The following is a 72,089-nucleotide window of genomic DNA, read 5'->3' as shown; positions in this document are numbered from 1 at the left end:
AGAAAATAATAGAAAAAAATTGGGTAATTCTCTTAGCTTTGCGTGAACTACATAATATAATAGATGCTAAACCACTTTTTCATATAAGAATCTAAAACGTTTGAAGAGAAAACTCTGTTATAAGGATTTTAAAAGTTTAGCTAAAAATAAAATAGGGCAGAAATATGGGACTTATACTTGTATGGCAAGTAGCTGTTGTGTAGACATAGAAAAACTGAATAGTGAAGAATTTATACATCCCACTTCTGGTCGGAAGTTTAATTTTTCCTGTGTAGCAACTTGCAATAGTGTTAATGTGGTCTATTTGGCCATCTGTAAAAAGTGCAGATCATTTTATGTAGGGAAAACAACAAGGAGGTTAAAAGACTACATAATAGAACACAAATCTGACATTAGAAAGAAAAATGACAAGAATGCATTGTGTAAGCATATTTTAGATAAAGGAATAGACCACACCTTTACCTTTAGAGTAATTAGAGAATGTATATAAAGATGTGAGGGGTGGGGACTTAAACATTTATCTAGAAAATAAAGAATATGAGTGGATACTTAGGCTCTGTGCAGACAGTGAACCAGGTATAAACAATAAAATTAGTATTAAGCCTGTCCTTGTTAGGATGCAACAGTATAATTTATAATATTTTATAAGATTTAGAAGTGTATTTATGTAATTTATGTGTTTATAAGTACTTAATTAATGGTACTTTGTGATTGGATGGCTGTGGTCACATTGTTTCTGCTTTGCTCCTTTTAAATGAATGAGAAAATGTAGTATGATGTCTAGCACTGATGAAGGTTGTTTGACCGAAAGCTCCGCTTGTTGTAATAAAAGCTACTTGTTTTTTCTGACGGTGATTTGTTTTACATGAAAATTGCTTTTTTTTCACTTTATCTTGCATCAGTTTCTAGTAAGTTTAGTAATTGGGGGTTATCAGCTTTAAGCTTAATTATATAGATGAGGCAGTGGTCACTTAGGTCATCGGGCAGAGTCCCAGACTTGTATATCTGGGGATGGTCATTGATAAGTATCCAATCTAGGGTACTTTCTTTGTTAATGGATTTATTGAGCTTGGTGGGTGTGGAAATGACCTGTGAAAACCCATATAGGTTAATGTGGTTAGTAGGAGATTCAGAAGAGTAGGAGCTCCAATCAGTGTTAAAATCTCCAAGAACAATGATTTCTTGGGGGTAGTTACTAGATAACCATTGCAGGATGTCATCTAGTATGCCAAAATTTTTAACTGGGGGAATGTAGACACAGACAATGTATCTACATTTGTTTTTGTTAATTTGAAGTTTAGTAATGAGAGTTTCAGCGTTATTAACTTGGGGTGGTTGTTGCATATCTGCAGTAACTGTTAGGTTAGATATGTAGAGTACAGCAACCCCACCACCTGTCCTATTGGCTCTGTCTAATCTAAGTATTTGATACCCTGGGGGTATTACCTCATTATCTTTAGTTGCAGGTTTTAGCCAGGTTTCAGTAAGACATAATATGTCTGGGGAATAAACTGCTAGGAGGGTTTGCAGGTTGTGAACTTTATTATTTAAGCATCTAATGTTTAGATGGCAGACTAGGAATGAGTTGGGGGGCCTATTTGACAAAGTAATATTGGTAGGCTTATTAGTGTGGTAGCTAACCGGGGCAGTTGAGGCTGGGCCAGGGTTTAGGTTAATGTCTCCATGCTTTGTGAGGTTGTAGTGTAAGTTAACTAAGAGTTTAAGTATTTTATATTAGAGTTTTTGGTAATGTTTGGTTTTTGGGGTGGCGCAATAGGATCTAATGAGTTGCTAGTATTTAGGGGCAGTGGTGCTGGGTGAAAGGGGTGTTGAGAAGTGATTATTTTTGTTTAATGCTGGTAAGGAGGAGGTATGGAATTTAGGGTGGTGGAATTTAGGGTGATGAAATCCTAGGTAGAACTGATACTCATAGATAGTGAGGATATATGGGAGGAGAAGCAGGGGTATTAAAGGAAGAATAAGGAGTATTTTGGGTGCTGGCACTGTGACTGGTTGTAGTATTATTTAGATGCTGTCTTTAGAGACAACTGTTGGAAAACTTGGTGATTGCCTGTATGTGGTAAGCAGAGCTGATAGAGAGCAGTTTTTGATGATTGGTTAATTAAGGAGGGTTCGTGCCCACTGAGTGGTACACAGCTACAGTTATCCCACTCCACAAGGGGGGGATCCACCTTGGATCCTGGGAACTACCGCCCCATCAGTCTGACGAGCCTGATCTGCAAGGCCATGGAATGTATTATCATGGAACTTATAAACAAAGACATTGACAACCTTAAAACACTGTACCTCACCCAGTTTGGGTTCGTGAAGGGCCAATCTTCTGTCCTGAACCTTATTGACTTCTTTGACTCAGTCTCCAGAGCCATGAACGAGGGTAAGGCAGTACACACAGCCTTCCTGGACCTCACCAATGCCTTTGACACCATCCCCCACTCTGGAATCATAGATAAACTTACAAAGCTGGGCATTAATCCCTGCATCACTCGATGGGTTGCCAACTGGCTTACTGACAGAACCCACACTGTAAAAGTAGCTGACTCCAAATCCAGCTCCAGACAAGTGACAAGTGGAGTACCTCAGGGTTCAGTCGTGGGACCTCTCTTGTTTGGCATCTACTTCTCTGAAGTACAGGCCAACACTAAGGGACTCTGGCTAACAAAGTTCACAGATGACTACAAACTGGGAGCCATTATTGAATCCCCAAATGATGTGGATACTCTACAAAAGGGCCTTACAGAAACAGATGCTTGGTGCCAGAGCCATGGGCTCAAGCTCAATGCCAAGAAATGTATAGTTATCCCCTTTGGGAAAAAACATGTACCTGTGAATTATCACATGGGTGGCAGTACACTAAATACCAAAAGTGTGATAAGAGACTTAGGGATACATGTGGACAGTGGTCTCACCTTCAATAATCACATCGCCACAACAGCCAGGAAATCCTTCTATGTGGCACACCTCATCACTAAGGGCTTTTCATACAGAAAAAAGGAGGTCATTGCACCACTGTACTCATCCCTCATTAGACCCATTATAGAATACAATGCCCCATTTGGTATGTACCTCTCAAGACATCTGCAACAACTGGAAAGGCCACAGAAATACCTCACTAAAAGAATCACAGGCCTAAAGCAGATGCTATATGCTGACCGCCTTAAAAACTCCAGCCATACTCTGTCGCATATTGTCTACTCCGAGACGATCTCTGTTTAACATACAAGGCCATGTGAAACCCAGAGCTGTTGGACATGCTCCACTTAAAGAAATCCCAATCCCTCAGAGCTACACACTCCCAGGATCTAAATCTTGTAATCACAATAAACAAAACATGCTGGAGGGATAGGTTCCTGACCTAGAGACTCCCTAGACTCTGGAATAGACTGCCCATACATGTCAAGCAGAGCCCCTCTTCAAAAGGAACTTTGATGATTGGATGGGAAAAAGGAAATTCACCCCAGGGATCACGTCAGTTGCCCTGCTAGACAGGGGTCCAGGGAAATAAATAGTGTGGGAAGAAATAGCCAGGGAATTGTTATGGCTAGGCTTGTATAGGCCCTAGGGCTGATAGACTAGTACCAACCTATGAACCTATGAACCTATGAACCTATGAGTGGTTTAATAGGTATAAATTTATGAACACCAGGGGTGGGTGTAATTTGGGGGCAGGGTGGGACATGGAGTGAGCCCAAGCGAAGGGGAGGGCGAGCAGAGCGGGGATGAACCAAATCTCAAGATATCTGTATTTAATGCTTGCCAGGTAGGTAAATCACTGAATGTAACTAGATTTATCTTAGAATTATATGGGCATTTTAAAATAAGCCTTTGGAGTAAGTACAAAACCTATATTTTACCCTTGAATTGCAATTTAGTTAGTGACTGTATGTTAATCTAGATTTTAGTGCAGTTGTAATAATTTATGTGAGTGCAAACGGTTATTGCCAGTGCAATGGACCCAGTTCAGCATTCAGTACAGAGAGAATATACTTAGGTTTGTATTTATTAACCTTGTACAGTCTCTTTTTTATTTTTTAAAAGAGGGTCAGTGTAGTACTGCCTTCCGTTGCTAGTCGCTAGCAGCTGGTAGTTCTTTTAGTCTTGTAAGCCTTTCAATGGGAGACATAGGGGGATAGAACCTGAAAGGCATAGAGAATTCACTTCTTAACTATAGTTTATGACTGTATCACAACCACTATATTCATTTAAAGTACCCAGTTAGGTAAATCTCTGATAAACATATGAACTTCACCATTTATCTTCAGTAAAAAAGTTCCTAATGCATATAAACTTAGCAGCATTCAGGTAACTTGTATGGCATAGCAGAGTTAACAAATAAATGCACAGACATGCTAGAAAGCTAAAAATATAATACTTAAATCAAGGCAATAATTAGTATATCACCTAGAGTAGTTGCATTTAGACCAACTTAAATTAGTAATAATGATTACACATGGAAGTCATATACAGTAATCATCAACTACTCTTAGCTTTATCAGAGCAACGAAGCAGCAAACTCTGTTCTCATTAACAAACAAAGCTAAAAACAGTAATTTTTTAGTAAAACTAAGTTACATATAATAGAAAATAGCTTTAACGCATTTGTTTTACATACCGCACTTGTAGAAAAGTCAACTGACTGGGTCTTGGAGCACTGGAAACTTAAAAATGGCACTTAGAGCAGAGGAATATGTAACCTCGGTTCTATGGCTGGTAGGGGGTAGAAATCAAGCAAGGTAGGGTGTACACTTTCAAGGGGATGAACCAAATCTGAAGATATCTGTATTTAGTGCTTGCAAGGTAGGTAAATCAGTGAATGTAGCTAGATTTAACTTAGAGTTATACAGGCATTTTAAAATAAGCTTTTGGAGTAAGTAAAAAAAACTGCATTTTACCCTTGAATAGCAATTTAGTTAGCAACTGTATGTTAAGCTAGATTTAGTGCAGTTGTAATAATTTATGTGAATGCAAGGGGTTATTGCCAGTGCAATGGACCCATTTCAGCATTTAGTAGAGAGAGAATATACTTAGGTTTGTAGATATTAACCATGTGCAGTCTCTTTTTTTATTTTTTAAAAGAGGATCAGTGGAGTACTGCCTTCCCTTGCTAGTCACGAGCAGCTGGTAGTTCTTTTAGTCTTGTAAGCCTTTCAATGGGATCCATAGGGGGAGAGAACCTTGTGCAGTCTCTTTTTTTAATTTTTAAAAGAGGGTCAGGGTAGTACTGCTATCCATTGCTAGTCGCTAGCAGCTGGTAGTTCTTTTAGTGTTGTAAGCCTTTCAATGGGAGCCATTGGGGGATAGAACTGCGCTCGTAGAAAAGTCAACCAACTGGGCCCTGGAGCACTGGAAATTTGCCAACGACTGCACAGTACTGTCCTTTGAAAAGTCTTCCACCCAAGGGAAACACAGTAGTGTTGGCACACCACACACAGTTGAGCTATTAATCATGAACGTATGGACACAGGGAGAAATGTAGCCTGTGACTTTCAATGGTCAGTGAGATGTGGGGATGCATTCAGTATTGTACATCCTAAACAGACAGGTCTGTGATGTAACTCCCAGACTGTCATTGCCATACTGAAGGTGGCACTCATCACACCTATCATTGTGTACAATGGCACCCTTGCTATGTCACTATACAGGCATATGTTACACCTGTAGCAGCCACACAGGTTCCATGGTACTGCAATACACATTGCAGATAATGTGTCCTATGGAGTTTGTGTCATGACTGTACATGTGTAGTCTGTCTCATAAATGCTTTGTAGGGGATGTGTATGGCTGCCATACAGGGAGGTGTCAGATCCCACTGTGTACCTCCTGTGCATCCATGACAGGACAAACACATGTCTTACTGACCTACACACCTACACTGTCACTGTTGTATAAGTACTACATGTTGGAGAGACAGGTACAGTATGTCACACAGACCGTACAACCTATATATAACAGACCCTCCATGCATGTGAAGCACACATCTGCTGTGACACACATCATGTTCAAGTCATACCATGGGATGCAGAACACGACAATCATAGCTGTTTTCAGACAAATGTCTGTACTGAGCATAGGAAATTTGAAAATAGGTCATCCCCAGCACTACAGCTTGTAGATGTGATAGCTCCCAACACCTTGGTGACACTTATCAAGGGTATCAGACATTTTTCATAGATTAGAAGTGCATGAGTACACTGCATAAGGCCATTGTCTTTGTTATCTTGTTGCACACATATGGACTTATGGAGCCATGAACCTATAGTGCTGTACCTTGCTGAGGACATGTTTCTTCTGTGCAGACAGTCTCTTCTGTGCTGTGTCGTCTATGGCTGTCTTACTTCTGTGGTTCCATAGGTGTGCCCAACAGAATCCTGAAACAGAAACATAAACAGCTCCATGACATACCTTTCATTATACAGCCATTATAACATCATACATCATAAGGCACACAAAATTATGTGGCTTACTCATTACAAATGTCAGCATATAGTATCTGTCAGTAACCACTACAAGTGGCATGGCTATACAATGCATTGCACAAGTACATGTTAATTTATATAGTCACCCTGTGCATCAGACACATAGCTTCATTTCACTAAATCTATGGTGAGGATGACAGGGATGTGGCAGAGGTATCATCACTTGCACAGGGTGTTGTGTAGGGATGCAGGAGGGCTGGGCTGACCCAAAAGGTTGACAGTATGTGTATGAGTCAGGAAGGGAAGCAGGCAAGTTGGACCATGGAATTGTGCAGTGTGTGTCTGTAGGTGAGCTGCATTTGACAGTGGTGTGTGAATATGTGAGTGCACACAGTCAAGCTCAGTGCTAGCCCTACATGTGTGTGTGTGTTGGACAGCTTTGAACTGTGCATGGTAGACCTGACAGTTCACCATCTCTGGGCCCAAATACGGGAACTGGCTCTGCCAGGAGTTGCACTGGCACCTCCATTTCCAGGTTCAGATGTGGTGCTAGTACCTGATGGTGACAACTGTGCGCTGGGACTGTGTCATCCATGGGAATGCCCAGGACCATGAGCTCATGGCCTGCCTGTGTGAAATGGACAGCTATGTATGGGACAAAAACTTTTTTGGGAGGACATGTGCCCGTTTTTTTTAAAGGTGAGAGTGTAATGTTGGGGGAGAGACATAGGCATGTGTGGGGGAGGTAATTTGGGTAGGTGAGGAAGCTTTAGCAGACAGACAAGACAAACAAGACAGCAGACAGGGGTGGTGTGTCACACAAAAAGGGGGTTAGCAACTTGGATGGGGAGGGTGTTGTGGAGTCTCAGTCCAATATGCCTTCATAACGTGTCAGCATGACTCAGACTCCACAACCTGAATGGGGAGGGTATTGTGGAGTCTCAGTCCAATATGCCTTCATAAGGTAGCAGCATGACCCAGACTCCACAACTTGAATGGGGAGGGTGTTGTGGAGTCTCAGTCCAATATGCCTACATAAGGTAGCAGCATGTCTCACAGCCCCATCCATGGGACTGTCAGCACTGCTCCATCACTGCCCCAGGGGTGGCAGTGGTGGAGGCTGGGCTCCGGGGCAAGCCTGCCCCACCAGGGTGGCCAGCATGCTGTCCATTCAGTGCAGGAGTTGTCCAAGCCCATGGAAGATGATCTTACAGACCAAACCCTGCAGTTTTTCACATTGCTCCCAGAGGGGGGCCTGTCCCCATCACATGGGGTGGTACTACCTGATGCCACAGGTAGTCCTGGGGCAACAGAGGGGGCACCACCAAGCTGGGTTCCAGATGTGCTGGAGCCCAATGCCATGGCCGGAGAAGGCAAAGTAAGTGGATCACGAGGAACCGGCCAACCTTGACGTGCTGTAGTAAAGTAGCTATAACAATAAGGTAAAGTTAGTATTAACCAAACCAATGTTAGTATTAACAGATTGGAACATAATAATATTGATTAATCCAAACACATATTAAGGTATATTTTGTGTAACATAACATTAAGTAACATAACAGTAAGTATGTTAACAGCAAACCAGTATGAATTAAATCATAAGACCAGTAAAACAGTTAGTGTAACAAAATATGTTAATATTAAATCATAATAATAATGAATAACAATAATAAATTAAAGAAAATAAGGGGTGGGAAGACAGAGAAAAACATACCATTTGTTACCTCGTAGGTAATATTACTACACAGAGTACAACTACAAACTTCTACAGGTGTGCAGTGCCAGGTGTGAGTGACTGCAGTAATAATAGAACCCCATACCTATCTAAGTACACAACCTACAACTGCCTCTCCATTTGACTGCAATGAGAATAGAACCCCTACCTAAGTACACAGACTACAGAACACAGGAACTAATGCAAGCACCACAACACATGTCAGATTTTTACAGGACTGCAGGTGAACTTATAGTGGATGACATCAGCAGGTCATGTGGGAGACAAGAGGTTGAGAGGCCTGCATGAAATAGATGTGTAGGCTTCTGTAACTCTCAGAAAACTGGCAAAACATGCCATTGGAGAAGTAAGTGTGAGAAATACACTTCTGCTTTTCTGTCTAGCTAAACATACACACACCTACCCAGTTGACTGCAGTGAGAACAGAGCCCCTACCTAAGTACACAGTCTACAGAAAACAACACTTAACTCATGCACCATGGCACAAGTCTGTTTTTGATAGAACTGCAGGTGAAGTTATAGTAGATGACCTTGGCAGGCCTTGTGGCAGATAAGAGGTTGTGAGGCCTGCATAGGCACATTGCTTCATAGTGTCGTCTGAGGCTAGTAGCCTAGCAGCAGTTGGCTGTTTCGAAGCCAAACTATGTAATAACACAAGTACCCTCACTGAGCATATTAGCTGCTTGAGTTTTGCAGAGCAAGGCTGTGAGCGCCACCAAGTGGCTCTGTCCATGAGTGAGCACACATCATTATATATATAATAGTTTCTATTGTGGTTGATATATGTGTGGAAAAAGTAATGAGACCCCAGGGTTGTAGTACTGGTTTAGGGTGGTTTTGGGGGGGGGGATGTATATATTCTAAATATATGACATATAGTTATATTGTGCTCTTAGTTTGCAATGTTTCCACATATAGTTTTATGTCATACAAAGGAAGTGGACAATAAACACCAGTAATAAAATATATATACAATTTCATAGAGCAACGAGCATTTGATTTGAACGATGGTTAACAATGTGTAAATGCATGCGAGATAGGCCTGTTTGCGCATAGGGAAGCAGTGTGCAAACACGAGCTGCATTGCTAATGTTTCACAGTTACTACTATTATGTGATATATAAGTGCTACTATATTACAGTCCGGCTTTTCCTGATGGTTAAGAGCATTAATTGAATGTATTTGTTTTCAATTTTCGGCTGTCTGTTTTCTAGGCAATCTGATTTTTCCCTGTTTCCACAATGTTGTGCTTCACACAAACAAGATAAGCTTAGCCAAACTGCTTTTTGGGATGCAGCACACTGGGCAAAAGTGGAATTAAAAGAAGACAAAGAGGAAAAGATAATAAAAGTAAGGGATACATATGCAAAATCTGTAAAAGCACAGTAAAATATTGATAGTACACATCACAAATTTCTACATATGTCAGGATTTGAACCCACACATAAATACAGTTTCAGAAAACAGGAGGGATGTGTTAGAAAAATATGTATTAACATATGTGTGCAATGCTTATTTTAAATAAGGGAAGATTAACACGTTTTATTCTATATGCAGCATTAGTTCTATTTGAAACTGAAAACATGCTTTTCTGAAATTATGCTTTCTGACACTGCAAGATGCACTCTGACCTAGTTTGCTAGCACAGCAAAATACATGTTTATGCTTTGGAAATGTACTGGAAAGCAGGTGATTTTCTGCTAGGTCAGGAAATTAAATAGAGAATAATAATAATTTCTGTAGATCCATTCATTATGAACAATAAGCTCTGTTTGTGCTAATGAAAAAGTGCACAAGCTGCAAGAAAGTTAGATACTATAAACAATGAACTGCTTCAGAAATCTGTACTTGCATTGTGCTTGAATTAGCCATAGTACCTAGACTTGTAACATCACATAGCAAGAAAGTTATAATTGACCAGTGGTCGTCAAGGCCATCCTGTTTGCTGAAAAATCTTTTTTAAAACTTTGAGGAGTCAGCTAGAAATGTGAGAAACATCTGTAAAGTAACAGAATTGTGAACTGGTGATCTACTACATCAGTCATAGTGGGAAATGTCTTGAAAGAAAGGTATAATAACTGTGACACTTTCTGATTTAGTCAGACAAACTCTGTAACTGCATTTTTTTATCTCCTTGTGCAAGAATAAAGATACCTGAAGTGGAGTTTATGCTTTTGGTGTTTTGAAGTATTTTTCTTTGACATTTTTTGGTCCTTTGGACCGGAAACCCTTGTATAGCCTGGGATCAGATGGGCCAGGTGGCATGAAACTGCGCAGGGAAGATACCACATCGGATCTTCTTCATTGAAAGACCTCCGACTGAATTGTCGCGCAAAAGAGGCCAGCCACTTTTCTGATCTATGACTGAAGGCGGGTTCCATTTGAACAGTAAGTGACCAATTGCTGAGGCTCAGGTAAGGTGAATCTACTTTTTCCTGTTTTAGATCAGGGACTTGATTGTATTTGTTCTGTGAGAATTTTTGTTAAAATTCAGGGACAGAAATATTGCTATCTTGTCATAGATCAGGAAAACATAATAAGTAGGCAGGTAGTCTGAAGAGACTGTAAACACTTGGTGGTACCACATTAAAAATAAAAGGGTTACGTAACATTTAAAAGGTTAGAACAAAATGGGTAATACTTGCACAAAAACGAAAAGACCCCAAAGCCCACCGTTAACCGAAGACGCAAAATATATGCAATCACAACGCGCCAACAACGTTAGATATTATACTAAATGGGTTAATAAATATGAATATGATGGGAAACTAGAAAGATCTTCGCTTATCAAACTTATTAGACAGCTAAAAAACGATTCTAAAGGTTGGGTTAAAAAACAGGGTGAATTAGGAGTTCCTCAGGCACACAGGTGGATTGAGGAAGCAAACCGAAGAGAACAAAAGAATAAAAATTCAAAAGCAATGTTTCTAGACAAAGAGGATAATAACTTAGTTATAGCATCGGCCCCTTCACCCCCTCCGGTTCCGGTTCCCTTACCAGCTCCCTTACCGGAATATGAAGCAAAAGAACAAACTGACCCACCTCCACGATATCCAGTTGTTCCTATAAAACCACAACTGTTTGTTAGAGATCCTATCGTTACTAGGTCTCGAACACGTAATTTAAAAGGGGATGTTGAATTATATCAAATAAATGGAAATTCACAAGCTATGAGTGAAGAAGAGATATGCCCACTCATAGAAGTACCAAATCCTCAGGCAGGACAAGAAGGGCAGGACCCAACTCTCTTAGTATACAGACCGTGGACACTGGAAAATATTCGGAAAGCCACAGAGAGAATTTCCCATTCAAAAGTTAATTTTAGAAAGTTCTTAGAAGACTTACAGGGCATGAGATTAAGTTATCACTTAAACGGAGAGGAAGTAGAAAAAGTAGTTAGACAAATAGTAGGTCCAGACTGGCACATGATCAGTGGCAACTGGAATCCCCGTGATGCTGCACTTAGGCCCCTCCCACATAGCAGCGCAGAACTAGATAACAGAGTGAAAGGTCTGACAGACCGAATTTCTGAGAAATTGAAGCCTAGGGCAGACTGGACTTTCATTAATCAATGCATCCAACAAGAAAGTGAAACTGTTGATAGATATTTGACCAGATTATTAGAATGTTTTAACAATCACTGTGGAATGCAGGTACCTGAAGACCAGACACAAGATTCCCCATATGAGCAGCAGTTAAAGAATGCATTTTTGAAAAGCAGTATTGCACCCATAAGTAGTCTCATTACTAAACATATGGTAGACCATCGTACAAGCAGATTACAATCACTGCTTGTATATGTTAGACATGCCGAAAGGCATTTTAATAACAAAAAGAAAAAGAAAGCCCAAGTATTTGCTGTGGAAGATGGAAAAGTTTATTTAGTACAGTCCGGACAAAAGGGCAAAAAGAATGCCCAGGGAAACAAACAATCTGATCAGCGATCAGAGGACTTTGAAGGGAGAAAGAAAACAGGTGAGTGCTTCAAATGTGGGAAAAAGGGACACTTGGCAAGTGATTGCAGGAAAAATAAGAAGGCAGCAGTGGAAGACAAAAACGATGAAGGTGAGGACTGACTATATGAAAGTCAGGAATCACTAGATAGGAATAATAGAGAAAGGACAAATGAGAATGTGATAGAAGGAGCAGAGAATGTGATAATAGAGGAAGTGCAGGAAGCTACCGATAGTGAAGAAAACAAAATATTAGACCTAGCCTTACTGAGCTTAGAGCTCTATCTAGCTGACACAAAACCAGAAGTGACACTCCTGGTAGAAGGGAGGGAAGTCAAATTTTTGTGCGATTCAGGGGCATCACAAACCCTGGTACACCCCTCCAAACTACCAGAAAATTCAGAATCACATGACTTTATACTAATAAAAGCAGCTAATGGACAGCTGTATCTGGAGCCTCTCTCCCATAACATTACAATAACAGATCCTGTTTCAGGATTAACCCAGAAAAGCAAAATTGTTGTTTCTGCAAAATGCCCAGTGAACCTTTTGAGCAGAGATCTTATGCAACTATTAGGCATAGCAGTAGTTCCAACCATGCAGGGTATGGAAGCACAACGACAAACTAATACTTTTGCAGTGCAAACGGAAGGTGAGACATTTTACTGGTACAGCCAGGACTTAGTTACGACTGGCCCTGGAGCAGTAACTGAAGAGTTAATGAATGTAGCTATCAGTAAGTTCCCCTCCCTTTGTATCGACATACAACACCTGTTGTACTGTACTCTGTATTATTGTAATACACCAGGACCTGACAAAGAATATGAACAAGAATTGTTTAGAAATCATGCAAACAGATTAGTACTGTGTAATTTGTACTGGGACATGAAAGGGAACAGTGTAGTTAACTATTCATTATCCCAGGAGTTCTTTTCACTTTACAAATCAAATCTATTACCGCATGTTAGTTTAACTAAAGAGAAAGATTTAAAATGGGTAGACCTAGGAGAAAAAAATCACAAAATGGGAAAAACATACAGAATCAGAACTGTCAGAACAGGGAATACAAAGACAGAAACTGAACTGGATAACACAAACACATCCAGCTGTACACTTGCAGTCCAGCAAAGACAGCGGAGAAGCCCTCTTGTTAGAAGAGGAAGAAAAAGCTTTGTTAGACATACCAGAAACTCTCTGGTCAACAGGAAAGTCAGACGTAGGACCTATTCGCACAGCAGGACCAGTTACTACCACGCCAAAGTCAGCATTTAGACCATAAAAGAGACAGTACCCCTTGAGGAAAGATGCAGAGGCAGGTATTAAACCAATCATAGCAGCTTTGCTTAAGAAGGGAATACTGGTGGAATCTCCTGATTCGCCATGTAACACACCCTTATTCCCAGTTAGAAAAGCAAATGGAGAATGGCATATGGTCCAAGATTTACAAGCTGTAAATGACGCAGTAATACCAAGAGCACCTACGGTGCCAGATCCACATACCTTGTTGAATGATTTAAAACCTCAACAGAAGTATTTTTCTGTAGTAGATATCAGCAATGCGTTCTTTTTGATACCAATACACCCTGACAGACGGTATTGGTTTGCATTTACATTTCAGGGGAAGCGGTATACATATACGCGACTACCACAGGGTTATAGTGAAAGCCCAATGATATTCTCACAAGAGATGGCAAGTAATTTAGCGGGATTTATCCCACCGAGAGGTAGTCAAATTTTACTTGATGTTGATGACATTCTGCTGGCTGCCCCTACCCAGCGAGATTGTAAGGAAGATACTATAGCATTATTAAAATTCCTAGCAGTTGAAGGACACAAAGTAAGCAAAAATAAATTGCAGCTTTGGAGAATACAAGTGAAATAACTTAGATATGTAATATCCAAAGATGGCAGAACATTAGATGAGGACAGAAATGTAGCGATCTTACAAGCACCAAAACCCACAACCTAGAAGGAAATGATGTCCTTCCTGGGTACGACTAATTTTTGTCGAAGCTGGATCCCAAACTATGCTTTGGAATCTGCACCTTTAACCGACCTGATTTTTAAGAAGCCTATGGCAGCACAAGATTTAATACAGTGGACACCAGAAGCAGAATTAACCTTCTGCAAACTGAAACAATTGATAGCATCATCATTAGTTTTAGGATTACCAAATTATCACAAACATTTTTTTCAAACTGTAGATTGCAAGCAAGGTTATATGACATCAGTATTGACTCAACAGCATGGGGACAAACAATGCCCCATTGCTTATTATTCATCACAACTGGACCCAGTGGCGTGGTCTCTACCCCACTGTGTACAAGCAGTAGTTGCAGCTGCAATGGCAGTGCAGGCTTCAGCCTCAGTAGTGTTATTCCACCCTCTCACATCGAGAGTGCCTCATGCAGTCACAATCATTTTACTGCAAGAAAAAGTAGCATATCTTTCCCCTGCTAGGCATCTTTCTTGTATGACTATATTGCTGAGCCAACCTCACATGTCAATTGAATGATGTACTACTTTGAATCCGTCTACCTTGCTCCCAACTCCTGTGGATGGCACACCCCACAACTGCCTGCAGGTAATTGAGCAAAAGACACTGCCTAGAAAAGACCTCACAGATGTTCCCTTGGATGATGCCGAGGTGACATATTACGTGGATGGCTCATGCAAAAGGAGTCCTACAGGACAGAACCTAACAGGTTATGCAGTAGTTTCTGATACTGAGATTGAAGAAGCGAAACCTCTACCACATAACTTATCTGCACAAGCAGCAGAGTTGATTGCCTTGACATGGGCATGTACCTTAGCAAAGGGTAAAAGCGTAAACATTTTTAGAGACAGCCAGTATGCTTTTTCTACTGTACATGTTTTTGCACAACAGTGGAAGAATCGAGGAATGGTGATATCTACTGGCAAACAGATTAACCATGCACAGTTTATTTTAGATTTGTTAGATTCTATTCAGTTGCCTCAGAAAGTAGCTATATGTAAATGCATATGCAGCTTTGTTGAGCCATGGGCAGAGCCATGTCTCAACAGGGGGGATGGTACAGTTAGTGAATCGGGTATTTGCTACGTACGGTTATAGGAACTACACTAAAAAAATTTGCCTATCATGTCACACTTGATATAAACATCATGCACAAGGGGCATTAAAGCCCAAGCAAGGGAGTTTCCCTACACCACCATATCTGTTTCATACTATCTGTATGGATTTCATAGAATTGAGCAAATGTGAAAATAAAAAGTACTGCCTTGTCATTGTGGATATGTTCTCCAAATGGGTGGATGCCTTTCTGACTAGCAAACCAGATGCAGCCACTGTTGCAAAGACCCTAGTTAAAGAAATTATTCCTAGATTTGGCATACCGGAAAGGATCTACAGTGACAATGGTACACATTTAGTTAACCAAACTATACAACAGCTGAGCCAGTATTTTGGGATTTCTTTAAAACATCACTGTGCATATCACCCTCAATCTGCAGGGTTAGTAGAGAGGCACAATGGAGTTTTAAAGAATAAGCTTAAGAAACTCATGGTAGACACACAGAAGAACTGTGTACTGTTTGCCCCTGGCACTGTTGAGCATGAGAACTGTTCTGAATGCAAAAGGATTGACACCTTTTGAAAAGATTTTTGGAAGAGCTTATTATATACCTCAGTGGAAACCTCTCATGCTTGCAGACCAGGAAGGAGATTGGACACTTGCAGAGTATATGAGGAGTATTCTGAATAACAAACATCTTTTACAGTTTAATTCTGTTTCAGATAAAGACCAAACCAAACCACCTGAAGTAGCAGTAGCCCCAGGCACTTGGGTCTGGGTGAAGACAATCAAAAAGAAAAATTGGACGACACCAAAGTGGGAAGGTCCGTATCAAGTACTGCTGAGCATGCCCACAGCAGTCAAGATTGCGGAACGTTCATCTTGGATTCATTTGACACACTGTAAACTAGTCAAAAACTTTGAACTTGATAAAACTCTTGCTAACACGCAGCAGCAGTAAAATGACAAGACCTAGAGACAATAGAAATACTGAACGACTTCAGCAGTGCTGCATAATCATCTCAATAACTGCATTAGTGACAATGTTCTTTTTGCTGTGGCTTTTGCTGTGGCCTTTCTTTTCTTCAGCCACACCAGCTAGACTGAACAAACATGATTCAACACTCATAGACTGGCATCCGAACTTTAACACTTACCAAGTAATCAAATATGTGTATGCTAAGACTTTTAATATTTCAAATTGTTGGATTTGCACAGCTATACCAACAGCATACGGGGGATTATTGATGGCTGCTGTCCCCCTAGGGGTCAATGAGACCTGGGAAAACTTGATTTTTGAGACTACATTTGTAAAATCTAGAGACAAAATTGCATTATTTCTGCCTGTTACACAAACGGGAATTGTATGCTTTTTTAAGAATGACACAATTCAAGTAGGTTGGAGTAAATGTAATGTGACTGTTTCTTATAAATGTTATATTAAACCTAAAAATGCTAAAAATACAGAAACAATTTGTGATGCAGATTATGACTCATACTTTGAGTCCTTGCATAAAACTGTCAGTGATATACAACACAATCCTGTTCTTTTAAAGCAACTGTCTATTATAGATAAGAAAATGTTTCATGCAGGGAAGGTGTATATCAATGCTAAGGTAGAAAACAGTTATTTCATATGTGGGAAAAAGGCATACAAATGGTTGCCTGAGAATTGGTCCGGCAGTTGTTTTTTGGGTTACCTGGTCCCGGCTATACGACACACTACAGCTTTGCCTCATGGGAAAATTCAAAACGTCAGAGATGTTGCAAAGAAACCTGAAAATCCAATCAAGAAACCTGAGAATCCAGTGGGACAGATAGTAGCAGGCTGGAGAAACCATAACTCCGTGAAAGACAAAAGTAAACTAGCACACATGGACTTGAGTGACACTATCATATCCTGGGCTGGCATAGCCCCTACATATGGTGCAGTTAAATCAGTTTGGGAACTGAGAAAACTATCCAAACTTCTCGAGGTCATGAGCAATGCAACTTTTTCTGCTCTTGAATTAATGACTGATGAACTGAATGCAATGAGAACTGTGGTGCTTCAAAACCGCATGGCTCTTGACTTCACCCTAGCGGCGAGAGGTGGTACGTGCGCTTTAATCAAAGACGAGTGTTGTTCATTTATTCCTGACAATAAACACGAGATCAACGATCATTTGGAAGTGATCCAGCAAGTGTCAGACATGACTAGGCCAGGCCCGAACCCACTGACAGACTTTTTCCAGAATTTGTTTGGGGGGTGGGGTTCCATCCTAATGAACATCCTGATTGCCATTTGTGTGGGATTACTTTTGTTAGGAGCATGTATTTGCTGTGGTATTCCATGCATGAAAAAAATTAATCAAAGATTTTATAGACATGTCAGTTTCTGAGACTTTGTATCAAAGTACTGAAATTGAAGAACTGTTGAAAAAGGAAACACTTTCATAAGTTTAAACTGAATGACTCTTTTAGCTGCAAATCCTCAAAGGAAGAGGTTAGGAGAAGAAACAAACTGTTTATGCTTTTGAAATAGAATAAAAAGTATTAACAGGGGGGAAATGTTAGAAAAATATGTATTAACATATGTGTGCAATGCTTATTTTAAATAAGGGAAGATTAACACGTTTTTCTTCTATATGCAGCATTAGTTCTATTTGAAACTGAAAACATGCTTTTCTGAAATTGTGCCTTCTGACACTACAAGATGCACTCTGACCTAGTTTGCTAGCACAGCAAAATACATGTTTATGCTTTGGAAATGTACTGGAAAGCAGGTGATTTTCTGCTAGGTCAGGAAATTAAATAGAGAATAATAATAATTTCTGTAGATCCATTCATTATGAGCAATAAGCTCTGTTCGTGCTAATGAAAAAGTGCACAAGCTGCAAGAAAGTTAGATACTAAAAACAATGAACTGCTTCAGAAATCTGTACTTGCATTGTGTTTGAATTAGCCATAGTACCTAGACTTGTAACATCACATAGCAAGAAAGTTATAATTGACCGGTGGACGTCAAGGCCATCCTGTTTGCTGAAAAATCTTTTTTAAAACTTTGAAGAGTCAGCTAGAAATGTGAGAAACATCTGTAAAGTAACAGAATTGTGAACTGGTGATCTACTACATCAGTCGTAGTGGGCAATGTCTTGAAAGAAAGGTATAATAACTGTGACACTTCCTGATTTAGTCAGATAAACTCTGTAACTGCATTTTTTGTCTCCTTGCACAAGAATAAAGATACCTGAACTGAACCTTATGCTTTTGGTCTTTTGAATTATTTTTCTTTGACAGATGCCTTAGCCCTCTTTGTAACATAAGCAGCTTTGCATGAATGACATGAAGTCATTCTTCACACAACAAACTGTATCAGAATGTACACTGCTATGAAACCATTAGCTGTGATTTGCACATTTACTTATCTTTACTATATCTGGACATAGAGCAATTAGTGATCACACAACCTGTCATAATTATGTTTAAAAATAAACAGCGCTGCCTTACCTTTCTGTGTTTCTTGGTCATTCATCAGTTATCTAACACATGCAGTGTGGAAGCCATTCTATATCATTGGCCTTAAGATGTGAGAGGATATTTACTGGGAATAATATGCAATTGCCAACAAATGAAGTCCAGGTTGGATGGCACAAACACACATATACTGTTCTTTGCGGGTAGCATAGCTGAGTTACTGTTATGGCAGAAGCAAGGGTATACTCCTCTTTTGGGGGTTGGGAACAAAGGTTCATTACTGTTATGACACAAACAGGTCTGAAGTCTGAAACTGCAATGTGTATCATTAATTTTTAACTTTTGTCTTTAATGATTTATCAGTACAAAGGTATGGTGCTAAACTGAGGCCATGCATGGAACATCAGTATTCTTTGGAGGTATGACTGTGCAAAACTTTCATGCCTGAGGCCTACTAATGGACACATATAAGTAAAATTAGTTTTATACCACAGCAGACAGAAGAAGATTGCAACCACAAAGCCAGTAAATCCAAACTTTATTAAAACAATAATACTCTCTAGCGCCTTGGCCCACTGGCCTTTAAAGAGTCATGAAACAACTCTAAAGCACATTCTTAAATACACACATCAATTAACACAATTAATAAAACAATTAGATACCATTCAATCCAACAATCCCTTCAATTATAAAAATTTCCACTTACAGTATACATTTAGAGCAGTGGGCGTCAGTGTTCCATACTTTAAAATAAACAGTTTCCTTATACAGCAATTTAGTTTTTAAATCAGAACCATCAAAGATTTTTACCTTCTCTAAAATAGACATCTTAAATCACTACAATCGTCTCCATGATGCAAATGAAAATCCACTGCTAAAGGGTTTTCCATTTTCTTTTTTGATATTCCACAGATTTTCTTGTATTCTTATTTTGAAAGCCCTTTTGCTCTCACCTATATAGAAGAGATTACAACCACATCTTAGGACATATTTTTGGTTGCCATAAGTAACATATGTGTCTGGTGACACATGTTAAGGTTCTTTCTGTAAAACTCCACCACTGTTTACTTGCGTACTGTACTAAGTTAGGAAATAAAAAGATATGCCATAATATTACTAAAGAATACACTCTAGGTTGAGGACTTACCTTGCAATTGCAGTAGTTGACACACCTTTAGTTCAGAGCTGACTCTGTCTGATGCAAGCAGTACACAGCCAATACATGGGGATGTAAAGGTTGCGTGAGTTGCCAGGCATAAATTTTACTATATGTATGTGAGTAGGAGAAAGGTATTAGGTTCCTAGGAGGTCAGTGAATGTGCTATGCATTGTCTCTTAGCCAAAGCAAGGGCATACTGAGCATGCCTACATCTGTCTACAGGGACAGCAGCTGGGGGTTCCTTCTCTGAGTCCTCCTCTGACTGTAGCTGTGATGACCCAGGCACTGGTGTGAGGATGTGTATCCCTTCCCTTTACTGATCCTGCTGCAGCTGTTTCCACAAGATCAGATTGTAGGGTATAGCACATACTTTGAATAATTGTGTACATGTGTATGAATTATACTGCAGGACTCCACTGGATATTTCTAGGCACTGGAACTGTGACTTCAGAAGCCCAAACACACACTCTATGATGTTTCTAGTTTGAGCGTGTGCCTCATTATGGCTTTCTTCCATGGGTGTGTGTGCACTTCTGATGGGTGTAATCAGCTACGGTTCCAGGGCATAGTCAGCATCTCCCATTAAAAGGCCCTGTGAGATGTCCCCCTAGCAAACATCTGTACAGCTGTGAAGTGTGCCAGATATGTGAGCCATGATAACTGCCAGGGTTGCCAGCACACACATTCAAGATAATTCTCTGGGCATTGCACACAACTTGGCAGTTGATGGAGTGGTATCCCTTGTAGTTAATGTAAATTTTACCCTGCTCACCAGGTGGTGCCTTAATGTGCACATGAGTGCAATCTATGGCAACCAGTACTTCAGGGTAGTGCGCTACATGGTAAAACAGTTCCATATTGCTGGACCTTTCTTCAGAACTACATGGAATAATATGTGTTCATTGGTATGCATGAGCATAGCATCCAGAAATTGGTGGAGGATCCTAAAGGCTGATGCCTATGGCATACCCATCATGTCCTCAGTTGGTCTTTGAAAAAGTACCAGTAGCTAATATTCTAAGGGCTGCACATACCTTAGTTTCCACTGGGAAGGGTTCCTCATGGTTGGCCCTTGCTCTGGGTTGAGGGTGGCAGAGCTCACAGAGTTCTTGTAATGTGTCCCTGTCCACCGTGTAGTGCTCTACAATCTCCAGCTCATGTAGTATCTTGAAGGTTACCCTGGGCCTGAACACTCTTCTCCTTCTCGGCCTAGGTCTATTTTTAGCAGCACCAGCAGCACTGGTTTCAGCCTCTAGCACATACAGATATAGCATAGCTGCAGCACCCCTAGCATTGTGTCAGTTAAATTTTTCTTGTTCATAGGTTCATAGGTGTTTACTAGGCTAACGACCACAAGGGCCTTTTTAAGTCTAGCCATGCATCCTAAATAAATCTCTGATGAGTTCTGATACCCTTGCTAAGTGTAAGCATGGGCCTGGGAGATGAACCATTTACAGGTTACCTGTTTGCATCAGAGACATAGGTGCTAAACCAGGGATGAATTTCAGGTTTCCCATCCAATTGTCCAAGTTGCACTTGAATTGGATTAGGGAGTAACTCTGCTTCACATGGACGGGGAGCCTGTTCCATAGATGGGATAGTCTCTGGGATACCTACCTATCACTCGAGCAGGTCCTATTTATATCACATGCAAGGTTTAAGTCTTTAGAATGGGTAATTCTTGTACTGTTTGTTATCTGGATATGCAGGAGATCCATCAGAGTGGGATCTGACAATGCCCTGTATGCCAGGCATAGATCTCCCCTCAAAAGCCTGCAGGAGACAGAATACAGGGATAGGGCCTTGAGGCGGTCTGCAAAGGACATATTACTTATGCCCTGTATTCTTTTAGTGAGGAACCCCTGTGGACATTCCCATTGTTGGATATGCCTGGTTAGGTACATACCAAAGGGGGCATTATACTCAATGATAGGTCTGATGAATGCCAAATACAGTGGAGAAATGACTTCCTTGGACTTAGATGCCATGCCTTTGTTTATAAGTTGCACAACATAGAATGATTTCCTCACCACTGTAGACACATGATGATCAAAGGCTAGCTTACTATCTATGTGTGTCCCTAAGTCCTTGACTACTGGGTCAACTCTAAGGGGTGTGTTGTCAATATGATAATTACCAGGGATGGATGACTTCTCAAAGGATGCTAGTATGCATTTCTTAGCATTTCATTTTAGTCCACGACTCTGACACCAGTTGTTTGTCTGTGTCAGCTCCTCCTGGAGAACATTTGTGTCAGTGTGAGATTCAATGACAGCTCCTAATTTACAATCATCTGCAAATTTAGTCAGCCAGAGACCACTGACATTGGCCTTGACTTCTGAGAAGTAAATGCCAAAAAGGAGCGGTCCAAGGACTGATCCCTGAGAGACTTCACTTGTGACTGGCCTCTTTGTAGAGGTGGACTCCCCAGTTCTAACTTCCTGGGTCCTGTCTGTGAGCCAGTTGGCTATCCACCGGGTGACATATGGGTGTGTACCTAACCTCCTGAGTTTATCAACAATGCTCGAGTGGGGTATTGTGTCAAATGCCTTGACCAGGTCAAGGTAGGCAGTGTGAATGATTTTGCCCTCATCCATTGCTTTGGTGACCTTCTCAAAGAAGTCCACCAGGTTGAGTAGGCACGATCTGCCCTTTACTAAACCAAACTGGGTTGGGTCCAGTGTCTGGAGGTTTACTATATCTCTGTTCACCATCTCCGTAATAATTTTTTCCATGGCTTTACATATAAGACTAGTGAGATTTATGGGTCTGTTGTTTACAGGGTCTGTAGATGGCCCACCTTTGTGCAGAAGGATGACTGCTGCCTTTCTCCATTCATGAGGTATGAAGCCTGTTTGGTGGCTACAGTTAAATAGTAATTCCAAAGGCGCTGATAGGTCATGTTTCATGCTATTTAGAAGGCATCCTGGGATACTGTCAATGCCCATTGATGCAGTGTTCTTGGTCTTAGAGAGAACATTAAGGACCTGTTCCCTAGTGACAGTAGGGGGAGTTATATTTGGTGATATTTCCCGAGGGAAGGTGGCGGCGGAGAGAGGAGTAAAATTGGAGCTGAATTTATCAGTCAGGAGGTTTGCCATACCTTCTGGCACAGTATAGGTGGCTCCATTTACAATTACCTCTGCACACAATTGTGTATTGCCTTTGAGGATGGTGACATAGCTAAATAATGCTTTGTGGCTGTCCTTGGCTTGGGAGGCAAAACTTACCTCAAATTTGGCTTTGGTAGACTTTATTTGTCCTCTAAGTTGCTTGTTTAGTTTAATGAGAGTGTTTTTATCCTGCTGGGTGCTGCACCTCCTAATTCTTGCCATGATTTTCTTCCTCCTGTTATACATCCAATTGATTTTGTAATTCCACCGTAGTAGCTTGTTATTTTGAGTTAGTTCTGTACTTCTTCCTGGTGGGTACAGCTGCCTCCATACAGCTATTAACATGCTTGTACAGGGTTTCTGTGAACAGTTCTGCATAGGCAGAAGTGTTCTCGGGGTTTATAGGAGGTTGAAAGTTTGCCAGGTTCTCACTTAATAGCAGGTGGTTAGCCTTAGAATAGTTCCTGAATATTCCTGGTTTAGCTGGGGGTTGAGGTTTTATTTTTACTTCAAATGAGACCATTTTGTGGTCTGATCTTAGCAGGGAAGGAATTACAGTAGGGGGTGTGCAGCACTCTCCCATATTAGTGAGGACTTGGTCCAGTATGGTTGCACCCCTAGTTGGTGCATTGACTATCTGGTCCATGGAGTTTGTGTTTACAATATCCAGGAATCTCTGTGCATGTATGTTTAGTGGGGTAATTAAAGTCACCCAGAAATATGGTATTGGGTTGGATGGCTAATGTTTATAATAAGTTTAAATACATGGTATGGGTTTTCTGGGTCATAGAGGAGGGCGTATAGCTTGCAAGGAAGTGGCATTGGATTTTACCTATGGTGATTTGAACATGGAGCAGCTCAAGTGCATTGTCCTGTATGACCAGCCTTGAAATATATTTTTTGATGTAAATAGAGACACATCTACCTTCAGTCCCTGGCTGTGAAGTAGCTGGTTTAAATGTGTTGAAGGCATTATGCCCTTGCACTGTTGGTGTGCTGTCAGTGGCTTTAAACCACATGTCTGAGACTGCACAGACATCCATTCTCTAGGGTAAAGAGAGCTTCCAGGGAGTAGAGCTTTTCATTTAGGCTTCTAGCATTGAGCAGTAATACCTTTAGATTTTCTTGGTTTTTATTTGGTATGTTGGAAGTACTTTCGGTTTGGCATTGCCTAAAAAAGGCACTATGAGGGAAGACAATGTTTTAGCTAATATTCAAAAGCCTAGAGGGGAGAGGTGCAGACCCACCCTGGCAAAGCAGCATGGTCTGTTGACCATCTCCTTCCATGCTGACAAATATTGCACCCCCTTAGAATGACACCAGAAACTAAGCCAATTATTAAAGTCAATCATTTTTGTTTGTATCATGGCATCATTCTTGGAGAAGGTAAAATGCTGCCCAATGCTAGACTCATACTAGCCTGAGACACATATTCTGACAGCTCTATGATGTCTCTCTTCATATAGTCTAGGGAAGTACATCTCAGGTAATTTACTCTCATATGGACTATGACTGAGTCATATTGGTAATTGTGATCCAATGACCTGAGTGCATGCGTAATGTGGTGGATCCGAGCCCCTGATAAGCAACTGACCATAACTTTCTCCTTGCTCAGCCTGGTGAGAGGGACATCAGTGTGTCTCACAATGGAGTCTCCAATGACTAGAATGTTGGATTGTGTGGTGACTTGCCTTATGGGCTTAGAGGTAGAGGTTCCATGAGATGTAGCTCTATGTGTTGATGTGGGTGTTGTTTTGAAAGAGTGTGTTTGGGGCTTCTGAGGGTATTTCTTATGTGTGCTTTGTCTAGGAAGTCTTTGTGGTTTAGGAAAGCTAAATGTAAGTGCTTCAGTATATGTGTGACTATATGTCTGCTTTGAATTGTGCGTGATGGGTGCAGCATGTGCAATACTGATGACAATGTTGACATTAGGAGTACTTTCATGTGAGAGCTTTGCTTCCAGTGATGTTGTGTAAATACATCTCTCGCATACTGTATCAGTTTGTTTGAGAATTCACTGGTTGTCAGTAAACATGAGGCAATTTTTACATTGCCTCAGGATGCCCATATTCACCAAGCTGGTAATGGAGACAGTAGGAAAGTTCATATCCATGGCAACAGACCCTTTTTTATTGATTAGACCATTGGAGTGTGAATATCAATCACTGTCAGGAGTATCCAGTTTGCAACTATGTGGACAGTGCTTGTCCCTGCAAACTAGTTGCCCTGTGTGCAACTAGATATCGCAGAAATTTCAATTGTGCTTTTACAGGAAAAATGCCACTCAAGATGTCTGAGTCTGTACAGAGTACTGCCAAACACTTGAGGGGAAACTAATACGTAGATCCTAAAAATTTAAGGATGAAGTATTTATATTTAGGCAGATATTCTGAAATTAGAAAGAAATCAAGCAGTACTTACTGAAAAATAAAGAATTAGCTTGTCAAGAATGATGAAAAGAGGTGAGTTGCATGAATGGCTACTGCCTGGCTACTACTAATGCTGGTCTAAACACAGGTTACCTTTGTTGGGATACAGTACTCCTTTGCTTCTTCTCGCACCAAAAGCAAAATGTTAGCACCAATCCCAAGAAGAGAAGCAGGCTACAGCCTGTTTGGTGATCCACAGTCTTGTCCCAGATGATGTAAGGGTCTGTAGGTTTGTAGCCTTTTTCTGGTAGATGCGTCGAATAGCAACCAGACCAAGCAGGTACGTTAAACACAGACACTCACTCTCCAACCAACTCTTTACTTTAATGGTATTGAAGTACTGAGGTAAAACCAGAATGGAGGCTACATGGGTGCTTTATACATTGTTGAATAGCACCTCCATGTTGGATTGGTTGACTAACATGCAAATCACCTGCTTATGCTATAATTAGCATATATTAAACACACCTGTTGCTTGCTCATTAGTGCGCTATGCGCACCTCCATACACCTCTGCACACCTCCACCTACCTTTGCATAAACAAGGTATGCATAGCCAAAATTTATATTTGTTTCCTCCATTCTTGTGATATGCAAACATGGACCATAAAAAGTGAAGGAAAGGTTTCACCCCCGTTAGTTGAACCCAGGACAGTCTATATTCCAGCCCTAGCACATACATGTACTGCTAAAGGAATAGTTACATAATAACCCAGAAAGACCTGCCATTCATTCCTCTGTTTCTCATGGTTGTGCTAAGTGCTGTATTGTGCAAACAATGGCAAAGAAAAAAGATAAACCAAACAGAGATCACACATTTTAACGACCAAATAATGAGGAGAGCAGAGAACTTGGGAAATGTGCACTGCTTACATGCACTTTCACCCTTCACAGCCCTACATGTTCAGCTCTGCAATTCATTCTTCTGTTTCTCATGGTTGTGCCAAGTGCTGTATTGTGCAAACAATGGCAAAGAAAAAAGATAAACCAAACAGAGATCACACATTTTAACAACCAAATAATGAGGACAGCAGAGAACTTGGGAATTGTGCACTGCTTACATGCACTTTCACCCTTCACAGCCCTACATGTTCAGCTCTGCAAGTGTAACCTGACACACACCCCTGATATCATCATTCACTGTTGCCATGCATTCTACACAAACACTGTGGAAGTGCCTACATGAAGTGAACATCCCTACATGGTTACTCTTTTTTGAGATTCAACAATTCTAATGAGTTTTGACCTCATTTCTATCTTCACTGTGCTGACAGCCCAGAATCGACAAGGTTAGTAACGGTGTAGGCAGGTAGCCCAAACACATGGGAGGGTACTACTTTGTCTATATATCTGCATAAAGGAATACATGTTTTAAGAAAACAGGACTGTAATCCATCAGTTACATAATGCATATGCTTACATTACAGTATAATAGTTTGTTTCAGGGCATTAAGCATTTTAGAAGCCTTTACATTACTTACAAGTATATTCTTCATTTTGGGGTGGGGGAGTGAAGCTGCATTTATATCATGGCACTTAAAAAAGTATTTTTTATATTTATTACTTTGATTTTCTAGCATCTACAGTTTGTAATTATATAACAATATGTGTGAGTTACATGTTAAGGTCAGTTCTGTACAAATGTAAGAGCTTTTACTTGCTCTTGTTTCTGTGCAAACTCCTTTCTGTGGCTGTATTCAGAAATGTTTGGAATACACGGCCAAAATGAACACAGAGTCTACACGGTTGCTTTAGCAGTTGTTGAATAGCTCTATCATGTTTGTTTGCTTCATGCATAAAATTCAGCTATTTATGCTGTAATTTGCATGCCACAAAAGTTTCCATGTCTGCGAGTGAGTGCTCGGTGCTACTTGGAGTTTACTGAATCTAAAACTTTTCGCGGCTATGCACCACGACTATAATATGTTTTTTTTTCTAGTTTTTTGGCTGAGATAGCCATGAGTTTATCATATTGCAGCAGATGGTACACAATTAGATGTTTCAACAGCCAGTGCTTCACAATGTAATCTTTTAGTAGGACAAAAATGTTCATTCCAGTCTCAATTATTTTCAGTAAATCCTTAGTAGTTGAGTTTCAGGTGTATTTTTCTTTATCTAAGAGGCTTTGGGCCTGAAAATCTGATTTGTAGAATGGTAAAGGTCTTCTCTGAGAAATTCCTTTGTTCTTTGTCTTGGAATTTACAATATCTGTCCAGTCTTTTTATACTGGCTTTTTAGCTTCTTAAATTAAAGTTTTTTTGTCTATTTCTACTTGTTTATCTGATTGGGCTTCTACAGTTTCTCACATTCTAGCTAATAATTTATTTGCAATCCAGGCCTCCAGTTGCCAAGAAGCTGACTTTACATCCATATGAACCTAAATCATCAGTGGATTTGTTCTTTTATAGAAATAAAAATTCTAATGGAAGCTATTTCATGTTTACCCACTCCCAAAAATGTTAACAATCAAGTGCTGCAATACTCTTTGATTTTGTTTCAGTAAGTTGGGAGTCAAAAAGTTACGTATTCATTGTTAGCTGCAGAAAAATTTTTTTTACAGGCATTGATCTTAAAGCTCTATCATTTTCCATAAGACTTGGGATTTTATAGAGAAAATCTTCTTTTTTGTTATATCACGTTAGTGAGATTTTAAACTTTCGCCATTGTTTTATTACAATAAATTGAAGGTAAAATTACTCCTCACAGTTTGGATATCCATGGACTTTTTCAGTATCACATATAAAAGACTAAACACATCAGCTTTTCTGAGCCTTCATTTGTTTCATTATGTATAAAAATCAAGGGAGGCCAGTAATTAAGAAAATGTTTTTTTTTTAATAGAAAACTACATTTATTTATTTATTTATTTATTTATTTATACATATGTTAACCTGTGAATGTGTTGGAAAACAGACCCTTTTCAGGCATGACCTGTGACAGCTGGCAAAGAAAATGACATTATTGTACAATCAAATAACAATAAAATAATAAAATAACAACAGAAATAAATTTACATTGACAATGAAAAATTATTTTGGCATAGGTCAGACTATACATTAGTTAGAGCAACATATAAATGAAGTTGTACAACATATCAACAAGATATTTATCAAAAAGAGATGAAAGCTTAAGCAGTAGAGTATATTATGTCAGATAAAGAGATCAGGTATAAGAGTTGGAGCAAGAATGTGTTATGTCAGGTAGAGAATAATAGCTTCAGAGGTACAGACACTGAGGTAAGGTAGGAACTGAGAGTGATGGAGGCACGTGCTGATAGTAAGGATGGAAGAAGTACAATAAAAGTTGAATAAGCTATGTGGTTTAGACATATAGAATGGATTGGATGTTTATAGCTGTAGGAATGCTAGGAACTTTTACAGGTTCATAGGTTCATAGGTAAATAAAAGGCTATCACTCTGCAGACTATTACAAACCTAGCTAATAAAAGGAAGTTAGAATCAAACATTGTACTTTGTATTGGCGAGGTAAAGACCTCAGCCATTACGCTAACCACACCCTCATGATTTATGGGCAATAGTGTGAGTGTGTTGAAGTAAAAGACTCTTACAGTAGAAGAATTACTCTATGGAAGATTATACACAAGCTCAAAACAATGATATTAGAAGGAATCTATAGTATGTGTTTCTAGTGAAGTCCCAATATCTACAAGGGGAGTAGTATCACAGATGTCCCATGGGATTTAGTTCTAGTATTCTGGGGGGCTTTTTGTGAATGCTGCTTCAATAACGGCTGGTGTGTATTGCAGCCTAATAAGGATGCTTATATCTGAGTGTCTGAAAGAGTAAAACTTAGTTCCTGTAAAGAAAAAGATTATTTTAAGAAGGGCATAGTAGCTATCATTTAACACCTTAAATGCCAATATCTTTAGAAAGAATGAAGCTCTCAGACTGACAGGGAGACTGTTTAATTTCTTTATGATTAAACAGTGATGTTCAGTGGATGGACTGGGGCATATGAGGTGCAATCTCTTATTATCTGTCCTCTGTAGGAGTGCAGTATTCTGTTGGGAATGCAATGAAATAAGTGGGAGTGAATGTACTATCTTGAGCAGTAGAGCATTGGAATGGGTTGCCTGTCTTCCTTTGTTAGGAGGTTAGAGGATTTTGTATGCTAAACTGAGATGAGTCACTGCTTATTGTGCTCGGGTTTGAATGTATGGAGTAAGTGAAAGAGAAGGATTCATTATAAAGCCTAGATATTTCAACTGGTGACAAAGGGCAATGGTTGGTTGTAGAGTTCCAGGATGCTGAGCTGTTGAGTTTTAGATAGCCACAAACTATTAAAAAATCATGACTAAGGTATTATTTGTATTTAGTTTGTTAATATGCACCCAGTTCTGGAGGATCATGAAATAATTATGTAAAAAATGGATGATTTGTTTGTGGATGCTTTAATGATGACAATGATATCTGCATACTAAGTGATGTTAAGGTTGTGTAGCTCCCATGGAAGGTGAATAATACAAGAAAAGTCCTGTAATGAGTAATTAGTCCTGTTCATTTCTACTGGTGTGGTAAACAGTACACCTGTATCTGTTCAGGAATGTTTGATAATAAAATACATGTGAGGGTATGGCCTGGGATTGTACTCACTCATTTACAAGCATTAAATATTGGATTATCAGTCCAGACCTACATTGATTTGTCAAGTTTTGCTTCATCTGCACTCTAGGTTTTGTTGTGTTACTGTTATCTTGCCAACCTTGGCTCAGTTTAATAAACTTGATGACATCCTACCTAGAAACAAAAAATACAAGGGCTATCCACTGTGATGTAGATTGTAGTACAGTTTGTATGGTGCACTTACTACATCAGTACAACAAATCCATGTTACTGTATGGTCACCCTCATACTTTTACTTTCCCCTTACATTACTGCTATACACTTTTCTGTGTATGTATATATATATATATATATATATATATATATATATATATATATATATATATAGACATACTTATGATGTTTTCGTTTCCATTTTTTTATGATTATTTTTTATTATATATGCAAACATCTGTATTTTCCTTTTCTGATCTCATAGTTAAGTATTGAGCAGCCTTTGCTATGGTTTGTAGTACTTATTCTTGCAATTAGTAGAACCATGGAAGGCTTGTTATCTCTGTAGCAAAGCAGAACTGAAACACCACCTATCAGTTCAAGCAAAAGCATTCAGTATCAAAATGAAGAGGTCTTTGACACATTTGGTTGCAGGAATGGACTGTTTATTCTTCCTACTGAATGGGGAATGACTGTCAAGGCAGTGCTCATAAGTAAGGAATACAGCACAACCATTTATATACTTTAGATGTCTAATATTGTCCTGGTCCTGACCCCATCATGCAGTTGTATTTTCCATTTGGCAAAGCAGATGGAATGAATGATTGACTAATCATTGTGACATTACTTCCCTCCTCCTTCTCATCATTTGAAAGTCAGTCCTAACAGCAAAAACAATAACAGAAATGTCAAACAAGCTGTTGTTCTTTTCCTAGAAGTGAATCAGTACTTATTTTTGAATTCTGAGAAAGACAAAACAAAATGCATTCTGAGGCTACTGAAGATCTGTTTACTCAGTAATGACCCTATAATGTCTTAGCATTATACACATACTCACGCAAATATATGTTATGGTCAAAGGGATTCACTTCATAATTTCGAAATGCTGAAATCCTGAATTTTAGTATCTTGAGACCATGAAGCCAAAAATCCATAAACCCGAAATCCCAGAAGCGAAATTTAGAATCCCAACTTCTACACTAAACATACTGCAAACACAAACACAAACATACACCTCCCTGCACATACACAAACACCTACCCTACATACAAGAAGGGAGGGCAATCCCCCTGCACCCCCTCATGTGGGGGGGCTGCACCCCCCCACAACCCCGCTACTTAAATATACTAACTCCAAGGTCGCACTACACAGACAAACATACAAAATCACCACCACACAAGCTACGTTCCCTTCGCACACACACATCACACTAACAAAACACACAGACACACACTAAAACCCTACCCAAAACCCGTAAAGCACAAACACTTACCTACATCTCCAACCACCCACTCACACACCGCAACACTAGAACCGCTAATTCAAAATCTCTGAACTTCGGGATTTTGAATTACGTGCTTCTGGGGTTTTGGTATTCTGCACTTTCACCCTTCTAGTCTCGGGCTACTGAAATTCAGAATTTCAGTAGTTTGAGATTCTGAAGGGAACCCGGTCAAAGACATGAGTTCTAATTGGATAAAAATGCTTTGTCTCTCATTATGTTATCCAGCAACACCTCTAGCCTTTCATCATAAGGCTTGTGCTGCATTCATCTTATCTACTATGTCTTCTCTTCAACTGCTCTGTTCTATTTATATATCTTATTCTTAAAAGAATACACAACTTAAAAGGAATTGAACTATTCTTCTGACTGATTTTTAAAAAGTTATCTATGAGAGTATTAAACATCAGTCTATTGCTCACTACTCTGCTTAAAGTTATTATAGCTCTTGTAGAAGATGTGTTCCAGGTAGTCTGCAGTCTTTCAGAAGTTTTACCTTTGCAAACTGAACTATTTGTATTTTTCCTGTATACATTGTAATCACTTTTTCTCTTAACCAGTACCAGTACCATAAGCTATTTAATTTCACTTTTCTAGATTTTGGACTCTTGATTGTATTTAATTTATTTAGCTATATTAATATTGTGTTGACCTCTCTATCACTGGTGGAGTTTGCATCCCACCACTGTCATCAAATGTCATGTTTAGAGAGTTAACCAAGAAATGGGGTTTGAATCCAACCACTGTCAACTAATGTACCACTGGATACGTTAGGGACAAGGGCTTCAGTCCTTGGATTTGTACCACTGCCCACATATAGGTCTGATGGCAACCAGATGGATGGTCTCTTGAATCATACCACTGGCACATAACAGGATAAAGCAAAGAACAGATGTACACAAATTTGATTGACTAAAAAATTCACAACTATGATCAAGCCTCAAATGCACACAAAGAATATGCATTGATGCTTTGGTTATGGGCTTTCAAAATCCTTATCCATTTTATAACTTCACACTGACCACTTAGCAAACACACACACACACACACACACACACACACACACACACACACACACACACACACACACACACACACACACACACACACACACACACACACACACACACACACTCACACTTCTCAGATAAAACTAACAGAATTCCCCAATTTCTTACAGTTTTCATCCTGGCAAGGTAGTACTGCCAGCACTCTATATTGGGCTAATGGCACTCTAACTTCATTATCACTCTTGATCAATAGCCAAATGATAATAATAAACAAAAATGGTAATGTGCAGAGCAGTTTGGTCAGTAAGAGGCTGATACCAGCAGCTTGGCATATAGTGCTAAGTAAAACTTTCTTTCCCCGATAATAAATAATACAGAAACAAATACCAGCTGCAAGTAATTTGAATAAAACAGTTCACAGAGAAAATAAATAAGTTAGATGATCTTGACAGACATTTAATACTCAGAGGTAAATCCATTTGCACAAAGAACAAAATAATAATTAATTGTGCATATAGAATACTTAAATATGATAACTAATAACAGGTAAGAAAAATGGTTGGCATCTGAAACTTAGCTGCTAAGTTACTAGAATATTATGCATGCAAATTACAAAACAACAGCTAACTTACTTAGATGTTTACACACAAAGGTCTTCCAACAAGATGGACTTTATTCTTCTTTAACCTTAGCAAGTATTTTTCAGCTTATTTCCCCCCAGGAACCAGAGGTGATTAAATCAAATTTTCTTCTCATACTTCATAAACAACAGTAAGGCTTTTGAGATTTCACACATTGCTGTTACTACATTCCAAATGGTTATTTTGTAGCCATATCTCAGAGTTCCTTGAATGCATCTCTTTTGTGACTTTCCCTGCAGTTACAGACAAACAGTTCTTTCCTTAGTCAGTAACATTTCTTTGCAATTAAAACTCTAACTTCTCTATCCTCTGTCTGCCCCATTTTGTGGCATGCTTCATTCTGTTTGTTCATGAGGAAGTAAGTGTGCAGAGGTACTGAGAAAGTATCTTTTCCACACAGACATGTATTCCCAGAATACAGACCTTATACATTATGCAACAGTACCATATATCTGCTGACATGACATAGGAAAGCCCCCCCCAAACAGCATATTAAGTGTTGCCTTAACTACTAAAGCATATAGAGCATAAGCAAGCACACTAAAACATTATGCTAACATGTATACATACTCATAGCAAACCTGCCTAGTGTTCCATCTTGGCCTTGATGTATGGGCACTTGTTTGAATGGAAAATATACATCTTACAAATTAAACACATACATCTACTGCTGTAAAATGTTTCACAACAATAATTCACAGTATTGTGTGATTCACTGAGTACGAGGGACCACAATGTTGACTCAAAGTTGAACTCTGTATATTCAAACCGTTTCTGAACATATATGCAGATAATGCCTCATAAATGACTGTGAATCACTTAATTCTGCTTTTTGCAGAATGGAATTATAATGTACAATACATTCATGACACCCTTATAATGTTCTTGACTTCCAAGAGGTTTAAGACCTCCAACCAGTTAATCTAGTCCTTACAGGTTCATAGGTGTGTATTAGGCTAATGGCCCTGAAGCCTTTACAAGCCTAGCCCATAGAAGTGCCCTGGCATCATGCCACCCAACATTAGTTCCCAGTGCCTCTATCAAGTAGAACCACAGGAGTGATCCCTGAGGTGAACTTTCTATAACTCATCCACTCATTTTGAAAGAGGGACAGTGCGGTGCTCTGCTTGACATGTATGGGAAGTCTATTCCAGAGCATGGGCAGTCTCTGGGTGAGGAACTTGTCCCTCCAGCATGTTCTATTGATTTTGGTAATGAGGTTGGGGTTTCTAGAGCGTGTGGTGCAGAGGGACTGAGATTTCTTTAGATGTAGCATTCCTAACAGAGCTGGGTCAGACATGGTGTTGTAAGTCAAGCAAAGATCACCTCTAAGTAGGCGATATGAGACAGACAATAGCTGGAGTCTTTTGAGTCTGTCCATGTAGGACATGTGTTTAGTGCCTAGGATCCTCTTCGTGAGGTACTTCTGTGGCCTCTTCAGCTATTGCAGGTGTCTAGTGAGGTACATGCCAAATGGGGCATTATACTCGATGATTGGTCTAATGCGGGAAGAGTAGAGAGAGAGAGAGAAAGAGATGATGACCTCTTTCTTCCTGGATGCAAAACCCTTGGTAATGAGATGTGTCACATAGAAGGACTTTCTGACTACAGTGGCAATGTGGTGGTCGAAGGAGAGGTTGCTGTCAACCTATGTCCCCAGATGTCTTATAACACCTTAACTGTTCAGTGGGCTCCCATCAATGTGGTAATTAGTGGGAACTAAGTTTTTTACCAAAGGGGATGACAATGCATTTTTTGGGGCTAAGCTTAAGGCCATGATTTTGACATCAGTCATTGGTCTCAATGAGACCTTTCTGTAAGATGTCTGCATCACTTGGGGAGTTAATGATGGCTGCTAGCTTTCAGTTGACTGCAAACTTGGTCAGCCAGAGTCCCTTTGTGTTGTCTGGACTTCTGAGAAGTAGATGCCGAGCAGGAGTGGACCCAGGACTGACCCCTGTGGGAATCCACTCGTGACTGGTTGGCAGTGTGACTTGAAGTCCACTACTTTCACACTGTGTGTTCTATCTGTGAGCAACCAGTTGCAACCCACCTAGTGATATAGAGGTTGATGCCCAGTTTGGTGAGTTTATCAATAATTCCTGAGTGAAGAATGGTATCAAAGGCCTTGGCCAGATTGAGGCAGGCTGTATGCACTGCCTTACCTTCAGCCATAGCCCTGGTGACTGACTCAAAGAAGCAGTGGCAGCTGGTGACTTCAAATTAAGGGGGGCTGCAGGAGACAACTGAAAGGGTGGGGCCAATGGGAAGGGGTGTGGCCAACTTGAAAGGGGTGGGGCTATGTTCAAAACCACAACAACTGGAACTTTAATTAAATACGCTGTCCTGGGTGCCAAACCATCATTACGAAAGTCCAATCAAGACAAAATTAAGTGTAGAAGAAAACATATTTCAATGCATTGGCTACATGACAACTTACTTAATATCTAGATGGAAACACAAAGATTATGATGCATGAAAAAATAAATTACTTTTTAAATACATTACTGGAATGCCAGTCAGAATCAAGTATAAAAAAAACAAGCAGCACTCAACTCAAACCACTTCTCCTTGTACTGCAGTTCTAATTATAATTTATATTCAGCTTTATAAAATTACCAAGTAACATGCTGAAAGTAGCAATCTCTGTGTGATACCCCCACTTGTAAAAATGTTTCTTATCCAAAAAAGACCTGCTGCCTGACAACAACTATCTACTTGTTTCATGGGGAAGACATGATCAAAGTAAAAAATGAACAGCAAACAAGAAACAAGCTCAAGATAAATTGCTTAAAGGATTACTGCACAAGTTATGGACCACACATGATAAATTGAAATTCTGTTTAGTTTATTGGTAAAGCTTGCAAAGATGACTGCAAGTCTCTAACAAATGTAATGAGCTTCTGAAAATACTGTAATCCTGTCCTTTATTACAAATACTGTCATATGCATTTCAATAGCTAAGGCTTATACGTTATCTAGTTATGTAAATATTCTCTGCATGGCAACAACGAAAAGGCTTTCAATGTTGGTAATTATTTAACAGTATGCTTATTAAAGCTTACTTGCATCTTACAATCTCTGACAAGCTTACCTGATGGTCATTAAAGCATTGTTAGTTAAACATAGAGCAACAGGGCATTGCGACAACATGTATTTTCTGAATAATAAGAAGCATAAATCAACAGTATAAAAATATGACAGAAAACCAGAACATTCTGCAAAATCAAGGACAGATGAAAAGCCATGGTAGTACTTGTGGTCTACCTTGGATTGGGGAATACTCTGCACACTTACACTGCATAACTGTTCCTTGACTTGCTAGGACACATCCAGAGCCACTACAATGGGGAGTGGGGTGCAACAGGTATGTCACAATTTGAAATGTTTCTGGCTGACAGTGATGGCTCTGACACTCATACCTCACAGCAAGAAATCTGGACAAAGCCATACATAGAAGTGGGACACAGGCTCAAAAATAAGGACAATTTTTAAATATTGGTCTTATAAACTTAGAAAGTAGTAAGTCTTGCATTAGTATGAATTTTCTGAAGGGTATGCAATTTGAAACTCAAATGTCTGCCATTATTTTCTAACTTCAATCTTTAATGATTTGCCATTAATGTGCCAGAAAACCACAATTTTATGAAAAACAGACCAAAAATGTGATGCAAAAATATAAAATTGCCACACAATACAGCTGGGAACCTGTCAAAGAGGGGACACCTTTTTAATATTAGTACTGTTAACTTGAGCAGCTGACAAAATAAGAGCATCTACATGCATTTCTGAAATAAAAGTAATCTATAACTCTGATCATTACAGCTATTTATAATTGTAAACCCTCCACATTTTCTTCCCAAATTGCCATTTTGCAGAGGGATTATTAGGGGGGAGAGCAACATTTTGAGCCAAAATTGGGGACATTTGAGAGGTTTGGATATTCCTAATTCTATAAAGCGATTTATTTGCATGTACCTCTCAACCTCTTAATGCAAGAAATCTGGACAAGGCCAAATATATTGGGGGAACATACAAACAGTACTAAAAATTGCCCTTGTATAAACTTAAGACAATTAATAGAATAACAGGTCTTGCTTTAGCATGCATTTTTCTGAAGGTTATGATGTCTGAAACTCAATGTCTGTCATTTAGTGACTTCACTCTTAAATGATTTGCCAGAAAACCACAAATTTTATGAGGAACAAACCAAAAATAAGAAACAAAAATCTATTAATTCTGCAAAAATCAGGACAGTTGAGAGGTATAGTTTAGCTAGGGCCGTCTTTGAGTTTGCTGCCCTTCCCCCCTCACAAAATCATGGTCGAATGGAGCCTCCCCCCCTGCAGCCATTCCAATGTCCCATTCCTTTGTTATTTCGCCCCATAACAGGGGAATACAGTCTGAAAAATAGGGACAAATTTCAAATATCCATGTTATAAACTTAGAAAATTGCTAGAATAAAAGGTTTTGTGTTACCATGTACTTTCTGAAGAATATGAAGTCTGAAATTCAAATGTCTGTTATTTTTATTTAACATTTGTTAAGCAGGAAAGTCTGACTTGGAACAAAAGCTGATTTTCAGCAGAGCAGGGAGAAACACTCCAGACACATGTTCTTTATAAGATGGGAGGACACGCAGACTCCACACCAAAGGCACCCCAGCCAAGAATCAAACCCGAGAACCTGTAGCTGTCAGGCAGCAATGCTACCAATGCACCACAGCACTACTGACTTAGTAAGGAAAAACAAACACACAGAAACCACAGATTTTGGAACAGAACAAATATGAGGCAAACATCTGCAATTTTTTTACAAATGGTGGGTAGGGAATTCAGGTCCTTGCCACATGCACCCAAGGTACAGGGTTCAAGCCTGACCACCATGTGTTCTCTCTAGCCACCAGTATATAGCAACTGGGGCATTACACACACACACACACACACACACACACACACACACACACACACACACACACACACCTGAAACACCCTGGTAGGTGATCTAGTCTTCTGTTCCACACTGTAGTGAATCCAGTTGTTCCCCCTGAAAACAAGCTCCTCTGTAGCCCTCTTCTGTTCCACACACTGCTGTAATAATCCCCCTGAAAGCTCCTTTGTAGTCCTGCCTGCGCAAGCTAACAGCTGATTTCCAAAGCGCTCCCCTGTAGTCTTCTCCTCCTCAGCCCTCACACGCTAATGGCTGATTTCTGGTTTGGCTCTGCGAGAATAGGCTGGAGGCTCCAGCCTGCCGATGATGCAGTCTGGTTTCCTTCTCATCTGTGTGGTCATCGCTGTACAGACTTCTGGGCTGGCAGGGTGGAGATGCCTTTCTCTTCTATCTGGACTGCCTAATACAGCAGTCTACTCTTCTGTGAGTACCCAGGAACTCCAAGCACGCATGTATGGAGTTCTGTGACTCACAATTTTTTTTTTTAAATTTTCTTGTACAGGTGGGGGGGATATTTCTTCTTTCTTTTGTACAGGTGGGCAGGCTGCAGTCCTGCAATAGTCCTATAGCACGAGCTGCCCCTGCAAAGAAATCAACCAGGTTGAGCAGGCATGATCTCCCTTTCACAAAGACAGATTGTGTGGGGTCTAGAGTTTGGAGACTTACTATCCCTTTGTTAATCAGGTCCATGATGATACGCTCCATAGCATTACTTATCAGACTCATCAGGCTAATGGGGCGATAATTCCCAGGGTCTGTAGTCACTTCCCCTTTATGGAGAGGGATGACTGAAGCAGTGGACTATACGGTAGGGACAAAGCCTGAGGTGAGGCTGTGACTGAACACGGCACAAAGATGTGGTGCCAATTCACTTTGTAGTTCATGTAGAACACAGCCAGGCATATTATCGGGTCCCATGGAAGTTGTATTCTTGGCCTTGGACAATGCAGCTTTAACCTTTGCTGCAGTAATGCTGGGTGCCTGGCATTATTACAGTATTGTTATTGGTCCTGATTATGCCATACTATCATTGCTTCATCATTTGCACATAGCTGTAGAAATTACATTTTTTGTCAAAATATGTTCTTTCTAATCTTTCCATGTGACCCTTCTGGTTTATATCTTTGACCATCTTTCCAGCATCATGGACTGAAAGCACCATTTTTTTTGCTGCAGCATTACACATTTGCAAATTAATCATTAACAAAATTATAATCAGTTCTGGTGTTTTATTTTCCCCTACAAAATGTTTTCTCTTCTGTTATGACTATTTTAGTCGTTCATCTACTTATTTTCTCTCTCTAATTTTCTGTAAGTGCAGTTAATGCTCCCACCCCCATGTTCTACTTCTGTCTTTTAAAGCAGTTTTTTCTGTTGTTTCTGTTTTGTTTTTGTAGATGTATTTACAACTTAATCACATTTCCTTTAGGCCTAAAAGTTATATCTTAATAATCTTCCTATACTAATAGCTACCTTTTGTAATATGACACAGTCATATCCATTCCTACTCCCTATCATTAGCCCCTTTACTATTATCTTCTTTAACTGATCATATAAATTCGTTATCAAGTATGCTACCATTTTTCTCTGTCTTTTTTCTCTTTATTTGGACATCTTGCAGACAAATTAGATTAGAATATTCAGATGTAATCATCTGATAGACAATCCTTATGATTCATTAACACCTACACTAAGTGTACACTGTTCTGAGTGAACAGACAACACAAGCATAACTCACATCTTTTTCCTCCTAATTTTAGTTTTCCTGCTGATTTTCTTACAGCCTTAAATATCAAGGGGGAGTCATAAAGGTTACCACAAATTATAGACTACACGTACAATTAATGTAATCTTGCTGAGTGATTCGAAAGCACAAACATGTGATAGGGATGTACTTGAATACAGAATGTGTATACTTAGTGTACACTTAGCTTAGGTGTTAATGAATCTCAACCGCTGTTTTGATTTTTATTAATTTCATACAACTAACAGCTGTCTAGGGTGTTACAGCAGAGCACAGGTTATCACTGTTGCCTTACAATGCATGATTCTTCAGTTTGGTTCTCAGCTGGGGTGCTTTCTGTATGTTTGCATGGGTTTTCTCTGGGTACACCGGTTTCCTATTACATCAGAAGGTCTGCTGTAGAAGAATAAATGGTCCACTGTGAAATAAGCATGAGTTTTTATGTGCTTCTTGTGGTGGGGTTGTGCCCCATTCAGGATAAGTATCTCTGTGTTGTGCTCCTTGAATGCTGGGATAGGCTTTGCTCTTTCTCTCCTTCTCTCCCTCTATACTCTCTGGAGAACTGCTACATTGGACCAAGTATGTAATTAAAAAATTAATTAACTAATGAACATTTACCTATAATATTGTTCACTTGTCTTACTTTAGTAATACCTGCTTTTTCTCACTTTTTCCTAATAACACATTCTCCCCTATTATTGCATCACTTTCTTCCAGTCCTTTGCCTTCTACAACACCTTGATACACTTTATTCCTGTAACACACCACATATATATTTAGCATATCTTTTAGTGCAATATAACATTCTTTCCTTATATTGAGTTCTTACTTTTTCAAATGTTTTGCAGCTACTTGCTTGTCCATTACATCCTGAGACACAATGTATATTATATATTATAGATTAACAGCACCCTGCTTATTTATTGTCTTTTAACATTGATCAGTTTAGCCAGTAGTATGGGTTTTTCTCCAAACTGTCTTCATTGCATCATACAATCGTCAGTTCTACACCTCATACTTGTCTGTATAAAATACATTTTCTTGTTGAACCTATAATAGACGTTTCCTTCAGGCAACGTTAGCTTTTCATTATCTGAGCAATCTGTGAAAATATTCCTGTCTTTGTCACCATCCAAATAACACACGGCAAGTTTTGAAATATGCTAATTCTTTATTTGTAACTTTAAATTGTTTTTTGATACCCACAGTCCAATTTCGTCCTTCATTTTATATGTATTGCTTATAATGTCCCGACTTCACCTTAATTCTTGCATGGCTGATTGTGGTTCTACTACTTTACTTCTAAAAACATATTTTTTTCTTTTTGATATATATAACCTCATGTTGTAAAATGTAAACTATTCCAGGGGGACATCATTTTACTTGGTTTATATCTACCTCATAATTCCTTCTTGTTTATCATTTGAAATGTCATATATGGCCTTCATTTTGACAGCATTCAGTGACTGCACCTCCTCACTGCAGCTTCCTAAAGGACGCTTTTCTGGATATGGTTTCCTTTCCACAAAATATCTAATTCACAGTCCGGTCTTACTTTGCACTTATTTGCCAGTCATACACTTAATAGATCCTGCATTTCTCTAAACTGAGGATTTATTTATAGCAAAGCTGCAATGTGTGCTATGGAATGAGACAAAATTCTTGTCACATTCTAAAAAAACATTTATTACATGACTTGTGAAAATAGGATAAAGGCCAAATGGTCCCTAGCTCTGATAAGAATTCATAAAACAATATAGAATGTTCTTATTAATTATTGCAAAATCAGCCTCTGTGATTGATTTACTGCTCTTATGTCCACAAATGAAGCCATCATTGATGAACATCTTTAGACATTACTCAGATATTTTTCTCCTTTGAAAAGAAGACCCTAACTGCATTTGCTACATTTTAACACTTTTCATGTAATGGATCACTTTTTTCATCTTACAGAGCAGTTCTACACCATTCAGAAGCATAGCAGTTAGAAATAAAACAAAGCTTTTCTGAGCCCATTTTCGTATTTATTCAGTCAAGTCCTGATCATTGATTCCATGAAGAAAATGGACACTTAAAAAACATAATATGGACCAAGTAGATGTATATAAAAACTTGGAAGTCTGATGTAAGTTGCAGAGTGAACTTTTTCCATATCCTTTTGACTCACTTAAAGGGTGTGCTCCAAGTAAAACAAATAATTTTCAATAACTGCACTTTCACCTTCTAAATCTATGTAGGGTTTGTCAATCTGCTTGATTGGTTTACACATTCATTAAGTAGAATATGCATTGTTATTTCAATTGTTTAAAGAGTAAGTATTGCTTTCTACAGTACCAACAGCATGTGCATGAAGAGATAAGAAGTTTAAGTGAAATTCACATATGTATGGAGCTTGCCAAATTATCATCCCTGTCAGTATTTCTTTATCTTTTTACAGTAAGGATTATATTGCATAAACTATCATATTACAGTTTCTTCATACCTCCAACCATACTGGTGCTCCACACCAGCAGGGAAAATCAGCATTCTGAATTATAATTTTATTTGGAGAGAGAAGGGAAAGGATCCTGTGCACAGTTTGCTATCCTGGTGGAACTCCACAAAAATTGGAAGACTAAACTCTTAATTACTCTGTGTACAGATGGCTAAATAGCTTTCCCTATAGTCTTAGAAGCAAATGTATCTGGATGAAGAAGTAAAGAAAAAGTATTTTCTGCTGCAGTGGTGCAGCGGTAGCATTGTTACCTCACAGCAAGAGGTTCTCCCGTTCGATTCTCGGCTTGGCTTGGGAGTGCCTTCTGTGCAGAGTCTGCATGTGCTCCCCGCGGTTGGGTAGCGTTCGAAAGACATGCGTGCGTAAATAGGCGTGCCTTCGTTGAAGATTGGGCGTCGAGCTGGCACCTCGGCATTTTGTAAAAAATCTATTGCCAATCATTAGTGGACCAGAGTTCCGCTGTGGAGACCCCTTACCGGGAAAAAGCCGAAAGACAAACAACAACAAACAACATCTAGTAGAAATTTTTGCTCTTCTTTTGTAATTGCTTGTTTCTCTGCAGGCTGCTGGAGACAGTTTGTCTACTAATGTTTTATCTCTGCATTTAAGTGAAGAACAGAAATGTTGGTGTGACCCATTATTTCCAAGAGCTTTACTATGAAAGCTAAATTATCAGTCCACCTAATTTATTTATATGCAACTAGAGAAATATTGGAAAATAGAAAGACTTGTGAAAAGGTTACTTGCCTCTATTATATGGGAACATTCTAAAACCACATAGAAGGCTTTATAATAGAAAGAAAATCACAGTAAAACTTGCACAGGGAAAGTGGGGGATGAGATTCTTATAAATAAAATGGTGAACAGCATTATTTCTTAATGAGAAAGATAAAGACATTCTACCAAACAGTTTATCCTTATAATGAATATTGCTTGCTTTAGACCATGCATATATTCTGTGCATCCATACAGTGTTTTGCCTGTGATTTTGTTACTGCTAGCATGAAAAACAATCTTGAATTTTTAAGATTCCTCCTCCAGAATAAGTTTGACAAATGTGTTCAAGAACTGTTTGACTAAAACACACACACACACACACACACACACACACACACACACACACACACACACACACACACACACACACACACACACACACACACACACACACACACACACACACACACACACACACACACACACACACACATGCACACAGAGATGCACAGACATTACACATATTAACACAGATTGCACATGAAAATATTTATGTGTAGGCACATATGCAGGTAGGCACACAGACATATAAAACAGACTCTTGCAGCCAAAACTGTTGGTCAGTAAAACATTTAAAAACTGTCATCACAACAACAGCTGCAAAAAGCACCTCAGCTCCCTTATCTGGTTACTGTATTGTCCCCCCCAGTGCTAATTAGAAAAGTAATATTAATATGTCCCTAAGGTATTTGTAACTTATTCGCTGATAGCAAATCCTTCCAGTTATATTATGGACATATGTACTAAATGATTATTAACATTTTCAGAACTTAATCCCCAGCCATAAGAAATACCTGGGACTCTTATACATAGAAATAACCACTGAATATAATGGATTTTACCTCTGTTGTGTTCACGACAGGCAAACTGTGACCCTCATTAAACTGGATGACTTTTATTCCTTTCTAGCCTATGACAGTTTAAAAACTTGATACATAAAGGCCAAGGTGAGGTTAATTACATAGCATTTGCACATGTAACTCCTGGCATGTCTAAACAAATGGAATGCCAGGATTGCCCAGTTCCTGTGCTCACATCTGCATTTGTATCAGTGGTGATACAGGATTCTCTTCTGTTCTTCAGACACTAGCTGGGACCACTAGCAACATGCTTGCTGGAGAGAAAAAAATCGACAATACTATACCCTTCAAATAGGAAAAATCAGTACTTCAAAGTGTGAAGCATCATGTTAAACCCTTGTCATGTATATTTATGAAACTGATCATGATAAGATAGGGATTTTGGGAAGTTACTCTCTTCATATATGGTATTCCCATATGGTGTGCGTGAGTATCTTAAGACAAGTTCTGGGCAAATTCCTTATTTTTGCTGTGCAACAGAATTATACCAAAAATATGTTATGAAACTAATTTATATATTAGATTTCTATAAAATGGAACTGGTGGTAAAATTTATCATTACTGTGGTTAAAAAAATCACTACTGAGTATTCAGAAGCAATACTCATTTGCATGAGATAAGCAGCTAGCATTGCCACCTATCTAGTATTTTTCCAGGATACCCGGATAGTCTGGAAAGCACTACATACTCTGATATTCTGTTTATATGCACAAACAGAATGCCAGAGTTTGTAAAAAAGCAGTCATGGAATACATTTTTAATTGAAATGTATTGCTAACTTGATGCATTGAAAACTGGGACTTGGTTAAGAAGGGGAAGAAAAAGTAAAAAAAAGATGTTCAACCTTGCTATGATGTATGCATTGACATCATAAAATGGGGGAGAGACTGGGTGAGGTGGGGAGGGAAATAGGCAGAGAGAGGCGGGGTTGTGGGAAGTGCAAGGGGGTGTGGCTTTGGTCCAGTTTTTGCCACATAAAAAGGTGGTAACACTGTAAGCAGCCACGTGCTGGGTATGTGCAATATAAAGACAAAATGAGCATAAGCTGGGGATGCCAATAATCAGGGCTGCTCTTAGTATTTGTTAATGATGGTATAATGGCATGGTAATGAGCAGCATTATTAAAATGAGGGGCTTTGTGTATGCAAACAAGGGAAAACAATAAAGCAAAGTATTTTTTATTTATTTATTTATTTTACATTTGTTTACCAGGAGAGGGCATAAAACACTTTTTCAGCGGAGGCCTGGGGAGAAAAGCTCCATTGTTTGTTAACTATTTTGTTAGTAGAAAGAAAATTGTATAATACAATAAAGAAAAAAATAGTAACAGACATTCATAATGGTGAAAACTAGAACAGAATAAATTGGTCAAGTGGGAGACAAGACCAATAATCTTGTATAACAATGCTTCTAGAAGACAATTCTTACAGTAGTAGCAGGTTGTGACATTGTATACAATAAGAGTGCAATTACGATACTTAGTCTTATATACAGGTAGCATAGCAAACTGAAGACTTAAAATCTGATAGATATTAACAGTGAAAAAGAGAAAAAACCCAACATAAGGTAGTCATATGGCTTAAATTCAATGCTCATCACATATGCAATTAAAATTTTAAAATCAGCTAGTTGCATGGTTTGGGCTACCCATGCCCAGTACATGTACAAGTCCAGGAATTGGTGAGGTGGGCTTTAATGCGATGCTTGAAGTTTTTAAGCTAGTTATAGTTCTAATTTCAAGTGGTAATGCATTCCACAGTTTAGCAATGCAGTAGGAGTATAGAGAGTCACCTGAGCTAATTTTACTCCTGATTACTTCAATTAGAGCTTTATTAGTAGATCTTAGTGGACGGCACTTATATGGGGATTGAGGAGGCCTTGTAGAGCTGGTGTTTTATCGGGTTTATAGTACATTTGATGGGTGGTAGAGAGTTGCATGAGAATGAGTTGGTGGGGTAGTTCTAAGCAAGATAGTTGTCTTAGGGCCTTACAATGATGGGTTCTAGGAGGACAGCTAGTGGCAAATTTATCTATCTTATTATAACAGGCATCTAGCTTGCTTAGGTCTGATTTGGAGAAGTTCGTAAGGATGGGTGAGGCGTATAGTAGAGTTGACAGAAGATGAATTCTGGCTGTGGTTATTCTGGAGTTTGTGGTTAGGTAGTGCTTCCATCTGTATAATGTACATGTTTTATTGTGTACTTTTTTTACAGTCTGGGCAATGTGTAAGTCAAACTTCAGATTTTGATCAATAACAACACCGAGAAGTTGGGTGGATGGTACTGGTTCAATCAAAGTCTTATTACTGGATGTGATGTTGAAGTAAGTTGATTGGGTTTTGAATTTAGTGGAGTGGAACAACATGAGTTTAGCTTTATTTGGGTTCAAAATTAATTGGGCATTTGCCAACCATGATTCAATAGCATTGAAGGATGTTTGGGTTACATTCTGTAGTTCAGGTAGAGTTGGGGCAGAACATATGAGAGTGGAGTCATCTGCATACTGTATAAGGGTGGCTAGAGTTGTAGCATTATGAAGATTATTTGTAAACAGGTTAAAAAAGAGGTGGCTGAGAATAGACCCTTGAGGCACCCCCATAGTCACTGGTAGTAAGGGAGAAAGAGCTTTGTTCCACCGTACCGCTTGTTGCCGATCTATGAGGTAGTTCTGAAACCAGGCTAGAGTGGAGTAGCTTAGGTTCAGTTTGGACAAGGCAGTCAGCAGTTTGTTATGAGACACTGTATCAAAGGCTTTTGATAAGTCTAAAAAGATTGCTGATACTAGCTCATCTTTATTTCTAATTTGACTGATGGTGTTAGTGAAGCTAATAAGGGCTGTGGTAGTACTATGGTAGGGGTGAAAGCCATGCTGAGTATTTGCAAGCAATTTGTCTAGAAGATGGTTAAGTATTTAGGTGTGAACACACCTTTCAAGGATTTTTGATAGAGGGGACAGGATTGCTATGGGCTGATAGTTAAAGAAGTCGGTGGAGGGACCTCCTTTGTGTAGGAGTATGATGTGAACAATTTTCTAGAGAGTGGGGATGCATTGTTCAGATATGGAATGGTTAATTAGTAGGGAAACTGGATAGGGGATGGCTTCAGCTGCTATTTCTAAGTATGTTGAGGGTAGGTTGTCAGCTGCCAGGGTTGTGGGTTTTAGCCCATGCAAGTATTTGTGTATGTTGTGGGTTGGGACTGGTTTTAAGGCGAATGTGCTGTTATTATCTAGTAGAGAGGTTAGGTTGATGGGCAGTGATGGGAAGTTTTGGTTAGTAAGGATTTTGATGGAGTCAATGAAGTATTTATTAAACTGGGTAGCAATACATTCTAGGGATTACTTGCTGTTGGTTGAGGAGTCTTAGTTTGATCTGGTCGTACTATTTTATTTAAAGTGGTCCAGAATTTTTGAGGAGTATTTTGGTATTTAGCTTGTAAGCTAGTATAGTAATTTTTCTTATCAAATCTTATTTGGGTTTTGGCTTTGTTTCTTAGCTGGCGATATCTCTGGTGAGTGACTATTGATGTTTTTGTGGATCCATTTGTGCCACACTTTATCCCTTTCTTTTAGGAGTGATTTTGTCTGTTTAGTGAGCCAAGGAGAGTAATTAGAGTTTGCTCATATTGTCCTGATAGGGGACATGTTTTTTAAGATATTTAAAAATGTGGTGTTAAAGTAGTTGACTGCACTGTCCAGGTATAAAGTTTTGAGGGGTTTCCAGTTGCAGAGTTTAAGGGATGTTATGAAATCTTGAGGGCTGAAATTTTTGGTGTTGCAAATTTGGTAAGTAGATTATTTTTTGTAGGATTTGCTTTATGATGTATAATGCATGTTGGGAGGTGGTCACTGAGTGAATCTGGGAGGGTACCAGAACTATAGGAAAGTGTGGAGTAGTTGGTGAGAATTCAGTCAAGGATAGTTTCCTTTTTAGTAGTTTTATCAAACCTTGTTGTGGTTTGAATTAATTGGGTAAAGCCGTGGAGGTTGATATGGGTGGTAGGGTGGTCAGAGTTGCAGGGGTACCAGTTAATATTAAAGTCCCCTAGTATAATGGTCTCTTGTGGGAGGTTATTGAAGGACCATTGTAGGATGGTTTCAAGTTTGTCTATGTTGTTCCCAGGAGGAATATAGGTACCTATGATGTTGACATTTTTATTTTGGTTGAGTTTTATTTAAGCCAAGAGTATGTTTTCTGAAATGTATAAAGTTTGCAACATGAGGTGTCACATCTAGTGAGCTTGACTGCTGTGAAATCCTGTTGTTAATGCAGGGAACAGCAGAACTATGTTGGAGTACCAACAGCCTTACTAAATATGCATAAGAAAAACTCTGTTATCACCTCTAGTAGCCATGGTTTTGCAAGTAGATGCCCTTGGAGACACCATGACATCTGAGCATGCTTAACATTTCTAAAGCTTTCATGGCACCAGTGCTACAGACCAGTATCATGTGGATAGAAACAGCATACAGGAACTGGTAGACATGTGTCACCCTGATCTGCAGGATTGGTTGACTTGTGTTCTACTTATACCAGTAGATACTAAGATATGTATGCCTTTAAGCATAGTAGTAATAGGGACCTTTCAGTCATCAACGAGGACTCAGTGGAGGTATCCCAGACATCTGCCTCAAGAATATTCCACTAGTTCCTTGCTGCCATGCTACAGCATGTAGAGTAGCACATGTGACAGAGCCAACACCATGCAGGATTTCTGTGATACAGCCCAATTCCCTGAGGTATTGGGTGCCAGAGACTGCACCCACATTGAAATAAAGTCCTTAGTGGGTGAGCTGGAAAGAAGGTATGTAAATCATAAATGTTATCACTCTATCAGCTGTTAGGTGGTCTGTAATGCATAGGATATTATGTACAATGTGTCTGCAGGCCACTTAATCAGACATCATGACTCACATGTATGTATCTTATATCAATAATTTCTAAGAGGTGACTTTGCTCAGGAGCATCATATTGGTGATGATGGATATACTTTGGATTCCTGGTTAATCACATCTATCAGAAATCCATATAACTTGACATATAATGGATACAACTATGCCCTGGCACAAGCCCAGGACATTGAGGAGCATGTGCTTTGGCTACTATAGGCATACTCTCCCTGCTGGGATGCATCTGGTGGTGCCCTGCAATATGACCCTGGCACAAGTGCTAAGATATTCTCAGTGTGCGCAAGGTAATACTGAGGAAGCCGTTGCATATACAAGAGGAATGTCCACCACCACACCAGCTTATAGAGGATGAGCAAGATGAGTAATTAGTGAACAATCAAGAAGCAGAGGGTGACCCTGTAGATGGAGGTGAGTCCAGCGCACCATGGCACTGGCCAGGATGCAGTGACAGGCACATAGCTTTGGTCCATAGTAAAGCTTATATACTATGGTAAATATGCTGGATATTTATGCATACATAGGCTGGCCAAAGTGTGCATCAGAAATAGGCAACCCAAGTAAGAAAGTAGAAAGGGCAGGAGACCCTTATCATCATTTGCACAGGTGGGAATGATAACATGTGTATAGTGTCTTCTACTGAGAAATGTGTAATTGTTGTTGTAATTGAAAACAGCATTCTACAGTGTGGGTCTAAAGTGGGAGTGGCGAAAAAGACAAGTGTCGGTGTTTGTGTGTGTGTGTGTGTGTGTGTGTGTGTGTGTGTGTGTGTGTGTGTGTGTGTGTGTGTGTGCTCGCACGAGCATATATGTGTGTGTGTTTCTATGAGTGTGTGTCGTCAATCACCTCTATGTCATCTCCATTGCAGAAATAACAGGCATGTTGAATAGTGTCATTAATGGAAATGATTACCTTACTTTGTACAGGCAATTGTAAGCCTTGCAGCCCTGATTTAGCTACATAACAGAAAAAAGAACATAAATTCACTGCTGTACACATCACTTTACAGATCAGAAAATGTTTCGTAGCAATACAGCACCAAAACATACCTGGTGCATCCCCAATGGACAGTCGAGGCTTGTTACATCTCAGCAACAAGGTCCCACATCCCACTGTGGGAAAGAGGTGAGTCTAATCACCCATATAGTGTAGCAAGCAACCCCTCCATCTCTGTCAAAGGTGGTTCAACTGGCAGTCTTCCTTCTGCTGCTCTACTCTCCCATATAAGGCAGGCAATGCTTTTGTGCATCTCATGTCATGCTGGTGGCCTTGCAGCTAATCTGCTCTTAGTTTTGAACTATGAAATGGTGTGACCATGAGATGACAGTCAGTACTCTGGTATGAGAGCTGAGATATGGAACTGGTTTCTGAAGGCACTGTTGTTAGTAGGGTGTCCTGGCAGTACTCTAAGGAACCCAAAATCTTCCTATGTTTGTTACACATGGACCACTGGGAATGCCTGCATGCAGACTGATATGAGGGTCCCCAGTATAAGCTGGATGCTAAGCTGTGTTTTGCCAGAGCTATTACTGATGCCACAGGCATGCCTCCTTCAAGGAGGCAGTACAGGCACTTTTATAGTGAGCTACAGAGGTGCAGGCACTTTTATAGTGAGCTACAGAGGTGCAGGCACTTTTATAGTGAGCTACAGAGGTGCAGGCACTTTTATAGTGAGCTACAGAGGTGCAGGCACTTTTATAGTGAGTTACAGAGGTGCCAACCAGACCTATTTAGCTGATGGTAAGAAGATGTCACGATAGGAATACCTGAGATATAGTGTAAGTATGACTTTTAGTTGTATAAGATTTTTTTTGCCATCCTGCGATTAAGGAATGTATATTAATTACTTGTCACTTTTAACCTCAGTGCAGGAGGCTATTACAGGCAATAATCTCCTGTACTGGGGGGGAATACAGTGCCTTTCAAGGCACAGGGATAAGTACACCATTCACTTGACTTATACTGAACTAATAATTCTTTCCTTCATAATTTTAAAGAATGTAAACTTCTAATAATAGTACCTACATATCAGAAAAGTTTAATATAAGAAATATTTCATGTTGCATTGTCAATGGTCTATAGTGGTTTAGGCAGTATATGACCCTTTATATCATATGGTAATATGTGATGTTACCAGATCAGATTTTGCTTTGCATTATATTAGATGACACACATTAAAACACAGGAGGACATAGACCAACTTAATTATATGATTATAAAACTTCATAGATATACTAAATGAAATACACCAGACAGTCAGAGCCTGTTGTTTTGGTTCATCCTCCAGTATTTCATATGTTCCGTGCACATATCAGCATACCCTGGACTTGCATTACCCACCTGTAATTCTCACCATGGTTTTACAGTTATTAAAGGTGTGGCTGTTGCATAATTATATTTGTATTTTCAATTCATACTATGTTTCATACAATGTCTCTCTGTTTCCCTCTCCCCTTTTTGTCAGAATCCTTTTTTTCATTTATTTTGCTCTGCTTGCTATGTTTTTTCACTCCTTAGAGTCTGTTTGGCCAACTTGAAAGACTTCTCTTGCAGCTTGCAGGGTCATGTCCCTGCCCACCACTGGCAGCTCTTGTTGAGCAGTGACCCAGTGGTGAGGGGAATGAGATAGTGACTAACCTCCCATGGGGGGTGACAAGGACATGGCAGTATAGGGGGCCATACCCACCCTATTCACATCCTGATGTTCCCCTCACTTTTACACCTTTGCCACTGTTTATTGTCTTATCCTCCCCATCACCATTGTCTTCCCTTTGTCTGTTGTACATAACTCCATTGTCATACTCCCAAATTGTGTGTCAGCACCTCCCCTCTTAGTCTTGTCTCTGTTATACGTTTGAAAGTTTGCCTCTGCTACCTACCTTCATCCTTTTACTACACTTTCACCGTCACTTACATCCTTCCCTACCTTTCCTTTTTTGAAAAGAGAAAATGTGCATCTGTCCTGTAAAAAACACATTACCCTACCCCATCATATTCATCTCCTCCTTCCTTCCTTCCTTCCCTGTTTTCCTTATGTCCTTTCCTCTGTTTGCTTTCTCCTTTTTTCTACTATCCTGTGCTTCAGTTTCCACTCCTATATCTGACTAAAATTGATTTAAAGTATGCAGTGAGCCATTTCAGTCTAACAGCTGCTTTCTTTTGTTGCCACTTCTGTGCATGTCTGAAGGTGCTGAGGTGCATTTATGCTCTATATTTAACTTTTGTGCTCATCACGTTACTCAGCTGCAACTGTGGCCATGCCTCCTTCTCTACAGGTCTTGCTCTAGTCATGGGCAGGATTACTAATTACTTCCTCTTTGAGCTCTGAGTTTTCACACTCAATCAATAATGAGCTCTGAGCTGCATTGTACCTAGAAAGTAAACAGCAGGTGGCTCATGAACATTGAAATTAGCATGTTTCTGAATCTCACCAACTATCAGCCTAGTACTTCAGTATTATTTATTTTTCTTTGATTACTGGTTGTGTCTGGATCCAGATGAACAAGTTACAACTGGAGCATGTAAATTAATACGCAGTTTAAAGTAAATGCATAGACAGATTTCAGCATCAATAGTAAATTGCAGGGATTGTATCTGGTAGTGTTTAGCTTCATTATTTAGGATCAAGTCACTTGCCTGCAGTCAGTGCACTTAGCATGTTTGGTGTTTATAGAAGTTTACTGCATCATTATAGACCTTCACAGAACTAGTTACAGAGTCTAAGATGAAGGATAGAAAAAATCTTGTTCCCAAAGCAGCATTTATTCTTTGGAATTAAAAAGAAGTTAGATGATGAGATGAAGTGTTCTGTGTCCTATACGGCTGGTTATTCTGAAAAGAATTCCAGGACTGAGACACTACATTAGGTAGACATATTTGAGAAGAATGCTGCAGATTACATAACTGCATTTCAGCTGTATACACCAGGGATATGTTCTTACTAGGATGCTACAATGGTGTTAGCCACTTTGTAAGAGAATAAGGAACCTGCAGTTTTAGCTAAAACGTGATTGTAATAAAGCTTTAATTTTAACCACATCATATTCAGTCTAAGGCACGTAAACACATTCAAACAGTGACTATCTGGCTTTGGGTATAAAGGTTGTAGTATACTGCCTCCTTTCAACTACTGTATACTGTATTGTGGTGCTGTGGCATTGGATCATTCTGGGAGGAGGATCCCCAAATGAAGGTAGCTATGTCCCCCTTTTTATAAAAAAGGATAGCCAGAAACAGAGATATGAAGACATTGGTCTTGATAGGAGAAAGGTTTGCAAACCATGAGTGGATAAAGCCATAACCAGAAGAAGAAAAAGTTGTGGCGTATTAGAAGCTGTGAATTTACATGTGGAGTATCAGAAGCTGTGGATTTATTTGTGGAGTATCAGAAGCTCTAGATTTACATGTGGAGTATTAGAAGCTGTGGATTTATGTGTGGAGTATTAGAAACTGTGGGTTTACTTATGGAGTATCAGAAGCTGTAGATTTACATGTGGAGTATTAGATGCTGGATTTATTTGTGGAGTATCAGAAGCTTTGGAACTACATGTGCAGTATTAGAAGATGTGGATTTATGTGTGGAGTATAGGGTCTATATTATGTTGTCGAAAGAGCTATTCATCGAATGACCTTTCATCAACACATAAACACTGAGCTACCAAAACTTCAAACAGCCACATAAGCGCATTTATTCCCAGGGGAAAAATTGCTTGGCCAAAAACAAAGAAAACAAACTGTCACACCCTATGAAGTGGAGGGCTTTGCCCCCACACCCCCTGATGTGGGGGGCTATACCTCCCACACCCCCCTAACTAAATATACCAACTCCAAAATTGCACTACAGTGGAGGAATGGGCAAATTCCCGATGACGGACAGGTGATTTTTCCCCTGGGAAAAAAATCGCTTATCTGGCCATTCAAAGTTTTGGTAGTTTGGCATTTACATGTCAGTGAAAGGGAGTTTGGTGAACAGCCCTTTCAACAACATAAATGGAACCCAGAGTATCCACTTACATGAGGATTACTAGGAGCTGTGGATTTATTTGTGGAGTACCATTTTGCCTGTGAATTTACTAAGAATCTAAACTGTGGATATACTTGAAGGTTATAGATAGCTTTTTCATCACCACAGTAATAAGGAAAGGATCTAAATGAATTGTTGAGTTTCTGAGATATTTTAAAAACTGAAATAAACTTGACCTGAATAGTGGACTGCTGTTTTTTTTTCTTTTGAAATAACAAACTGCACTTCATGTATTCATTCCACTCTAAATAAATGGCATTTAAGTCATCAAGTAAGTCTCCAGTAGGTATAAGGATGTAAGAAAACTGGAAATAGTGAAAGTGCCTTTAATGGGAATAGGATCTTCGTGATTAGGAAGTCACAACCCTAGGAAAAAGATAGCTTTGATCCAGTCAAACACACTCTGCTCTGCTTTCCTGTTACACTTGAAGCTTGCTTATAGCATGAGGGATTCAACAGGTATAAGGGGTTCTGACTCACTGTAACTGCAGCATGCAATGAAAAAATAACAAAGATGTTTATAAGTTTGTTTACTCAGAGATATATCCTGTTGGAAATATTGTTTTTTTCTTAGTCATACCACATCATCAGGACAACCTTAAGTAAATTGTGGTTCACTTCGAGAGAGTAAAGGTAACTGGGGTGTGAAAACATCCCTAGGATAGATCTCTGGTAATAACCACTTTAAAGGGCTGATTTCTAGTATTAGAAGGTGGTCTGAAATTTATACAGACTACTAGAGGTAAGATGCTTAAAAAGCAGTCAGTGGTTTGTTGTTTGCGATTTAGTAAATTCCAGAAGGAAAAGGGAAAAGATAATGAACTGAATTATTTCTTGAGGTAAGCAGGGATTGCGCATTTAGCAAAGTATCATCTAAACTCTGCCTTCTGGTATTTATAAAGGTTAAGAAAGCAGCAAGGGTCAAGCCTTGGCAGCAAGGGTCAAGCCTTGGTATTCATAGAGTTTAGCAACTGAAGACATTTTAAAGAATTTTAGAGATGTGGCAGAGCTTATATTAGTCAGTAGTTTTGGCTGTTGGTGGCTGACCACATTTAGGGAACAGAATAATGACGCCTGCCTTCTAGATGTCCGAAATGTGGCTAGACTTGATGAAAATATTGATAATATATTTTAGAGGGATCACAGCATATGAAATGTGATCCTTAAGAAAAAGGAATAATGCAAGTATTCCATAGGAAATAAAACGGTACAAGCATGGGTCTTTTCTCTTTGTCATGAGGAAAAGAAAAACATGTATACACTGTTGAGATGAGTTGTTTCAGAAAGCACATGACTACTAAATATTAAGCTTTAACCTAAAATAAATAAAATGACAGAACAAATTAATATGCTATCCATTCTTATCAATACTGACTTTTTAGTTCTCTTTTAAAATATTGTTTAAAGTAACACTTGTAAAATATACTTTTACATTTTTTCACAAAACTGAAACTATTACAGTTAATGGATTAGATTAACTCCGGGATTCGATAAACTTTGTGTAGGCCTTGTGTAGCGTCTACATGGAGTGTATCTGTGTACACAGCCAAGAAGTGTTTTCAACAGCACCCAGTGCATATTTATGATGTGCATCACATGTAAGTGAGGTTTTACCATGCGTACCAGTTGTGTTGGCTGCAAAACCCCATAGAACAACATGGAATAATGAATCCGTGTACAGATGGGATTCAGAAAGTAGTGTGAAAGAGTAAATCAAGCATGAAAATACAGATGTATATCCAGATATAGTTACTTCAAGTGCAGGGGAAGTCATGTTTGAAAATAACAATGTTTTTCCAAAATAGGGACAGTTGAGAGGTCTGACACTCACCCAGCTGGTAAGTGTGACAATAAAATGAATATAAGTCAGAAACAAAGACTTCTCTTATATTTATTTACACCTATCCCAAATAGTTATCTTAAAACCACAAATTTTATGAGAAACACAGCAAAAATATAACCCAAAATCCTGTTAAACATGTCAGAAGTAGTTATATCTGTATATTTTGGCTTTTCTCCTTTTTTTCTTTTTTTTTTGTTTTTCACCATATTTGCAGCATGCACTGTGGTGCTTGGTGATGCTTACAGTGTTTGAGCAGTGGGATCACCCATGTATCAGACATGACCCAGACATCCAAAAATAGAAACTGGATGCTTTCAATTAATATTACTGGACAATGCTGTGCATCGCACAGACTCGGTAAGCAGCACAGCTCTAAGTTCATGCCATGAAGGCAACAATGGATACTCAAATACACTGATCATATAACCACTCCTGTGGCAACATTTGTTAAGCGTTAGAGAAGAGTGAAGATGGTCCTGGGTTCTACTTCAGGATATGCAAACCTTTCTTATCATGGTGTGAAATTGCAGCTTACCCGAATAAAGTGGTACTGTAAGGAAATAACTGTGGAATTGCATTGGTTGATTGTTTTTGCTGATATATTTGAAAAAGATGTGTGCTGTTTAGCATTGCACAAACATAGGTTTGCGCAATGATAAGCGCCGTGCACCATTTTAAATGTATCAAAATCTAGACAGTGCACACTCTCAGTAAGTGCAATTGGCAGGAAAACATGGTATTTAAAGTGGAATTACCTGGAATTGAATTTATACCCTGAGCTATAACTTGTGCAGCAATATCTGGCATTGGTGAGGGTGTGTGATTTAGAGCACAATGCTGGGGTGTCTAGGAGTCCAAGGTTTTTATTGGGCTCCTGGTTAGGGATCATGGCTCATGCCTGTTACAGGATGATTATACTAGCTCCCAGTACAAATCAGAAGCCTGGGATAGTTTGGCAAGGGCTCTGACCAGGGCGACTGATATCTTCCACATCAGTGAACAATGTCATCACCACTATGAGGACCTCTGTAGGAGAAAGAGGGACACCCTTGATCTGTGGATCAGGGATTGCCAGGCACAGAACACCCCGGTGATGTGTAAGTGCGATTTACATGCATTACCTGTAAGTACTCAAGATGACTATGATAAACACTGGTATTCATAATGCTTTTTCTTTTCCCCTTTTCCACAGCTGCAGAAGAGAGGGCCTTGAATGAGTCCCATGGCAGGCGATTGGTGAGGATGAGAGAAGCATGTGGTAAGTAAGAATAATTACATAAAGCACTGTGATTGCAGCCTAAACAGTTATAGATTGATTAGTGCCTATATCATACATTTTTAGGAATTTGGAAATGCATATTGGAACAGTATGCATGTATTACTCTGTGGCATAGCTTTCAATACTACTTCTTTCTGCTGAAAACCCAGATTTAAGAATTGCTGCTTTGCTTTGGTCATTGTGGGATTCATGGTTGTCTGACAAGTAATTTATATTGAAGTCAATAAATAATGAGTGTCAAAATGTTATGTTAACACAAATCCTATGCAACTATCCATGTGTGTAATAGCAATATTTGAAATTTGTTCCTAATTACGAGTCCTTGTACATCCAATATTTTATGATATGTCAAGATATCCTGCTCTAAAAGGTGGACAGGTATGCTTTGCAACACAAGAGTTGCACATTCTCAGATAACAGTGATCATGAGTCAATAAAGTGTAAAACAAAAGAGTGTTTACATTATGTTGTATTCCAATGGAAAAGCACAGTATTACAGTATACATTGATTGTGGGTTCTAATACCACACTCCCCAAATATAAAAGTCATCTGATTACAATACTGTGTTAGCTTTTCATCAATAAAAAATACAGTACTGTTATATGATCATCATTACAGCATTTGAAGTGCAGACCTCCAGACCCATGGCTTCAATGGCCTGCTATCAAGTTTAATCACTTTACATGTAGTTCAAGAAATAAAGAAAATTCTTAGCAGTTGTTATTATTTAAAGTAGACAGCAACATAATACAATAAAGTCATTTTTGAAAACTTGCTGTATAATGTGTGAAGTTACTAATGTTCTCCATTTTTTCTCTCATCCTACCCCATATCTTCTTTTTGTTATTTCTGGATTACTCATTTTTATTATTATTTCTTTGTTATTATTATTATTATTATTATTATTATTATATTTATTTAATCATATTTCTCCTCATAATATCATTTTTTATTATTTCTTAAGTTTTGCTTATTATGTGTAATTTTTATCTTGTGTTGTTAAATACTTTCCCATTTTTATTATTTAGCATTTTGTTTGTATTAATATAATTTAACATTTTTTATAATGTTTGATTTTTTTTTTATTTCTTTTTTAAATCTTTGATTAATTTTGTTTCATGTTTTATTTCATGCTTTTGTTTTATCTTTATGTTAGTACTGCAGCACAGCAGGGTAGCCTGGTTCCTGGTTATCTGCCTACACTCACTCCACCAGCTGCAGCACCAAGGCTCATTACTTCTTAGTTGCCATGGGATTTCACCTCCCTCACTGCCCCTGCCCTATCTGGACCCTCAGGTAGATCTGCCCAGGGGACAGGCTTGTGGTCCCATCTGAGAACGGAGGCAGTGGGGTTGCATACATCACCCGTTCGGAGTTGTCAGATGTGGTGCATAGGATTGTGCACCAGACCATGAGCACACACACCTACGCTGAATGGAGAACATGTTTTCCATCCTTCTACAGCAGACTGGCAGTAGGCTGAGATGTTGGCCACTGCAGCCAATGGTGCAGTGATGGGACAGTGCTGACAGTCTAGTGGGTGAGGACTTGAGTCACAGTGTTACCATGCTGACATTCATGTCTTCCTGATTCCCACACTTCCCTCCCCAACCAAGGTGTTCACCCCTCTCTTGTGTCCTTCACTGACCCTGTTCTTGTCTTGTACATCTTGTCTGTCTGCAAATGCTTCCTCACCTTCCCATCTTGCCTGCCCCAGACTTGCCTATGTCACTTTCCCAACATTCAACTCCCTCCTATAAAAATAAAAGGGCACCTTTGCCTAAAACAAAATATCATCCTATACATAGTGCTACATTTAGCAGATGTGTCTACTTGACACACCTTATTTGGTCCAATTGGCTTCCCAACACAATTATGTTGTTGTCACCCCTCTCTCTGGAGGTGACGGTCCAAATACAGCTAAAAATGTGTACATGTGCCCAGTTATTACTGTTGAAGAAATGGATAGCTGTGGTTCTTACTTACACTCTTCCTGCAATTCCTACCTTTGTTTCACTTTGTTTTTTCCCATGCCTGCTCCACATTTCTCCACTTTTCTATCTTGCCCATTTCTTTTCTTTAAAGAATTATTGTGTGATGGTGCATGATGCACAGTATCTTGCTGCAATGGTAAACAGAAACATGTAGCACCACACATTCCATTGTTATTGCATTGAGTGCATACACAGATGATGATCTTGTAACTTCTCCTGTGGGTGCGGATGTACCATCAACCTCCAACAACAACACCTTAACACCTTCTGTCACAGATTCAGTTATCTAGTATGTGTGTTTCATACAATCTATAGGCAATGTTACATATTTTCTACAATACTTCATTATGTTTTCTACCCTACTCACTTCCCATTTCATTACATTCCTATCTCTTGATTTTTTCTGTAAAAAAATTCTACTCTGTGTTGTGCATTGCGCATCCAATTGGACCAAATTTGGTGTGTCAAGTAGACACATCTGTGAAATGGAGATCTATGAATGGGACAATGTTTATTTAGGGACAAGTGGCCATTTTTTTAAGGAGAGAGAGTGAAATGCTAGGGAAGGGACATAGGAAAGTCTGGGGCAGGCAAGTTGGGAAGGTGAGGAAGCATTTGCAGACAGACAAGACATGCAACACAAGGACAGGGTCAGTGAAGGACACAAGATGGGGGTGAACACCTTTGCTGGGGTGGGGGTTTGGAAATCACCAGCTTATGGAGAATCAAGTCCCCACCACCTAGACTGTCATCACTGTTACCTCACTATGCCAATGGCTAATATGTCTGACATCTCCTTGTATTATTAAGTATGACAATGGAGAGCACTGTCTACACTCAGCGTAGCATGCACCAATTGTGTAGTACAAAATCCTATGCACCAAACCTGATAGTTCAGCTTGGGTGACAAAATCACCCCCCAACTCTGCTCCCAGAGGGAATCACAGGCTTGTCATCTGGGGCACAATTACCTGAGGGTGCAGGTAGAGCATTGGTTGCAGAGGAGGGGGTGCCACAAGGCTGCAGCCCAGAAGTGCTGGGCCTTGTTGCTGTAGCCAGTGGAGGGAATGTAGGCATTCCAGGGGGAACTGTCCTACCCTGCCATGCTGTAGTAATACAAATGCAATTAAAATCCAATAATGAAATAAACATAACACAAAATAATGTACAAAATAACATTTACATAAAAAAACATGTAATAAAAATAATTATAATGGAAAATATGATTAGGTACATAATATAATGTTAACAATAAAAAAGAAGAGAAGGGGTGGGGTGAGAGGAAAAAAAAAAGAACATTAGTAACCACACAGATAACACTTTCTACAAATAATGTACTATATTCTGTTATATTTTACTTATCTGCAGTGGTGCAGCGGTAGCATTGTTGCCTCACAGCAAGAGGTTCTCCCATTCGATTCTCGGCTGGAGTGCGAGGAGTGCCTTCTGTGTGGAGTCTGCATGTCCTCCCCGCGGTTGGGTGGGCATTCAAAAGACATGCATAAATGGGCGTGCCTTAGTTGAAGGTTGAATGTCGAGCTGGCACCTCGGCGTTCGTAAAAATCTACTGTCAATCATTAGTGGACCGGAGTTCCGCTGTGGCAACCCTTAACCGGGAAAAAGCCGAAAGACAAACAAACAACAAACATTCTGTTACATTTTACTTATAACAATAACAAATGCTAATACATACCTTTTTTAAGTTCAATACTAGCCTATTGCTAACATAGACACACTATACTCCAGATCAAACTGCATCCAGCAATCATTCCTGGTTGCATGTACAATGTTTACATTTGACAGCAGGCCATCTGAGGCACAGGTATAGAGGTCTGCACCTCCACTGTTATCATGAATATGTAACACTACACAATTTTACTGATGACAAGCTAAAACATTACTGTAAAGAGCTGCCCTTAAATTTGGAGAGTGTTTTATTCAAACTTGCAAGCTGTGACTAATATAATACTGTACTTTCCATTTGGAATACAGCATAGTGCCAGCACTCTTTCCTTTTACACTTTTATAGATACAGGTTCACTGTTATAATGATAAAAATCTGCAGCATGTTCTTGGTGTCCCTGGTGTATAGGTCATAGTTTACATTGCAATGTTTATGTCAACTTAAATATGTACTGTATAGTTTGGAAGTGTGGTTTTCTAAATTATAACCCCTGTCTACTCAGTAATACTGGACTGTTGTTTTGCCAAATATACTAATCCATGTATAATATTGTGTTAAAATGGACAAATGCATACCCAAAGTTATACAAGTGTTTAGCACAATAAGCTGTATTTATTCCTAATGCTAAAAAGAAAAAAAATAATAACAGTACTGTTTTGAAACATACATACCACTTGCATCTCTCATCCTTCTCAATCTTCCCTCATTGGCTTGCACATTTAGTGTTCACTCTACATTAGCTGTGTGAAAAATAAAACATATAAAATCAACAATCAGAAACAGAAGCAGCTGCTTCATCATTCAAGCAATGCCTGTAAGTGACACTTAATCATCTGTGGAGTGTCATCAATTCTGCATTCATCGATCCAACAATTGAGGGTATCCCTCTTCCTCATCCTGAGCTCGCAATAGTGATTTCAAAACTATTCGCCAGTACAGGGGATACCAATAAAACTGGACAAATCCCAGGCCAAACTATTTCATGCATCCAATTTGTAATCTGATCCATGATAGTGCTCCTGCAACAGCTGGTGACCATATTCATCCAATAAGAGTCCAACAAACACTTTGGACTCCTGCACACCCAACCTTTGAGAACAAAATCTCAAAACTTCGCCCTGAACGTCATCCATGTGTAATGCAGATGAATACTAATGTATAATGTCTTTTCTCATCAATTACAGTTATAACAGATGCTGAGAATGCATAACATTGCAATTTGCAACATTTGAAAATGGCACACTCTGCTTACTATCACGCAAACACAGATGTGTTTGCTCAAAGCTAAATAAGCACAATATGTGAAATAATACAGATATTAATAAAACAACTGCACGACCTCACATAATATGACTATCTCATCCATCAGGACAATAATTATGACATAGAAATACTAGGTCAACTACTATAATTTATCATGTGAAGTGGGACACCATTAAAAAGGATAGGATTCTGTGGTATTAGAACCCCGGACCTTAGCTATGGCAGTCCTGCACTCACAGTTGTTCCCACAAAAAGAATGAAGATATAAGTGTCTAGACTTCATTTCATTGCTAGCTATTACAAGGTCACATTACAAAAAAAAAAAAAAAAAAAGCTGTAATACTTGCATTCAAACCCAGCATCATGCAAACTTTAGACTGACACTTAACTCTTTGTTCCACGGGAGATGTTACATAAGCTGTGGCTACATTTACATTTACATGGGTACATTAAAGCTGTTGTTCTTGGATACACCTCTGTAGCAAGCAGTAACAATCATTCAGCACACAAGCAAATTAAACAGGGAATGTACATTTATATTGAAATAGTACATGTTAGTTGTACATTTAGTGAAATGTTTAACTTGGGAAAATACTGGACTTACTCCTTGCACAGGCTGTTATGATTCTTGTTTTCAAATATACAATGCTGTTCTAACAAGCTGGTTCTTGGTCAGTCAGTAGTTATCTGACCAGAACTGTGGTACAGAGAGTGTGTGAAAACAATTCTATATTATTGCCTTTACAATGTTGAACGATATTAACTGGGAATATGTTATGCAGTTGGCAAATAAGTACAGCCAGGTTGGCTAGAATAAACAAGCACCGACTATTATTTTGGGGGTTGGGAGCAAAGGCATCCACCCCTACATGAGCCTGTGAGATATCCCCCATAGTACACATCTGGAGCAGTTGGGAGATGGGGCACATATGGGATTATGTTAACTGGCAGGTTTGCCAGCACACATGTGCCAGCTAATACACATGCCATTAAATATGACTTGGCAGTTTGAGTTGTACACCTCATGGTTAATGTACACCCTACCCTGTTCCCCATTTCTTACTGTCATGTGTACATGACTCCAGTGTAAGGCACACATTAATTTAGGCTAATGCAATACATGTTACAGTTGTAGCATTCATCTGAAAATATACCCAGAACTAATGTTTAAATTTGCCATGTTGTTGCATACCATGCAGTGATGTTTTGAAGATCGGAGAAGGTGATGCCTGTAACACACCAAGCATGTCCCCGGCTAGTCTGTGAGATGTCCCAGGGACTAGGAATAGCATTTAAACACATACCTTTCTTTCCACTGGGATGGTTTCCTGCACTCGTCTCTGTCTGAGTCAGTGCTGAGAAAAGTTGCTCAGTTCCACCAGTGTCCATGTGCCCTGTAAACTTTTCAACTTCTCTGTATATGGTTATTGCCAGCAGCAGCAATGTCTTCAGCCTGTATCACAGACAGATGTATTCAAAAAGCAGCAGCTAATAACAATCTCTCTGTGCCTATTTTGTGTCTGTACTCTAGTATTTTCTCAAGCTACATAAAAAAACACGGAGACAACATGGATGCTTTTATTAATTGTTGACTAGCTCCACATGATTGGTTCATTAGCATGTAATTCAGCTGTGTATGCTGTAATTAGCATCTCTGAAGCACAGATTAGGACACATGCAATCAGTTATTGATGCACTCCATTATAAAAAGGCAAATGTGTAGCTGGGCAAACTGATGTGGATGAGAGTTATTATGATTCTAACTCAGATACACATTTCTTCTGATTCAGTATATTTTGACAGAGGAGAATTGTACTCCATCAGGTATGTATTCATCTTGTAACCTAAATAATGCATATGCTGGAATGTAAATTAGAATAAATGTGAAATAAACCTGTATGCATTTGTTAGAACCATACTCATGACATGGCCTTCTTGTCCAGCAATGTGAGAGGTACAGAGGATGTAGAGTAGTTCAAAATTAAAATGCTGTGTGCTTACTATGTACACATCTTCTAAGGAAAGATCCTCTGATAGTACTTTTAATATTTCACTGTTGTTTGGTTAACAACATTATTCCTTACCCTGTTATTTAGTTTTTTTTTTTTGGAGGGGAAATAATGTCCTGCTATGCCGCAAACTAGAGTGGACTGTTATGTTGGGTGGGTGACATGGTTCAGTATCTGTTAGGGCACAATCAAGAATATGTTGCTCTTGTTACTCTCTTAGTATTGTACCCACCCTTATTGCTGTAAGTGGTTGATAGATTTAAATGTCTGCAATAGTGACAGCAGTATATATTGCTTAACATATATTGCAGCATAGTATTGCAGGTATTAATGTCATCCTGTTTTTCTTCCTTTTATCACAGGTGAACATCTAAGTGGTTCTGTGTGCCCTGTGCCAGCTGATGTCCATGTCTCATCACTGTCTGATGATGATGGTGGTCAAAGCGAGGCACAATTGGAGGTTGCAGAGGCTAAATCTGACACTGAAGTTGGCATCCAGCACCCCTCACAGGATCTCCAGACACAGCCAGTATGCCTACACATATCCATTCCACTGAGGCCACAGATATTGGACATTTGTATGGCAAGGACATAGACCAGGGAAATGTGGCCACCATGGCTTTAGTGCCTGTTGACACTGTCCGTAGCCAAACTGTTGGTGAGGTGCCACCTAGGCAAATTGATAGGGGTGCTCATTGGAGGACTGCTGTCCCTCCACCACCTGATGCATGAGTCTCTTCACATGTCACTCAACATATGTTTAAGGCTGTAATGGAGACACAAGCATGTTCACAATGGCATTCCAGAAGAATGCTCAGAGTTCTAGATGCAGCACACTCTGGCAGTCACCACCATGTTGTTGATGCACTGGATAGGTTCAATGACGCATATAAACAGGATGTGTCCATGAGGGAATGCAGAGTATCTGTCATGGAACACGCATTGTCTGTGATGGAACATCTGTCAGGAGGGGAACGTCGACCTCGTGGGCATAAGTCAGACACTATATCTACTGAGAGCCAATGTGGCCAAGCCTGATCAACCTCCCATAGTGGCAGTATATCCACTGCTCCATCAGAGAGTGTGCTGTCCACAACCAGATGTAGCAGGTGATGGGGTCATGGTTCTGGGCATTCCCGTGAAGGGAGCATGTCCAGCAGACATCAGTCACCCTCAGATAGTAGCACGCCATCTGACCTTGGGTGTGGAGGTGCCAATGCATCTCCTGGCAGAGCCAGTTCTCATGGTCGGGGACAAAGACAATGAACTGTCAGCTCTACCATGCATCGCTCACAGCTGTCTGATGTACAGGCACATAGGGCTAGCACTGAGCTTGGCTGTGTTCATGCAGACACTAACACACCAATGTGACATTCAGGGCACCTACTGACACAACACACTAGATTTACATGGTCCATCTTGGCTGCTGCCCTTGCTGACTCACACACACACACACACACTCATCAACCTTTTGTGTCAGCCTAGTCCTCCTGTACCTTCACAAACCACCCTGTGAAAGTGATGATGACTGTGCCACATCTGTATTGTCTTCATTTGTGCTGTTGGCCTGATAATTGTACCTGCCAGTTAATTTGTACTTAGCCATTTAGATAGCTGCTAGCATAATAATTCCTCTACTTTCTAGATGATGCTTTTGTAAGGCTTGTGAAGTCAGTCAATGAAATATGTCTCATTAATATATCTAACCTTCTCTTTAAATATTGTTTAGTGCATACTTATGTGTGCACATCCAAAGTCAACCCATCAGATTCTGAGCTCTCGATTGTATGTCAGCAGTGCAGACAAATCTCATCAGAACAGTAATACAGTACACTTTCTTTTTTTTTATGGCTATCACCATAGGTTCCGAGGTTCATGGGCTGTGACTAGGGTATTGACCTGATGGTGTTTAAAAGCGTAGTCAATACATCACAATATAATATGCAATGGCAGATATAATGAATGGCCATGATTCTTCTAGAAAGGACCCCCCCATGTCCAGGAGAAAATCAGCAGTGATCCATGGAATATAACATTTTCACATCAAGTCAGCCAACCTGTGCTTAAACAGGTTAATGGAGGTGCTCTGCTTGACATGGATTGGAAGTTTACTGCAGAGAACTGACAACCTTTGAGAGATGAATGTATCTCTCCAGCATGTCCTATGTATGTCATAGTGTACACTGAGGTCCCTGGAACAGATGACTGCAGTCCCATATGACTTAAGGACGTGCAGCATGTTCATCCCATTTGGACCACAGTCAGCCATGTAATACATACATAATCTGCCTCAAAGCTATATGCATGTTACTACATACAGTGACTGCTACTTCATTCTGCCCACAAAAGACACATGTTGGATGCCCTCCAATGTTTTATTACTCAGAAATGTCTGAAGTCTGCCAACTTGCTGCAGGTGTCTGGGGCAATACGTATCAAAGGGAGGATAATATTCTTTAAAAGGGCTGATGGTGGATGAGTACAGGGGATTGATAACATAAATTGTTCTCAATGTATGCCTTTGCTAATCAGATGTAAGATGTAGAATGCCTTCCTCCCCACAGTACACACAGGTTGGAGTTGACATGTGTTCCAAGATATATTGATACAGAATTGGGGAATACTTTACTCTGGGTTATTTTTAATAAGCAGGAACATTTATTACCACAGGGTATACGGATGCATGCTTATGCAGTTTTTATAACACCCATTGCTTTGTCAGCAGTAATTACTGGCACAAAGATGTTTTGCCACACATCCTCTGCTTTGTTTTGGACTTTTGAGAAGTATATGGGAAACAAGAGGGGATACAGGACTGACACATCTGTTACCACACAGGTCACAGGTCTGCTACTTGAGATGAAATCTCCCACTTTGACTGAGTGTTGCTGGTCTGTGATCCCATTTGCAACTCACCTGATAACACAAGATGTGATATTCACCTTGGTTTGTTTCTCACTGAGACAGAATGCTGGATTGTGTTGAAGGATTTGGCCAAGTCGAGATAGGATGAGTACAAAGCTTTGGCTATGTCTCTGCTCACAGTTTTGAATCCCCCAGGCTTTGCAGGCAGAAGCTACCTTTGAGAACCACTAACTGGAACAGCTCTACTGTTTGGAGGTCACCTATGTCCATTTGTCTGAGATGCATGCAAATTGTTTTCATTGCCTTACAGCAGAGGTTGAATAAAGTTATGGGTCTATAATTTCACTTGCATATTGCCTATCCTCCACTGTGTGGGTGGAAAATGGTTGCTGTATTCCATTCATTGTAGACAACAACAGTACTCAGATTGTGGTTGAATATGGTGCCTAATGGAGTAGCTCACTGTTGCAGCACATGAAGAACACAGCCTGGAATGCCATCTGGTCCCATGGAAAGTGTGCTCCTAGTCTTGGAGAGAGGAGGAATACCTTGCTCATTGTAGATACCACAGTTTGGAGGTGATGATGCACACATGTAGTAAGCTTGGTGATGGGAGGGGGGACACATTTCAGTCAACTGTATCTGCTGGCAAGTTTGGAATTTATAGTGGGTCAATGTGTGTAATCAGCAAAAACCACTGGCACAAGCAAGTACAGTCTACAGGTGAATGGCCCAACCTCAGGAATCCCAAAAAACAGAGAAAGCCAGCACTAAATCTCCAGTGGAACAAATTTATGACACATTCACATACTGGTTTTGGCTATGTATGCCTTCATCAGTGTAAAGAATCAGCAATGACATCAATCCTTAAATACGTCCTATTACATTCTAACTGGTCAGTTATAAACAGTCATTCAAATTTTATTTATTTATTTACATTTGGTAACTGGGCTTGACTGGGCAAAAAAGCCCGTTTTCAGTGGAGACCCGGGGAGAAAAGCTCCCAAAGTAAGGTTACACTACTTGTAGTCAGGAATGCAAGTTATAGTACAAAATGTTTACTAAGAAGTTTACATAATTACATAGTACAGTATAAATCAAGTTAATAATAGCTGATAAAATAAAAAAAATCCAAACAAAAAAATCAAATGTCATCAATAAACAAACAATAAAATCAAACAATATTGAGTTAAAAAGGCAGAGAGACAGAAGGTAGTGTAGTATGTTGGCTTAGCCAGATGAAGTACAGGAGCATAACCAGTGATTGGAAAAATAATTATTAAGGAGCTGTTTGAAACTATGAGTATTAAGTATAGATAGTAGTTGCTGTGGAGGGAATTCTAAGTTTTAGCAATGGAGTAGCTGTGTAAAGAATCACAAAAAGAGTTGCTGGTTTTGATAACTTTGAGCAAGCTTTTATCAGCTGACCTGAGTGAGGTAAGATTAGCATACGGTTGTACGAGATTGGATAAGGCTGGGCAATAGTCAGGTTTATGGATAACCGAGTGACCTACTATAAGCTGATTTAGGGCTAGTAAGTTTGGGAGTTCAATCCAGTTTAGTTTTTGTACGGCGATAATATGGTAAGCTCTGTGGGGAAGATTAGCGGAAAATTTGGAGATTTTTATTATAGCAAGCTTCTAGATTGCAAACTTTTAAAAGCCAAAAACAAACCACAATCCAAAAAATGGCCTCGGTTGCAACGAGATGAAGTAAGATAAAAAATTCCAAATAAGCAACTAAAAAGTGCTTAAAAAGAGAACTACTGAAAGATATGTTTCTTAAAAGAGAGTACCCATTGGACATAATAAACAACTTAATGTTGGAAGTAGTTAATAAGAGAGAGAGAGGCTTTTATCATGCTTTATTGAATTCTGAGATGGTGCACTCTGGAAATGAAGGGACTAGGTATATGGTTTTAAATGTGAATGTTGGTCCTGTTAATATGGACAGCAATTTTAATGTAAATGTTATGACACCTGTTGAACAAGTGCAAGCTAACGGAAAGTTTTGTTCAGCTTTTATCACTTCTTATAACTTTGACAGTAAAAAAAAAACTTTTAGGATTTTGGATAAAAATTGGATAATTTTGACCTTGAGTAATGACATTAGACAATGCATAAGTGAGAAGCCTATTATGGTCTAAAGAAACAAACCTTAAAGAATATCTTTGAAAGGAGTTACCAGATTCAAAATGGGGGCCATATGAAGAAGCGTGGGGCATGTAATTATTTCCAATATATTAAGGAAGGTTCAAAATTTAACATTAATGGTATAAAGGTCTCTTTACAAATAAAGTACAGCTGTTATACTGAGAAGGTGGTTTATTGTGCTTTCTGTTCCAAATGTGCTTGTTTTTATATTGGAAAGACAGAAAGGAAACTTAAAAAACATATTTATGAGCATATGAGAGACATCAGACTGCAAAAAGAAACCAATGCCCTTGCAAAACATTGTATGGAATGGCCCGGACATGACTTTAAATTCACTGTTATTGAAGTTATTGAACTAGACCCAAGAGGTGGACCTTGGACTTCATATTTGGAAAAAAGTGAGGCCTTATGGCAGTTGAGAACAAATGCAACTCAATGGCCAGGCTTAAATGAATCTGTTGCAATTACTTGCTTTTTAAGATAAAAGCTTTAGACAGATGATGTTTTTAAAGAAATGTTCTTTTAATTGTTAATAGTTGAAACGTATGCATTAATTTTATGTGTTATATGTATACATTTGTGAATTTTATACTGTATCTATTATGTATTTATTTATTTATACATGTATTTATATATTTATACTGTAATATATTAGGGTTTATTTGAGGTGCATAACATATAGGAAATGTTGAGATTTTATTAGATTTTATTTACACATATTTAATTGCATTTAATAATGTATTTTATAGTTATGTATTTATATGAACCATAGTGTGTAATTTTTAGGATGATGAATATTTTATGTGGTGTTATTTGACATTATATAATGTAAATTGTAGGAACAGTCATTGCTCATGAATTATTCATGAACCCTGGATGTTGATTGGTTCAGTAATTAACTTTGTACTATAAATTTACTATCAGTTTGGGCATGTTCTATCTTGATAAAGTCTCCAAATGGCTGGAGATGAAAGCGCTTGATTTACTGGATGCATCAGATTTATTTTTCTGCTTGTTTAATTAAAGTTCTCTTTTTAAGCACTTCTTAGTTGCTTATTTGAAGCTTCTAGATTATTCAAGTCAGATTTATGAAGGTTTGTGAAGACTTGAGAACAATAGAGAAGGGTGGAAAGTGGGTGAGTTCTGGCAGTAGCTATTCTCGCATGATTAGAGAGATATGGTTTAGCCGTGTAGAGAGCCCCAAATTTTGTGTGGAGTTTTTTTACTGTTAAAGCGATATGTATGTCAAATGTTATGTTGCAGTCTAGGGTAACACTAAGGAGTTTAGTATGTCAGACTAGTTCAGTTTTTGTACCATTAGAGGCAAAGATAGAGAAATGAGTTTGTTGTCTTTTATTGGAGGGATTAGAAAATATCATAAATTTGGTCTTGTTAGGGTTTAGAATTAGTTGGTGGTCTGAGAGGTATTTTTCAGTGTTTGGAAGGGCAGTCTGGGACATTAACAAAAATAAAATCCAATGACCCAAATTAAGTAACCAGGGAATAAAAATAACACAGTAATTCAATAAAAACTCTGGTCACACACATCAAATAAAAATACAGGATGTTTAATACAGTAATCACTTTCATGGTTCTTTCGACCGCTTCATCAGACTACAAATTCCAAATTCCAACTTCATTTAAATACAAATTGGAAACCAATCATTAAATAACATCAATTAATGACAAAAAAAACACACACCCAATAAAATTTAAAAACACAAATACAAAATGCATAAGAAAAATCATAGTACAAAAATATTTATGTGTGTATATATATATATATATATATATATATATATATATATATATGTGTGTGTGTACGGGTACCTATCAAACCATCGACAACTTAAAATAATGAAACTGACTCCACCGACAACTGAATTAACCGACAGCGCAAAAACGGACATTTACAAGGTAAGGGGTGTAAATTTGCTACTCAAGCCTACCATGGTGTGCATGACACTGCCACCCTTCCTAAACCATGGTAGGCTTGAGTAGCGAATTTACACCTCTTACCTTGTAAACGTCCGTTTTTGCGCTGTCGGTTAATTCAGTTGTCGGTGGAGTCAGTTTCGTTATTTTAAGTTGTCGATGGTTTGATAGGTACCCATATATATATATATATATATATATATATATATATATATATATATATGCTCACATATACATCCTTAATATTTAAGTGCTCAAGCTTTTAAAAACGGCTTTAAAGACACCTTACTATTTATCCAGGAGGGTTAAAGGTTCACAGGTTCATAGATAGGCACTAGGCTATTGGCCCTAGAGCCTATATAAGCCTAGCCAAAAAGGTACCCTGGCTTTCGCCAACCAAGAAAATTATTTTCCTGTGCCCCTGTCAAGCAGAGACACAGAGGTGATCCCTGGGGTGAATTTCCTATTACCCATCCAATCATCAAGATTCTTCTTGAAGAGTGCTAATGAGGAGCTCTGTTTGACATAGATAAGTAGTCTGTTCCAGAGTATGGGAAGTCTGTGGGACAGGAATCTATCCCTCCAGCATGTTCAGTTTTTTGTGGTGACAAGGTTTAGGTCCCTAGAGCGTGTAGCTCGGAGGGATTGGGATTTCTTTAAGTGGAGCATGTCCAACAGCTCTGGGTTTGACATAGCTTTGTATGTTAGGTAGAGATCGCCTCTGAGTAGGTGATATGTGACGGAGTAAAGCTGGAGTTTTTTGAGACGGTCTGCATTTGGCATCAGTTTGAGGCCGGTAATCCTCTTTGTGAGGTATTTCTGCGGCTTTTCCAGTTGTTGTAGATGTCTTGTGAGGTACATACCAAAACCAGCATTAAAATAGAGTATCCATTTCTGTTCCTTTGCTTCTGTAGATTTTTTTAAATCCCCACCTCTCATTCCCTCATACATAATTTCTAAGACAAAGAATTTAAAACTATGTCCACTGCCCTCTTTAATAACATGATCTGCTAAAGCATTATCTTCCTTTTTATTCTTAATATCTCTGCAATGTTCTAATATCCTGTCTTTCAGAGGGTGGTTAGTTTTGCCTACATAAAACATGAAGCAGGCTGTACAGAAGCTAAAATAAATATTATTCCTGGTTCTGCAGTCTGCGTAGAAATCGAAATTAATTCTAAGATTCAGCTGTGTATGCAAAAACTGTCTTCCCATAAAAATGCATTTACAAGCCATGCAATTCCTGCAGG

This window comes from Protopterus annectens, chromosome 3.part0, assembly GCF_019279795.1.
Source record: "Protopterus annectens isolate FY-2018-M chromosome 3.part0, PAN1.0, whole genome shotgun sequence".
Taxonomy (NCBI): domain Eukaryota; kingdom Metazoa; phylum Chordata; order Ceratodontiformes; family Protopteridae; genus Protopterus; species Protopterus annectens.
The sequence above is the reverse complement of the archived record's forward strand: the minus strand, read 5'-3'. Positions refer to the sequence as shown.